This window comes from Catharus ustulatus, chromosome 16 (genome assembly GCF_009819885.2).
Source record: "Catharus ustulatus isolate bCatUst1 chromosome 16, bCatUst1.pri.v2, whole genome shotgun sequence".
In the NCBI taxonomy this organism is placed as follows: domain Eukaryota; kingdom Metazoa; phylum Chordata; class Aves; order Passeriformes; family Turdidae; genus Catharus; species Catharus ustulatus.
Genome location: NC_046236.1, coordinates 15,168,040 through 15,230,300, shown reverse-complemented (window position 1 = coordinate 15,230,300; position 62,261 = coordinate 15,168,040). Strand labels below are relative to the sequence as shown.

The following is a 62,261-nucleotide window of genomic DNA, read 5'->3' as shown; positions in this document are numbered from 1 at the left end:
AGTCCCTGTCCAGGAGGGTGAAGTCCCCTCTGGAACTCAGGACCCAGTGCCAGCTCTGCCCCCTCTGCCCTCACCTCGGGTCAGCCTCCAGCTCTAATTATTCACCAGGTTCCAGTCTCAAGGTCCAATCCGCCTTTTAACTGATTAATCCTTGGATTTTAGGTTATTAAGGGGAAATTCTTCCCTGAGGGTGAGGCACAGGGTGCCCAGAGCAGCTCTGGCTGCCCCTGGATCCCTGGAATGTCCAGGGGAGCAGCCTGGGACAGGGGGAGGTGTCTGGGTGGGCTTTAAGGTCCTTCCACCCCAAACCATTCCAGGATTCCTGGAATTCCCCCATTCCTGCTGTGCCAGGGGGCATTCCTGAAATTCCTCCATCCTGCTGTGCCAGGAGAATTCCTGAAATTCCTCCATTCCTGCTGTGCCAGGGGGACTTCCTAAAATTCCTCCATTCCTGCTGTGCCAGGGGGAATTCCTGAAATTCCTCCATTCCTGCTGTGCCAGGGAGAATTCCTAAAATTCTTCCATTCCTGCTGTGCCAGGGGGAATTCCTGAAATTCCTCCATTCCTGCTTTGCCAGGGAGAATTCCTGAAATTCCTCCATTCCTGCTGTGCCAGGGGGGATCCAGCTGGAATTCCTCTATTCTTGCCATGCCAGGGGGAATTCCTGAAATTCTTCCATTCCTCCCATGCCAGGAGGATCCAGCTGGAATTCCAGGCCGCCTTGCAGTTCGTGGATGCGGGCACGGGAGGGTGCAAGTGCCTTTCCCAACCCTCGCAGGGAGGGAAGGGAAGGAGGAGGATGCTCCTGTGGGATCCCCACACCCATCCCCGCAGCAACAAGGAAATATCCCCGCAGCCAAACCCCCGGGGATGGTGCAAATAGGGGTGGGGCGTTTTCATGGGAATCTGGCTGGAAATGGGATTTTAGCAGGAATGTTAAAGAGCTGAGGGTGGAGAGAGCACCTGGAGAATTCAGGATGTAATCCCGCAGGATGGATCCCGTAAATCCCATCCCATAAATCCCATAAATCCCATCCCATAAATCCCATAAATCCCATCCATAAATCCAATCCCATAAATCCCATTCTGTCCGATCCCATCCCATAAATCCCATCCCATAAATCCAATCCTATAAATCCCATTCTGTCCGATCCCATCCCATAAATCCCATCCCATAAATCCAATCCTATAAATCCCATTCTGTCCGATCCCATCCCTGTATCCCATCCCATCCCTGTATCCCATCCCTGTATCCCATCCCATCCCATCCCATCCCTGTATCCCATCCCATCCCATCCCATTATCCCATCGCTGTATCCCATCCCTGTATCCCATCCCTGTATCCCATCCCTGTATCCCATCCCTGTATCCCATCCCATCCCATCCCATCCCATCCCATCCCATCCCATCATCCCATCCCTGTATCCCATCCCTGTATCCCATCCCATCCCATCCCATCCCATCCCACCCCCCGAGCACTCCCAGCCCTGGACACCTCCCGGGACACTCGGAATTCTGTTTTTCCCCCCTCACTCCATGCCCCGGCCATTCCCTCGGCCATTCCTCCTCAATTAACGATCCCACTAATGACAATTCTTCCTTAACGAGAGGATTTTGCTTAGTCGGGAGCAGCCGCCCCAGCCCGGCTTTAACCACACAAATCAAATTACGTTTCCAGGCCGACACAAACTTCCCTGATTGTTTAAGAAATCACTCATTTCCTCCCCCGTAGCCTCCAGCTGACCTCCCTTTTGAGTTTTGCCGGTTTTTTTTCCCCGCATGCCACGCACGGGACCTGCCCCTGACCCTCCCCGGGATGGCTCCAGCCGCCGGCAAAGCATCCAGAGCCCGCCACCATTTAGATTAATTCCCTAATAAGACAACAAGCCCTGTAGAAATGATGTTATCCAAGGAAAAGGAGAAATGACCTGCAGGCGCTCGGAAGCTCTAATTACCGCTGTTCCTCGGAGCCAGAGCCCGGCTGCTGCTGCTCCTCCTGCACCCCTGGAATTCTCTGTTGTGTTTTCAGCATCACAAAAAAAAAAAAAAAAATTGAGTATTTTTATTTCAGTTTATCCTTTGATCCACTCCAAAAAACCCAAGATCCCAGCACTTTTGGGGGTTACACATCCTTTGAGACAGGAGCACAGCCTGGGTTGGGATGCTCTGGCATTCCCAGAAAATGTTGTTTTCACCCCAAGCTGGGCCAGGTCCCATCCTTTGGTGGCCTTTGGCATCAGTTTGTTCAAAGAGATTCTTTGGGTTCTTTCTGGGGCTGTGGAAATGCAGATTTTGTGTTAATTAAGGAAATAAAAGGATGGGAATTAGAAAAAAAAATCTCAGTTCATTCACCAATCACAGCTCCATCTCCCAATCCCAAATCTCACCTCTGGCTGGCACTGGCTCATCCCATTCCCCAAATTTTGTTAATCTGACTGAACCTCCCAGAGCCACAAGGTGGGGAAATTTGTTTTGGGTTTGTGGTGTGTTAATTAGGGAGATAATGACTGGAGACATCCAGAGCGAGTCTGAACACGACGGAAAAATGTTTAGCCCAAGGAAAATTTTAATCCTTTTTTTTCTCCTTTTCTGGCTGTTGAGATCTGACTTTTTAAGGCAATTAGTGAGGGTTTAGCTGTTAATCAGTCATACTTAGACACTTGCTTTGGGCTCTTATCTCCTGCTCCCAAGTGAGCATCCCCTGTAATCACGAGGTTGATTTTTGATGTGGGAAATGCCTGTCCCAGGTGTGTTCCTGTGCTCAGCGCTGGCTGCACGTGGGAGCTTTAGGTGGGATCACAGGAAAATCTTTTTGTGGAACAGGTTGTAAATCCCTGGATCTGACTGGTGGAGCCACCAGCCCTGGGAGAGTTTGAGAGGCTGGATGGGTGAGAGTGCCCATGGTGGTGCTGCTGCTGGGTTTGATGAGCTGGAAGGTCTTTTCCAGCCTTAACAATCCCATATTCCATGCCTGGAGAGCTGTGCCCACCACAGGCTCCCTCCTCAGCCCAAGGGCACCCCAAGTTTTTGGGGGTTCCTTGTGGGTGCCCCAGATCTGGCTGGGATGGGGCTGCTCCCCCCTGAGCTGTGGGACAGAGCCAGCACGGGAATGTCCCAGCTCTGCTGCCCTGCCCTGCTCCTGGGTGAGCCCAAACAACATCACCCACGGGCCTGGGGAGGCTTCACCAGGGAGAACGTTCCAGGCTGTGCCAGCGTCACTCCAGCCCTGTACCAGCGTCACCCTGGCCTGGGAGCACTGGGTCAGGCTTGGGCCAGAACCAGTCCAGCCCTGCCAGAACCAGTCCAGACATTCCAGTGTAAATCCAACTCTGCCAGCACCAGTCCAGCCCTGCCAGCACCAGTCCAGATCTGCCAGCACCAGTCCAGACCTTCCAGCACCAGTCCAGCCCTCCCAGTACCAGTCCAGCCCTCCCAGCACCAGTCCAGACCTTCCAGCACCAGTTCAGCCCTGCCAGCACCAGTCCAGACCTTCCAGTGTAAATCCAGCCCTGCCAGCACCAGTTCAGCCCTGTCAGCACCAGTCCAGCCCTGCCAGCACCAGTCCAGCCCTGCCAGCACCAGTCCAGCCCTTCCAGTATCAATCCAGGCCTTCCATCATCAATCCAGTCCTCCCAGCACCAGTCCAGTCCTCCTAGCACCAGTCCAGCCCTTCCAGCACCAGTTCAGCCCTGCCAGCACCAGTGCAAACCTTCCAGTGTAAATCCAGCCCTGCCAGCCCCAGTTCAGCCCTTCCAGTATCAATCCAGCCCTCCCAGCACCAGTCCAACCCTGCCAGTGTAAATCCAACCCTGCCAGCACCAGTTCAGTTTTCCCAGCACAGGTCCAGCCCCACGTCAGCACCATCCCAGCCTTGTGAGCATCAGCCCAGCCCTCCCAGCATCATCCCAGCCCTCCCAGCACTGCTCCAGCCCTTCCCCAGCACCACCCCAGCCCCGTGAGCACCCAGCCTGCCCCGTGGCCGCTCCCGTGGCCACCCCAAGGTGCCAGGAGCCCAAACCCCATCGCAGAGGGCGAGGGGCTCCCTCCCCACGTGCCTCCTCTTTCAAACCATCTCCTTGACTGTCTGCAGTAATGATTTGTTGCTTGTAAAGCCGCCGTGATTAACTACAGTTTAGCCTCCTGGTTTCATGTCTTATCATGTTTCATCTCACACAAAAGACATTTACAGTCTATTTTCAACTTCAAAGCGAATGCTTCTTGCGTGACCATTAGGGCAGGCAAATATTTAAGCAGAACCTGTATGGTATTAGTGTCTCTTGATGTTCCCTGCTGAGTGAGGATGGATGGCTGCCCCAAAAGGCAGCTTTTTCCTATTGTTTTATGCACCAGTGATTAATATTTCATGTTCCCACTGTTACAGATTTGCTGGCTGGCACTGGCCTGCCCTGACAGTGCTTTCTTCATGTCTTACATGTCCAGCTTTTGTGCGCTTGGATATGGGGAGTGTGACTCTTGGCAGGCTCCTCTGGGCTTATTGAAGCCTCCTGCCCGAATTTTTTGCATTAAGTTTGTCTCGGTGACGTTGGGGAGGGTGTGTACTCTCCTTCCCCACCTCCTGTCCCTCCTTGGCTCTGATTTTGGGTGGGTTCTGTGGCCGTGTCGGGATAGGAACAGCACTGGGGGAGATGTGGGGTGTGGACTGGGGTCCCATCCCTGGTGCCACCCCCTGTGACACTGGTGTCACCCTGAGCACTGCCACCACAGCCTTGGGGTTGTGCATCCCAGCCCTTTGCACCACTTCCACCCCACAACCCCAAAAACCCCAAAGAATTCCCACCCAGCCTTGTCAGGGCAGGATGAAAACAGCCCAGAAAGGAATTCCTCAGCTTCGAAGCTGAGCGTTTGTCAGAAAGGTAAATTAGAATAAAGGCAGAACAGTGAGGGCAGGCTCTGCTTATCCTCCAGCCTGGAGTTCATCTAATTCAATTAGCGTGACCAGTAAATAGAGCTCGCTTTAATTCACATGCAGGGGTTGTTGTGGCTCGATTCTTTAATTTCAGGAGTGGGGGAGCTGTGGGAAGACAGCCAAGAATTTCTGCAGAGCCCACATCTGCTCTGGGTGCTCACAGGCCACCTCCAAATGATGTTTGGGATGAGCTGGGAGCTCCCCACAGCACCTGGGAGTGTACAGGGATTTTAAACTCTCACTATCAGGTGGAAAATAAAGACTTGAAAGCCACCAGGAGTTAATTTGAAGAGGAAAAGCTGAGCTCGGGAGCGATGTGTCTGCAGGGCTGGGCTCATTCCTCCCGGATTATTTTAAATTTGAGCATCTTTTCTGCATCACAGTCTATCTTTGTTCCCCTCTGACGTCTTGGGATTTTATGGCCGGGGCTGTTGCTGCCAGCAGCGCCGCAGCTCTGCTGGAAATCAACTCTAAACCAAATCCCGCATCCCATTCAGAGCCAGGCTCCAAATTAGTTAATCTCGGATTAATTTAAACTGCAGGCTGCGATGGGTGAAGCACCACGGCGGGAGGTGCAGCCTCTCCCAGCACATCCCGTGTCTGTCTGTCCGTCTGTCCGGGTGGGGGATGCTGTCTGTCGGGATAAACCCACCCAGAACTGAAATTCGGGGCAGAGTTTGGGGGTGCAGGGGAGCGGTGTGAGGGCTCGGGGGCTGAAGGAGCCGGGAGGGGATGAGAGGATGAGACGGGAACAGGGAGAGGCTGGGATGTGCCAATACCCGCCGAGGGGCGAGAGGGATCGGGGCGAGACGGATCCTGCCTTCAATCGCAGCTGCTCACGTGTGCGAGCCGCCCAAATATGTGAGGAATTTGTTAAAATTCTCCATTTGTGAGCTATTTGTTAAATTTCTCCATTTGAGGCCAGCCCCGTGTCCTGATGTTATCAAACCCGAGGCTTGGACCAAGGCTCCGGGGAGGAATTGTGCTCTCCTGTTCCTCTAAGGCATAATTTAAATCCTCAAAATTTGGCTCAGATTGAACCGGTTTGGGTTTGTTGGGTCACTGCTGGGGCAGGACTGTTTCCACCCGGGGTTTGTGCTTTGTGTGACCGCAGCACGGAGAGCGGGGTGGGGATGGATTTGGGATCCGGGGAGCATCCAAAGGGAGCTGAGACCAGCTGAGCTCACCTCGGGCCGGGCTGGGAGTGCGAGATCAGCCTGCGAGTGCCTCCCGATGCTTCCCAGGCTGTTCACAGCATCCTGGGGAAATAATTCTCCTGCCCGGGGTCCAGCTCCACCCGCCCGGCTCTCCCCGGCTGCTGCTCCCCGGGAGAGCTCCAGCCCACGAGGAAGCTTCAAGGGCTGCGAAACCATAAAGCAGTGTGTAAAATTAGCGGCTAATTAGCAGCCACTGCAGGGTACATCGCACCGCGGGCCGGCTGCGCTGCTCAGCCCCCGAATATCTGCGTGGTCCGGAGCCGCCACCTCGGAATTGCAGAATTAGGGCGAAACAAGGGGTTTGTTGGTACGGAGGAGAGGAGGAAATGGAAACACATCTGCCACGGAGAGATGCGGGCTGGAACGGGGGGTGCTGTCCCCTTGCCACCAAATCTATTGTCCCCTGGTGGGCTGGCACAGAGCAGGGAGGGGATGGATCAGCAAATAATCAACCAAACAAAACCAACCACAAAAAAATCCCGTGATGAACGAATGGACACGGGTTGTTGTTGGTGAATGTGCAGGGATGGGGTTTTCCCTTCCCTCTGCTCCGGTTGCAGGCAGCCACGGAGGGGCCGAGGACTGCAAAGCATTTGCTGCAGAATCTGAAGAATTTGGAGTGAAACCCCCAAAGAAATTAAGGACAGATGGGTTAGAGGGGAAAAAAGAAACCCAAATTCCTTCTGCTGCTCGGTGCCTGCCTCCAGGGCCCTGCCTGGTCCCTGCTGGGGCTGTGCTGAGGGGATGGAGGGATGGAGGGAGGGATGGATGATGGATGGATGGATGGATGGATGATGGATGATGGATGGATGATGGATGGATGGATGATGGATGGATGATGGATGGATGATGGATGGATGGATGGATGATGGATGGATGGATGGATGATGGATGGATGGATGGATGATGGATGATGGATGGATGGATGGATGATGGATGGATGATGGATGGATGGATGGATGGATGATGGATGGATGGATGGATGGATGATGGATGGATGGATGATGGATGGATGGATGATGGATGGATGGATGATGGATGGATGGATGGATGGATGGATGATGGATGGATGGATGATGGATGATGGATGGATGGATGATGGATGGATGGATGGATGATGGATGATGGATGGATGGATGGATGATGGATGGATGATGGATGGATGGATGGATGATGGATGATGGATGGATGATGGATGGATGGATGATGGATGGATGGATGATGGATGGATGGATGGATGGATGATGGATGATGGATGGATGGATGGATGATGGATGGATGGATGGATGGATGGATGGATGATGGATGATGGATGGATGATGGATGATGGATGGATGGATGGATGATGGATGGATGGATGGATGATGGATGATGGATGGATGGATGGATGGATGGATGGATGGATGGATGATGGATGATGGATGGATGGATGATGGATGGATGGATGGATGATGGATGGATGGATGATGGATGATGGATGATGGATGGATGGATGGATGGATGATGGATGGATGGATGGATGATGGATGGATGGATGATGGATGGATGGATGATGGATGGATGGATGGATGGATGATGGATGGATGATGGATGGATGGATGGATGGATGAACATCTTTCATGCCACACAATCACCATGAGGACACCAGAACTCTGCTGCTGCAGCACCCAGGGCCGTCCCAGCTCTGCCCAAGGCAGCACAAAGCGAGGGGCACGTGAAAAAAAGAAACCTCTCCTCCTCCAACCAACAGCTCCTGTTGACGTTCTGGGCCGGGCCGACCCCCGGGCCTGCAGGGGTGTAAGCCCCATCCCCTCCCCGTGTTTATGTGCTGTAATCACCGGGATTAGGAGTTTTCTGCTCGGGCTGCCGCTGGCAGAGCCACCCAGCACCTGCGTGCTGACTTCAGCACCTCAAATATTTCTGATGCAATTCCTTTTATTCCCCTCCTAAAGCAAACGCGATGTGTTAATGGGTAGAAACGAGGCATAATTGCTCCTTTGTGCGAAATCAGTCGGGGGAAATCGGAGTTCGGTTGCAAAACTGGAGCTGCAAACAGGTTTGGGGTGGGACCCACCTGGGCTTGGGATGTGGGCAGAGAAAAGCTCCCGCGGAGCTGCTGGGATGGGAAATGGGCATCTCCTCCTCCCTGTGGGTAGAGCTGAGGGCAGGGCTCGTCCTCGGGCTGTGTTTGATGTGTTCCCATGTGCCAGGCTGAGGAAACAACATCCAGATGAAGGCAGCGCTGGCCGGGCCGGGGGACGAGGCCGAGCGCTCGCGTTTGCAGCGCTCCAGATGCGAACAATGAGGCCGAGGGATCTTGATTTCATCTGTCGAGTAATTGGGCTGGAAGTCTGTGATGCTAATGACTCCACATCAAGCGCTCAGCGCTCAGATGTGACCCATCCCCGGCCGGGGGGGCGGGGGCTGCAGCCCGCGGTGGCCGTGATGAATATCCCCCAGATGTTCTCCCCCAGATGTTGTCCCGCAGGGGAGGCCAGACCCACACGTGTGTTGTTAATAACGCCAAAGAGATGAGGTTAAAAATGACCACGGGGTGTTCAGTGAGCCCCGGGGCTGCTGGGGGGGCTGGCCCCGTGTCCTGGGCACACTGAGACCCCCCCAGGCAGCCCTGGATGCCGAAGATGGGGGTGACACCGGGGACAGGGATGCTCTGGGAGGCACATCAGGGAAATCCCAAAGGTTTGTCCCAGTTCCAGCGCTGGACCCCACATTTAAAGCCCTGGCTGCCTCTGGGGTGTTGTCCCCAAATCTCTCCAGTACTGGGATGCAAATCCTGGCTGTGAGATCCTCAGGAAGTGCCTGGGAAATGTCCTGGTCCCCTCAGCGCTGCCGTGGGGACTCGAGCCCTGGGGCAGAGGGAATCTGGAACTGCCAGGGATCTGCCAGGGGGGTGACCCTAAAACCTGTCCCCAGCGTTTGGAATTTCTGGGCTCTCCTGTTTTTATCTGTGCTGGTGGTGGCTGAGACCCGAGGTGGGGACAAGCACCTCCATGTCCTGTGCTCCCCCCCGAGAGGGATCTTACCCTGCTCCAGGGCCTTTATCCATGAGGATTCCACGGGACAGGGGCTGGAGACGCTGGGATGTTTTGGCAGGAGGGGGAGGGAAGGTCCCAGGTGGATGAGCCAGGTCTGGGGATGGGACCTGCTGCTCCAGTGACAGGAGAAACGTGTCACTCAAACATTTGGATGATTTGAGGTGTGGGATGCTGGTGGGTACCAGGGTGATGCTGCCCTGGGGTTCCTGCTCAAAGCTGAGCAGCCTCAGCTTTGCTGCTGCTGTTCCTGAACGCTTCTGTCGCTCCCTCCCGCAGCCCCGGCGAGCCCTGACCTGTTTTTTGGGATGGGGACAGGCCCTGCCTTCCTGGGGAGGGGACAGGACCCGCGGGTCACCACCCAGCAGCGCCGATCCTGTGGAACCAACAGCCTCGGGGAAGGGGATCCCCATCCCCAGGAGCTTTGGTTCCTAGATGGAATTTTGGCTTTTCCCCCGGGGCTGTGGGGGATGCCCGCAGCAGATCCCGCTGCCGGAGGTGTGTGGGCAGTCCCGGATGGTTGGAGCAGGAGGAATTGCAGCCCGGGGGGATGTGCCCCACGCCCTCCCCAGCTCTGGAGCCTTTCCAGCCTTTCCCTGCTGATTGCTGCGGCATGTGCATCCCAGATGATGAGAGATGAGGGGATGGGCTCTGCCCCTGGGTGGGGCTGTGCAGCTGGACCCGGCCCCTGCCCTGGCTCTGGAGCTCCCGTTCTGCTCCTCGCTCGCAGGGGACACACCAGGTTTTGCTGGAAATTGGGGATTTTTCACCCGGAGTGTGGGGCTGTGGCTGCAGCAGGACCCGATACCCCCAGGGTTTGGTTTGGCAGCTCATGCACTGCTCGGGAGGGTGGATCACAGGATCCTGGCGTGGTTTGGACCTTAAATCCCATCCAGTGTCACCCCTGCCATGGCAGGGACATTTTCTACTCTCCCAGAGTGCTCCAAGCCCTGTCCAGCCTGGCCTGGGGCACTGCCAGGGACGAGAGCTCCAGGCTGGGACCATCCCTGGATGCTGGGGGTGAAAATTCAGGATTCTGGCCTGAAGTGGGAGCCTGATTCTGCTGCTACTTCTGAAATTCAGGTTTTAACACCTTAAACTCTGGAACCTTTTACCCACAGCGGGGGTTTGATCCAGTTTGATCCACTGCTGGCTTTTGTGTCCCTCTTTGATTTTTCCTATTTCCCAGCCCCACCAACACCTCAAAAAGGACACTGGGAACATTTTGATTCCCCTTTTCCCCCTCCATCCATTTGAGACGTTTTTCCCCCAATTCTCACTTTGTGTTTCATTGTTGCCTGGCTCCAGATGTTCCAACCCTCCACCCCACACCTTCCTCTCCCTTTGGCCACTGGATATTTGGCTGAACCAGAGCCAAACAAAAGCTGCCCCCCACCTGTGCCTGGAATTAGCAGCGGGCATGCCAGACCTCCACGGACTCATAAACGTGGCCATCTGCACCTGGCAACAGGATTTTTTAATGGCAAACAAGGAAAACACCCCCTGCTCCTAAATGGGTTGAAGAAAAAAAAAATTGAAAAAAAAATAGGAGAGGAAACTTGTAAATGATTTGCTTGGAAAAAGCCATTTCCCACAGAGATTGGGCATGGTTTGGGAGCTCGTGGCTGTGACTCAGGGGAAGGAGGATGAGTCCCAGCTGCTGGGCTGGGAACAGCTCTGTGTCATTCCCAGCTGCCCTGGGGACAGTTTGGGACAGGATTCTCCAGCCCTGCCCTCCAAGGTGACAATCTGGGCCTGTCCTAGGGCACAGAGCCAGCCCTGCCTGCCCTCCTGGCCTCCCCCTGCAGCATCCTGGGGCTGCCAGCCCTGCTCTGCCACCCCTGCTGCACCTTCCAGGCTCCCCAGTCCCACCCCAGGGCTGTCCCAGTGCCTCTGGCCCCCAGCCCTGTTCTCCAGGGAATGGTTTTAGGATAAAAAAAGTGTGATTAAGCCATAATGGTAACCCTTGTTGATGTATTTTAAACAAGAAATTAGAAAATTGGGAATTCCCTGAATGGTTTGAGTGGGAAGGGACCTTAAATCCCATCCAGTGCCACCCCTGGGACACCTCCCCAGGCTGCTCCAAGCTCTCCAGCCAGGCTTTGGATGTCACCTGCTGTGCCCAGGAGGGGTTCCCTGCTGTCCCCCTCCTCCCTGGGAGCTGAGCTGGGTCCTCACCCCCCCACCCCAAATGCCATTATTGATTTGGACCTTCTTTGGGAGGTTCCCCGGGTGTTGGAACAGCAGCAGGAGGAATTCCTGCACTCCCAGCACTGCTCCAGTCATTACTGGGATGTTTCCAGGCTCGTTAGGGAGGTGTCTGTTTGCCGTGTAATTAACTCCAAATGAGATCAGCCATGAACACAAATGCCATCGGGGCTCCAGGAGTCCCTGAGGAGCAGGTGAGGAGCTGCCAGGACAGCCCAGGCTGCTCAGGGAGGGATGGGCAGGAATAACCACGGGGATGGAGAGGATGATGAGGGTGAGGAAACACAGAGGTGGCTCCAGTAAATCCTCACAACCTCATCCCTGCGATGTTGGGGCTGTAACACCCACCAGGAACTGCTCTGGAATTCCCAATCCAGCTGTGCCCTGCAGCTGGACAGGCTCCAGGCCTGCAGCACCCACTGACCCCACTGTGTGCCATCCCCTGGCTCCTTCCCAAGGGGATTTTCCCCCCTGGAAATGCCCCTGCAGCTCCACACACCCAGCCAGGATAAACAAACCCCTCTGTTCCACACACCTGCGTGCCCAGACACTGGGTTACAGCAAATTAAACACACAAAAAAAGTCACTTCTGTGCCTCCTCCCATCCCTGGAATTTTCTCACTCCCAGGATGATGTGCAATTTGTGTCACTCCCGTGTCCCCACCCAGGAGGGCAGCACGAAGGGAGTGAGTGCTCCCAGTTTGTGTGAGATGGGGAATGAGGAGGGGACAGGGCTCAGGGGCAGTGTCAGAGTCCCAGGGATGGGATTTGCTCTGAGCTCTGTGCCTCTGCCTGCCCCAATAAAAATTGCACGTTTCACGTATGTTATTTTTTAAATTGAAGCTTTTTTTTAAAAAAAACCCCAAACCAGTGGGTTTTGGCTGCTTTATCCCCTTACTGGGATCATTTAAATCAAAAGCAGAAATGGGGGGAGGCTCCTTTTGTGGCTGCAGCTGGATGGGAGCCAACCCTGGCTGCTGGAACCAGGGGGTGCCAGGGGGGGTCCTGCAGGTCACTGTCCCAAAATGCCACCAGGACCTTGACACAGCTGGTGCACCCACATCCCTTTTGGGCTTTGGAGATCCCCCAGCCCCAACCCTCCCTCCTGGGACTCTGCTGCCTTCCTGAGGCAGGACAATGAGTTTGTCTGTCCCTGCAGGCTCTGCCCGGCTCAGCCCCCAAACCCAGTGGGGACAGAGGTGACCAAAGGTCTGTGGTGACAGGGACAGCAGCCTGCTGGAGCTGGGGGTGTTTTTGCTGCTCAAATCCCTCTCCCCCTCCCAGCACGGAGCTGTCCCAGCTCCCCGGAATCGCTGTAGCCACGGGCAATTTTCTGCGCTCGAGTTTTGCAAAACCATATTAAGAAAAATCTCGCCCTGGCGCTGCTGGCTCTCCTCCAGGCTGGAAATTGCATTCCCCTGCTTGAAATTCCTCCCGGAGTTTCAGATGGAGAATGTACAACTCCACTTTCCATCTTGAGCTGCTGTCACACATTTTAATAACAGGGCCTGGGCTCCTCCCCGGCGGTGGCCGCGTGCCAGGGCTCTGCAGCGAGCCCGTTGGAGCTTGTGGGGAGCCCTGGGATGGCTGTGGAGCTGTGCCTCAGCCCCCCCAGCCCAGATCAGCCCAGCTCAGCCCCCCCAGCCCAGCTCAGCCCCCCCAAGCCCAGCTCAGCCCCCCCAAACCCAGCTCAGCCCCCCCAAACCCAGCTCAGCCCCCCCAAACCCAGCTCAGACCCCCAAGCCCAGCTCAGCCCAGCTCAGCCCCCCCAAGCCCAGCTCAGCCCCCCCAAGCCCAGCTCAGCCCTCCCAGCCCAGCTCAGCCCCCCAAGCCCAGCTCAGCCCTCCAAGCCCAGCTCAGCCCCCCCCAGCCCAGCTCAGCCCCCCAAGCCCAGCTCAGCCCAGCCCAGCTCAGCCTCTTGTGGCTTGGTGTTTAATCCTTTGGTGTCTCTTTGGTTCAGGTGATGGGCAATTGGGTGTGGAGGGGATCAGCTCTGGTCCCAATCAGATGTGATCCATTCCCCCTCTGGAAAATCCCTGATGGTCCCACTTGGGTTTGTCCCTCTGCCTCCTGCCTTTCCCCACTGCAGGATCAGGAGAAATCCCCCTGCACTGTGACTTGATGATGGATTTTTCTCCAAAATCCAGAGGATAAAGCTCAAAGCTTGGGGAGAGGCCTTAGCTGAGACTCTGGATGGGGCTAGAGAGGGGTGGTGGCACTGCCAAAGCTCCTGGGGACATCCCTGTCTGAGTGACCCCATGGAGGGGACAGCAGAGAGTGACGCTGTGCCCTGGCCTGGTGGGGCTGTGTGGCTTTAGGGACAGTGTCAGTGCTATCCAAATCCTGATGTGGCTTTAGGGACAGTGTCAGTGCTATCCAAATCCTGGTGTGGCTTTAGGGACAGACTCAGCGCTGCCCAAATCCTGGTGTGGCTTTAGGGACAGTCTCAGCACTGTCCAAATCCTGGTGTGGCTTTAGGGACAGTGTCAGCACGTGGCTTTAGGGACACTCCTAGTGCTGCCTAAATCCTGGTGTGGCTTTAGGGACAGTGTCAGCACTGCCCTGGTGTGGCTTTAGGGACACTCCCAGCACTGCCTAAATCCTGGTGTGGCTTTAGGGACAGTCTCAGCACTGCCCAAATCCTGGTGTGGCTTTAGGGACACTCCCAGCAGTACCTAAATCCTGGTGTGGCTTTAAGGACCCTCTCAGTACATCCTAAATCCTGGTGTGGCTTTAGGGACACTCCTAGTGCACCCCAAATCCTGGTGTGGCTTTAGGGACAGTGTCAGCACTGCCCAAATCCTGGTGTGGCTTTAGGGACAGTGTCAGCACTGCCCTGGTGTGGCTTTAAGGACACTCCTAGTGCTATCCAAATCCTGCTGTGGCTTTAGGGACAGACTCAGCACTGCCCAAATCCTGGTGTGGCTTTAGGGACAGTGTCAGTGCTGCCCAAATCCTGGTGTGGCCTTAGGGACACTCTCAGTACACCCCAAATCCCAGTGTGGCTTTAGGGACACTCTCAGTACACCCCAAATCCTGCTGTGGCTTTAGGGACATTTCCAGCACTGCCCAAATCCCGGTGTGGCTTCAGGGACCCTCCCAGCTCTGTTTTCCCCGCCAGGCTCACCGCCCCTGCGGCTGGGACACCCCACATCCCTGGGGCCGGGGTTTCCTCCCTGCCTGGAGCTGCCTTTCACGGGCTGCTCTTTGAACCCCGGCAGTTGTGCTGTGTTTGTCCCACACGGCTGCAGCCAGGGGAGCGGGTCCCTAATTGGATTGGGAGCCGCAGTAATTGGCTGTTTGGGAGCAGCCCTTCCCCATCAAGCTGTGAGCGCCTTTCAGGAGTTTGCTCGCCTTTCTCAGCCTGGCAGAGCACGCTGTGGAGGTGACCTGCTAAATGATCCCCCGTGTTTCCAAAGCATTTTTCATTCCCCGCTGATCCCCTGAGCCCTTTCCTTTCTTTCTCTGTAATAACAAACTCGGGGAAATCCCAGAAATCCCAGAGCAGCCACGCTGCCTGCCTGTGGGGCTGGGCAGAGGGGGGTGACAGTGCTGGGGGGACCAGGGGGGTGGCAGAGGTGTCACCCTGCTGCTTTGGGGATGGGGACAGGGTGGAGCATGGAGCTCACACCCTTGTGGCACTTGGCTCTTGTCCTGGATGGGGCAGGAGCATCCCAGGGTTTATGGAAGAGCTGATCCCACTGCTCTGACCAGGATTTGGACAAGTTCCTCATGGAGCATCTCCCTCCCCATGGCCACAGTTCTTCTTCTGGAGTCACCAACCTGGCCCTGGGGCTTCCCAAGGACTGTTCACCCTCCCCCAGACCCTGCTCTGTGCCCAGCCCCACAGGCAGGAGCTGCAGTGTGGCTGCTCTGGGATTTCTGGGATTTCCCCGAGTTTGTTATTACAAAGAAAGAGAGAAAAGAGCTTGGGGGATCAGCGAGGTGACAGAGGTGTCACCCTGCTGCTTTGGGGATGGGGACAGGGTGGAGCACGGAGCTCACACCTGGTGCTGTGCTGATGTGCTGGGTTTGGCCCTTGGTGGCACTTGGCTCCTGTCCTGGATGGGGCAGGAGCATCCCAGGGTTTATGGAAGAGCTGATCCCACTGCTCTGACCAGGATTTGGACAAGTTCCTCATGGAACATCTCCCTCCCTGTGGCCTCTGGAGTCACCAGCCCGGCCCTGGGGCTTCCCAAGGACTGCTCACCCCTGCCAGGACCCAAGGATGAAAACACAACCCTTGTGCTTCAGTGGGGACAATCAAGGGTGGCCACAGAGCTGTGAGGGTGGCACTGCCAGCCAAGCACACCAAACACGGGGACAACACTGCAGAACTCATTTATTCCAACCCAAATTCCCCAATCTTGTTAAAAACTTCCACGTGAGCTGCTCGTGTTCCATTGTCTGAGCTGCCTGTGGGGTCTGGGCTGAATGCAGGGACCACCCTGGGGTCACCCTGGGCACATCCCAAGCCCTCTTTACCACAGAGTCACGTTTTCAGCCTTTTTTCCCAAATGCTGAAGGTGAGAAAGGCAGCCTGGGACTGTCCTGCCGTGCCAGGAGGGACAGTGACACCAGCCCTGCCCAGGGCCAGGAGGGACAGTGACACCAGCCCTGCCCAGGGCCAGAGGGACAGTGACACCAGCCCCAAGTGCCCAGGGCCAGAGGGACAGTGACACCAGCCCTGCCCAGAGCCAGGAGGGACAGTGACACCAGCCCTGCCCAGGGCCAGGAGGGACAGTGACACCAGCCCTGCCCAGAGCCAGAGGGACAGTGACACCAGCCCTGCCCAGGGCCAGGAGGGACAGTGGCACCAGCCCTGCCCAGGGCCAGAGGGACAGTGACACCAGCCCTGCCCAGAGCCAGGAGGGACAGTGACACCAGCCCTGCCCAGAGCCAGGAGGGACAGTGACACCAGCCCTGCCCAGGGCCAGAGGGACAGTGACACCAGCCCTGCCCAGGCCCAGGAGGGACAGTGACACCAGCCCTGCCCAGGCCCAGGAGGGACAGTGACACCAGCCCTGCCCAGGGCCAGAGGGACAGTGACACCAGCCCTGCCCAGGGCCAGAGGGACAGTGACACCAGCCCTGCCCAGGCCCAGGAGGGACAGTGACACCAGCCCTGCCCAGGGCCAGAGGGACAGTGACACCAGCCCTGCCCAGGGCCAGGAGGGACAGTCCCCCTCAGCCTGCCCTGGCTGTGTCTGCACGGATTTGTCCCCAAGGATCTGCTCTTGCCCAACGTTCCCGTTTTTACAAACTGGCGTTTTCCAAGAGCAACATTTCCCCTCCCAACCCAAACAAGGAGCCGGAGCTGCTGCTGCTCCCAGTCCCTCCCAAAGCCGAGCGGGGCTGGCGGGGGGCAGCGTTTGGTGGCAGCTGAGCCACCTCGGTGTCACCGCGCTGTCCCCAGGGAGCTGGGAGGGGTCCGGGGCTGCTCCGTCCCTCGGGAGCTCCGCGGAGGGACAGCGGCAGCCACGAGAGGGCACAAAGCCCTGCAGACGGGCGGCCTTGTCACCGTGTCACCGTGTCACCATGCCACCCTGTCACCCTGTCACCCTGCAGCCTTGTCACCGTGTCACCGTGCCACCGTGTCACCCTGCAGCCCTGTGACCTTGTCACCATGTCACCCTGCAGCCCTGTGACCCTGTCACTGTGTCACCCTGCGACCATGTCACCCTGCAGCCCTCTGAGCTTGTCACCATGTCACCGTGCCATCCTGTCACCCTGTAGCCTTGTCACCATGTCACCATGTCACCCTGCAACCCTGTGACCTTGTCACCTTGTCACCGTGTCACCGTGTCACTGTGTCACCCTGCAGCCCTGTGACCTTGTCACCGTGCCACCCTGTCACCCTGTCACCGTGCAGGTCTCTCACTGTGTCACCCTGCAGCCCTGTGACCTTGTTACCATGTCAGTGCAGGTTTGTCACCGTGTCACCCTGCAGCCCTGTGACCCTGTCACTGTGTCACCCTGTGACCCTGCAGCCCTATGAACTTGTCACCATGTCACCGTGTCACTGTGTCACTCTGGCATCCCGTCACCCTGTAGCCCTGTGACCTTGTCACTGTGTCACTATGTCACCCTGCAGGTTTGTCACTGTGTCACCCTGTAGCCCTGTGACCCTGTCACTGTGTCACCTTGTGACCATGTCACCCTGCAGCCCTCTGAACTTGTCACCGTGTCACCCTGCAGGTTTGTCACGGTGTCACCCTGCAGCCCTGTGACCCTGTCACTGTGTCACCCTGCAGTCCTGTCACTGCCACCGTGTCACCCTGCAGCTGTATCACACTGTCACCCTGCCATCCTGTCCCTGTGTCACCCTGCAGCTTTGTCACCCTGAAACTGCATCACCCTGTCACCCCACAGCCCTGTCCCCGTGTCACCCTGCAGCTTTGTCACCCCACAGCCCTGTCCCTGTGTCACCCTGCAGCTTTGTCACCCCACAGCCATTCCCTGTGTCACCCTGCAGCTTTGTCACCCTACAGCCCTGTCCCTGTGTCCCATTGCAGCTTTGTCACCCCACAACCCTGTCCCTGTGTCACCCTGCAGCTTTGTCACCCCACAGCCATTCCCTGTGTCCCATTGCAGCTTTGTCACCCCAGAGACCTGTCCCTGTGTCACCCTTCAGCTTTGTCACCCCACAGCCATTCCCTGTGTCACCCTGCAGCTTTGTCACCCCACAGCCCTGTCCCTGTGTCACCCTGCAGCTTTGTCACCCCACAGCCATTCCCTGTGTCACCCTGCAGCTTTGTCACCCTACAGCCCTGTCCCTGTGTCCCATTGCAGCTTTGTCACCCCACAACCCTGTCCCTGTGTCACCCTGCAGCTTTGTCACCCCATAGCCCTGTCCCTGTGTCACCCTGCAGCTTTGGAATATGGAAAAATGTGGGGAAGTGTGTGGAAATGTGGGAAAATGGGTAAAAATATGGAAAAAACATTGGAAACTGTGTGGAAATGTGGGAAAAAGTGGAAACAGAGTAACGTGGGGAAATGTGGGGTAACACGGAAAAATGAGCAGAAACGTGGGGAAAAAAAAGGAAAATAAAGGGAAAACCTGTGACAACTTAGGGAAATGTGGGAAGTGTGTGAAAACGTGGGGAAGCGTGGTAAAAATCTGGAAATATGTGGGAAAATGTGTGGAAATGTGGGAAAATGGGTAAAAATACAGAAAAATATGGGAAGATGTGTGGAAATGTGGGGAAATTGAGGGGAAAATGGGTAAAAATATGGAAAATGTGGGGAAATGTGTGGAAGTGTGGGAAAATGTGTAAAAATGTGGGAAAATGTGTAAAAATGTGGGAAATGTAGGAAAATGGGTTAAAATGCACAAAACATGGGGAAATGTGTGGAAATGTGGGAAAATAGAGGGAAAATGTGGGAAAATGTGGGAAAATAGAGGGAAATGTGGGAAAATACCGGGAAAATGCAGGAAAATAGAGGGAAAATGTGGGAAAATAGAAGGAAAATGTGGGAATATGTAGGGAAATGTGGGAAGCGTGTGAAAACGTGGGGAAACGTGGTAAAAATATGGAAATATGTGGGAAGATGTGCGGAAATGTGGAAAAATAGAGGGAAAATGTGGGAAAATACAGGAGAAATGCAGGAAAATAGAGGGAAAATGTGGGAAAATAGAAGGAAAATGTGGGAATATGTAGGAAAATGTGCAGAAATGTGGAAAAATAGAGGGAAAATGTGGAAAAATAGAAAAATGCGGAGGAAAAGTGAAAACATGGAGTAACACGGAGAGAGGTGGAGTAACACTGCAAAACGAGCGGAAACGTGTGGAGAAAAAAAGGAAAATAAAGGAAAAACCTGCGACAAGGCAGGGAAATGTCCCCTCGGGGTTGGTGTCGCCCCGTGGCAGTGCCAGCCCCGCGTGTCCCCGCGGGGATCCCGGCGTGTGCCGCGCCCTCTCCGCGCTCCCAATCCCCTCCTTCCCCATCCTCGGGGCGTCACCGCCCCACGCGCGTGTCCTCGCCCTCCCCTCCCCTCCCCTCCCCTCCCCTCCCCTCCCCGCGGGTGGGCGTGGGGGGAGCGGGCTGGGGGAAGCTCGGGGGGCGCCGGGGATGCTCGCAGAGGTGCGGGGGATGCGCGGCCCCCGATGGGATGTAGCGGGCGGCTGCTGGGAGCCGCCGGGGGCCGCCGCGCCTCGCTGCTCCTCACCATGATCCTCTTCTTCACCTACTTCTTGTCCTGCCTGCCCGGGCCCTGCGAGCCGCTGCCGCCCGCGCTGCTGCTGCCGCCGCCCGCCGCGCTGCCCGCGGGGCCGGGGGAGGCTGCGGGGGGCTCGGGGGGCTCGGGGGGTTCGGGGGGTTCGGGGGGCTCGGGGGGAAGCCGCCGTTTCCCCCAGGCCATCATCGTGGGCGTGAAGAAGGGCGGGACGCGGGCGCTGCTGGAGTTCCTGCGGGCGCACCCCGGGGTGCGGGCGGTGGGTGCCGAGCCCCACTTCTTCGACAGGTGCTACGAGAAGGGGCTGCGCTGGTACAGGTAAGCAGGAGGGGGTCGGTGATGAGCGCGGAGATGTGTTAATTGTCGCCGGGCTCGGGATGAGGTGGCTCTGCAACAGGCGGGTGCGATGGGTAGGGGAGAGCAGTGGGGTGCGGGGGAGATGGGGAGGGCGAGGGTCCCGACAGCTCCGACCCTCGCCTGGGCTGGAGAGGGGATGCCGACTGCTTTTGAGGGGGTGCCGGCTGCTTTTGAGGGGCTGCTGCTGAAGTGGGAGCCTTGTTGTCCCCGTGTCGCCGTTTCCTCCCTGTCCCCGCAGCTCCCATCCCGCATCCCGCCCGGCCAGGGATGATCCGGCAGCAAAACCGAGCTCCTTTCACTCCCCAGCTTTGCGATTTTAACCTTTAGCGCTTTATCACCAGCCGTGCCCCCGAATCCCCACCGGGGTCCTTTAGGAATTGTTTTATTCTCGTGCTTTAGGAAAAAAAACCCACAAAAAAAAAGCAGAAAAGAGCGAGGACCTCGGGCTTGATCCTGTGCTTGGGGAGCGGGCGGTGAATCCCTGGGTGATGCTCGGTGGGTTTGTGGCAAAGGGCAGAGCTGCAGCGACCCGAGGGAGTTTGGTTTTTTGAGGGTTTCGATGGGATTGAACTCTTCAGGCGATAAAGCATTCGGAAGAGCAGCTACTGTGCATGTGGAGTGTATTAAAGTCGCGTCTCCCGGCCAGCTCCAAGCGGCTGGGCCAAGCGAGCCGGCAGCGATAAGTCCCTTGAAGCCGGGGCTGGAATCTGCTCCGTTATTTTGAAGGCAATCCAAACGTGTCGATGTATGAAAGCGCAGTGGTGTTCTCGGGGAAACATCTGAAAATAATCAAAGGAGCAGCTCTCGCTGTCCTTCCTGCCTCTCCATCCCTTCTCCCGCGGGATTCCCGCATTTCTCGCTCGATTTTTGGGGGGAACTCGCAGAAACAACCTGTGAAAAATCAGCGTGTTTAATGGAAAGAGTAATTTTAGTGGTAATTTTACCCGCAGAGTTTCAGCTCTCGGAGCCCACATCTGGGCTGTAAAGTTACGACTTAACACACCTTCAAACCCCTGTAAGTAGCGACGCTTATTTTTATGGCTGCATTAATATCGCCGTGATTTATGAGCTCATTCCTCAGCTCCGCTCGGCTCCGCGCTGCTCGAGGAGCAATAATGATGATCACTAATCTTTTTTTTTTTTTTTGGGGGGGGTGAGGACTGCGAGATGGCTCTCGCTTGGCAGAATGGGAGTTTAATGACTGCGAGCACGTAATTAAAGCGGGGAAGATCGAACGCTTTCATATCGCCCGGCGAGGCGCTCGCAGGACGGAGCGTAGAGAGAAGGAGAAAATAAATCTTAGTTTGGATGGCTCTGCTGCGAGTTTTGAGTGCTGGAAGTGCTTACAGAGAGCCTGGCCTTGACAGCAGATCTGAGACCATCCCGCGTGTGGTTGTGGTAAATTTGGAGAAATGGAGCTGGGAAGGATTTCGGGAGAATCCGCATCCTTTGGGGCGAGGCAAAAATCAGGAGATGCTTTGCTTCAACTCTGCATCGAGTGTGGTTTTAATCACACACGCACACACAACTATTTCCCTTCCCTTCCTCTCCTCTCTGCCTCTTGTTTTGTCTTCTCACAAGACCTCGCAGCACCGAGGGATTTTATCCCGGCAAAGCCAGACAGAGCTAAATGTTTAAAGCTGGGATGTGCTGGAGTGGAGGCAGAGAGAAGTTGGACAGAAAATCAGGTTTTTCCTATGGATATCTCCAAAGTGGTGTAAACATTTTTTAAATATTTGAACTTGCTAGGAAACTGAAATTACACCAACTGCTTCTCACGCCAAGATATTTGGCCCGAAGGCACCTGTAGGTTGTTGCTTGTCTTGAGTAAAAGTGGAAAAAGAATTCCCTTGGAAATATTACTCCAGAATTATTTTGTTCTTCCTTAGTAGCTCCGTCCTGCAGTGATTTCCCTGCTCTGGCAGGAGCATCTCCTCACGGGTGATGAGTAGTTTGTTATAAGTTACTGACTGAAATAATTTATTCTTACTGGATTGTTTTATTTCATTTAAATTTGAAATGGCCCAAAGCCCTTTTTTATTTATTTTTTGAGCAGTAGTGAAAAGAAAATGTTCTGCAAAAGCATCTCCTACAGAATTCCTTGAGTTACTACAGCTTTAGCTGATTCTGAGGAGATTAAACACCTTTTGAGGCTGCAGCATAAATGATTTAATGGCTAATGCAAGCATGATGGGATGATTTCTCCTCAAGCAGAACATGATTTTAATTTTTTTGGCACTCAGTGCTGCTTGGAGAAAACCTAAATAGAAAGAAGAGGCGATGCTGGTGTGACTGATGCTGGTTTGGGGTGTGGGTCCCCTTTGGGAGCCTGGACTCTCTGTGTCTCTGTGGGATTGAGGGTGGGGACAAATGTTAAAAACTGAATTAACCCGAACCTTTTGGGGTGATATTCAGAAATCCATTGCAAAACTTGGAGATTCTGTGGCTGTGTGGGGCCAGGCCCTGCCTTTGCCTGTGGGGATTGGGGAAAAAATTTCTGGGGTTCAAGGGCTGGAACCCCCTTGGCCGAGGGGAGGTTTGGGCTCACAAGTGACATTTGGGACTTGTGACATTTGGGACGTGTCCACACCTTGTGTGGTGGGGCTGGGGCTCTCCAGTGCCACTGCTCTGCCCCACTGGGGCCGTTTTGGGGGTGCAGCAGAAACTTTGGGTGGGTTTGTTCCCTTTCTGGGTGCCAGAGCTGCTTTGGGTCCCAGCAGAGGTTCTGGGTGCCTCACCCGAGTTCAGCACAGGGGATTTGGGGCTGTGGGGAATGGGGCAGCTTTGGGGGGCATGGCAGTGCTGGGAGAGGGGCCTGGGCTGTAGGAAAGGGAATTTGGAAAGTTCAGCTTGCCCAAAAAAGTCTCCTTGTCCCCTTCTGCCAAAACTGTGCAGCAAGGTCAGCTCCATGTGAATGGGCTGTTCCTCTGTCTCGTGTTTCCATGATTCGGGATCCCTGTCCCTCTTTTCCTCCTTTCCATCCTGTTTTCCTGCTTTTTTCCAAGGGCCAAAGGAAGATTTGGGCAGGAATGGTGCTGGGCCAAGGCTCCCTCCAAGGCATCCCTGAGGACTGAGCCCTGGGAGCTGCACACACCGGATTTGCAGGAATTGTAAAGAATTCCCTATTTTCATACAGTTTGGAGCAGAAGTGTTCAAAATGGGATGTCTGGTGCCTGGCCAGGCTGGAGCCCTGAGGATGAAAGGACAGGAGGAGCTGGAATCCCCACCGAGCATCCTCTGGCCCTGCAGAGCCAGCCCGGAGCTCCGAGACCCTCCGAGCCCAAATTTAACTTTTCCTTGCCCTTTTCCCATCCCACCCAACACGAAAATTGCCATGAGGGGAGGGAGCAGGAACTCTCCGTGGGGCTCCTCACCTCTCCGTGCCTCTGCTGGGCTCGGGGAAAGTGCAGGACCAGCAGAGCCTTGCGGGGTTTGCCCCCTCCCCTTCCCCAAACCCATTCACGGGAGCTAATAACGCTCTTGAAAGGCATCCAGGATTTCTTGAGCCAGACTTTGTTATGTCGGAACCTCGCAACCCCGACGCCTTTGAGCGACAGGGGAAGGACGCGGCTGCGGCGCTGCTCTTTTGACTTTAGCCGGGAGTGTTATTGGCAGCTGAAAAGTGCAGCTAAGTAGGTGCCTCGAGGGCTTTTTGTGCGCTGCGATTGTACAGACACATCAAGACACTCTATAGCGCGAGCTGCTGAATAAAATCAGCTCGTCCGGAGCCGCCAGGCTGCGATTTTGGCAGCGCTCCGGTGTCCCCTCGCAGGGCGAGCTTTTCACAGGGAAGTGCCAAGGTGGGAAGGGACAAAGGAATGCGGCCGGAGCGGGATGGGGATGCCCGGAGCTGCTCGGGGCCGCGATCTTTATTCATTGCAGCGCTAATCTCTGCTCCTGATGGGCTCCATTTCAGCGCTCAGAGCCGCTCTTGTTTTCCCGGACAGACACTCAGCCCTGCAGCTTCTCGCCTTCATTGCTTTGCAATCTTTTCTATTTTTTTTTTTTTTTTCACTTCCATTCACAAGTGAGACTTTTCTGTCTCAGCTTCCCGGATCCTCACCCCCCCGCGTTTGGGAATTGAAACCTCAAGTACAAAGAAAACATGCGGGAAACCTGAGAAAAAGCTGATTTTAACTAAGAATAAGACGCATTAAAAGAATAAGATACATTAAAGCTTTTATTTAGGGCGCAGTGTTTTGGATTGGTTTTCTGCACTGTTTTAGCCCCAGCCCTGCTCTTAGGACCAGGTTTAAGCTCTGGGTGCCCCCGTGGCAGCCGGATGGGTTTCCCTGCTGATGTACCCCTGTTTTCTGCTCCTTAACACACCCCCAGCACTGCCCGGCCTTGGGAAGCAATCCATAATTCGTGCAAAGTTTGGGTTTCTGCAAACTGCTTTCACGTGGGATTAAAAATAGCTTTTACTGCCACGATGAGGAATTAACATTTGAAACCATTTAAAGGGCTCCCAGACAGGGATTGCTGCGGCTGGGGAGAGACAGGGGCTGTGCCTGTCCCTTTTGGGGGGTCAGTGGTGGGATGGGCAGCACAGCTCAGCCCTCCTGCCCCCATTTTCATGCTCTTATTCCTTTATTTCCACTTTTTCTCCATCCCACCAAGTGCTTCTTGCTGACCCAAGCAGGTTTGGGAGCCTGGATTTGAGCCTGGCTCAGCCTCCAGGCACAATGAGCCCGGGTTTTTCCTTGTTGCTCAGACTGGAGCGATGGGAGCTGGGTGTTAATGTTGGCTGGGATTTTGGGGATAAAAGCTGTGACTTGCAGGGTGGAAGGAGCCCGGCTCAGGAATGCTTTCCTTGTCTCTGGGTCTGTTAAATAAATGGGGAGATTACACCGGGGTGTGCAGGAGTAAGCTGAGTTCCTAAAGGATTTCGGATCTGCCAGGATTTCTGTCCCAGAATGCTAAAATATACCCAGAAATCAAGGGGCTGGTTAAACAAAAAAAAAAATTATAGGAATTAATACCTTAGGAAAAGGCTTCTTCATTCCTGTCCTTTCTCTGGTGCTCTGTGCTGTAACCTCAGGGGGTAGAAGTTGAAATATTGAAAAATGGCTTTTTGTTTCTTGTTTTTTTTTGATTTTTTTTTTTTAATCCATTTAACTCCAGAGAAGTTTTGAAAATATTGCCAAAAATTTTACCAGGAGCCAGGAAAGCCGCAAGGCTTCTGTTAGTGGAATTATTGAAGGCTTGGAGAAATAATCACTGCAGTGTTAAGGAAAGTTTGGGAGTTTCTCCTTAAAGCTATTATGTGGATTTTTTTCCTCTCGATTATTTTTAGATAAGTGACAGAAGGTGGAAAAGGCCGGTGGATTTAGAGAGTGCTTTCATGCAAGGAGAGACAATTACTTAAAGAGTTCAAAGCTTATTTATAAAACAGTAATTACCTTCCCCAGGGATGGAGACGGGCAGCTCTGGCGGCGGGGAGGGGGTTACAGCACTTCACTGGCAAAGGTGCTTAAAAGCTTCCTCCTGACCTTTTCCAAAACTTCCTGCTGCAACAGGCTCGGGCAGAGATTGAAAAGCAGCCCAAGGAAAGGCCAGGTTTAATACCAAGACTTAGCTCTAAATGGCTTTTCAAAGGGCTGGGGAAATCCTCCTGCTTAGGGAGGCAGTGGTGTCGGAGGGAGGGATGAGGGAGGGAGGGATGGAGGGATGGATGGATGATGGATGGATGGATGATGGATGGATGATGGAGGGATGATGGAGGGATGGATGGATGGATGATGGATGGATGGATGGATGGATGATGGATGATGGATGGATGATGGATGGATGGATGGATGGATGGATGGATGGATGGATGGATGGATGGATGATGGATGGATGGATGGATGATGGATGGATGATGGATGGATGGATGGATGGATGATGGATGGATGGATGGATGGATGGATGGATGGATGGATGATGGATGGATGATGGATGGATGGATGGATGGATGATGGATGGATGGATGATGGATGGATGATGGATGGATGATGGATGATGGATGGATGATGGATGGATGGATGATGGATGGATGGATGGATGATGGATGGATGGATGGATGGATGGATGGATGATGGATGGATGGATGGATGGATGGATGGATGGATGATGGATGGATGGATGGATGGATGGATGGATGGATGGATGGATGGGTGATGGATGATGGATGGATGATGGATGATGGATGGATGATGGATGGATGGATGGATGATGGATGGATGGATGGGTGATGGATGATGGATGGATGGATGGATGATGGATGGATGATGGATGGATGGATGGATGATGGATGGATGGATGATGGATGGATGATGGATGATGGATGGATGGATGGATGGATGGATGGATGATGGATGGATGATGGATGGATGGATGGATGATGGATGATGATGGATGATGGATGGATGCTCCATGTCTGCAGGACAGGGCTCTGCAAACAGGATGGGTCAGGGATGTTGCTCCAGGTCTGGGCATAGGATGGGAGCTGAGCCTGGCAGCTCCCTCCCCACATCCCAGCTCTTGGAATGGCCAAAATATTAAAGTGAGGATGTTCTGAGAGGCTCCTGTGAGCGTCATGGCAAACCCATGGTGGTTGCAGCCCTGAGCTTTCCCCATGGCAGGGTTGAGGTCTCACTCAGGTTTTACACACTCACCTTTTGTGCTGATGGTTCTGACTGGAAAAATCCCAGCAGTTCCTTGGATTTCCCCTCCTTGTCCCTCTGCTCAGAGACAGCTCAGAGATCACAGGGATCTTCAAAATTATTCAAGCATCCCTTAAGTGAGTCACTCTGGAGCTGGGGACTCGTTTGATATGCAAATGTGGATGTGGCAGGCCGGGCTCAGGGACAGTGGGGGGTCCTGCAGGTCACCCCAGGGCTCAGGGGGCCGTGTCCAGCTCCTGTGATTCCAGCAGAGCAGGGCTGAGATGGCCCAGGGAGCCTCCCCTGTTCCACCAGTGCTGCTGGTACCAGGACTGCCCTGACCTGGAGCACGTGGAGTGCTGCTCCCAGACTGAAATGTTGGGGGGAATGGCTGAAATTCAGAGAAATTCACTATTTGAGTGTTAAAACACCAGCACGGAATGATTTAGGCAGAGCAGCACTTTGGGAGTGGGATGAACTGCCAGGCTCCTCCTGGGAGTGACTTTGGTGTGTCCCACCGAGGAAATCTAGTGGGCAAGAGGGGAATAAACTCCTCTCTCTCTCTCTCTCTCTCTCTCTCTCCTCTCTCCCAGGCAACATCTCCACGGCCAGGGGGTGGCAGGAGCCTCCCAAGCCCCCGAGGCTGCTCTGCATCTTCACACAATCTTCACATGCAGAATTGATCAGGAGCAGGAGAGAATTACATTAATACAGTCGCTTGTCACTGAGCTCTTATTAGGGATCTCCTCTCATTAGTGAGAGCACGAGGCTGTGACCTCGTTAACGTCCTCGGGCAGGGAGAGGCTGAGTGACCACCGTGCTATGGATTTATTGATTTTATTGATTTAACCCCTGGCCGTGGGCACACCTGGCGAGCTTTGTGCAGCTGGAATGAAGAGCTGGCATCCCCTTCCTTCCCTGCCCCTTCCACACCCTCCAGGCTGATTCAGCCGGGAATTCGCAGCCGCCTTATGCAAATAAAAAATAAATAAATAAAAGGGCGCGCCGGTGATTGATGGCGAGGGCCAAGCGAAGTGACAGATCCCGTCCCCCGAGGCCACATCCCGGCCCTGCCGCCTCCTCCTGCCTTGTGCAACTTCCCAGCTGCTCTGGAGCCGCAGCATCCCGACCCCCGGGGCTGGGGGAGCAGCTCCTGCCCCCCTCTGCTCCCCCGGGCTGGGGCAGGATGGACCCGCTGGGGCAGGAGGGGGCTCAGGGTTGGGGTCAGTTTTGGGTTCTGCATTGGCAGGAAGGGCTGGAGAGTGTCCAGGGAAGGGAATGGGGCTGGGAAAGGGGCTGGAGGATTCCTGAGGGAGATGGGAAGGGGCTGGAGAATTCCTGAGGGAGATGGGAAGGGGCTGGAGAATTCCTGAGGGAGATGGGAAGGGGCTCAGCTGGGAGAAAAGGGGGGTCAGGGGGGATTTGTGGCTCTGCACAACTCCCTGAGAGGAGTCAGGGATTTGGGATCTGCTCCAGGAACAGGGATAGGAGGAGAGGGAGCAGCCTCAGGATGGGCCAGGGGACGCTCAGGGTGGATTTTGGGAGAATTTCCTGCAGGAAATGCTGCCCAGCCCTAGCACAGCATGGGCAGGAATGGAGTCCCTGTTCGTGGAGGGATTCCAAAACCTTGTGGATGTGAATTGTTGGGCTGGACGATCTCAGAGGGCTTTTCCAACCATAATTCCACAACTCCATAATTCCTTCCGTGGGCGAAATCAAATTCCTCTGCTATCTCTGCAGCCCAACATCAGATTATTTAACTTGATTTTATTTTCCCCTCTTCTGTCCGTGCTGGTTGTGCCCCAATGTTTCCCTGCCTCATCCCACCTGCCCCGAGCTCCCCGCTAATTCCAAGTGACAATTCCCCCCCTGCAGGGCCACCCTGCCAGGGAGGAAATGTCCATGAAGTGGAAGGGAAAAAAATCCTGCAATTAACGGCAGCGCGGAGGGGCTCGACTGGAGCCATCGATCCGATCTTGTCAGCGCGATCGCTCCTCCCTGCCGCTGTCAATACCTGCGGCCGGGGAGGAGGGGAGGGGACACACACGGATGTCCCCGAGGTCCCCAGAGTGCCGGAGCTTTTCCAGAGCTGCCTCTGCTTTTCCCAGCCCCATCCCTGCGAGGGCCAGCCCAGTGGGACGCGCAGCCGGAGGGACAGGGGGGTTTTTATTCTTCCTTCCCCCCCAGAGCCGCTTCCTCCGGGGCTCCTCTGCTTCCCAAAGTCATCTTCCATAGCCACACAAGCCTGAGAAAAAATTCCGAGGGGCCGCTGCCAAGTACTTTGAGGGGAGAATTTGGGTTTTGTTGAGGGAAGGCATCGTTAGTCCGCATGAAAAGGCGATTTTTGGGGGCAGGGCCGGGCGGAACGTCCCCCCGCGGTGTCCGAGCCCCGAGCGTGACAAACCCGCATCCGCCGCGGCCGCCGGAGCCGCTCCCGCACAAAGGAACCGGTGGGCAGGGCTGGGCTGCTGCCAGCGGGACAAGGGACACGGGCGTCCCCAAAAGCTGATCCGGCTCCGTGGAGCAGGGCCCGGGTGGGACACGAGGGGCTGGGAGCGTCCCCACCCATGGGAGGACTGGGATCTGTGGGATTTCATCTGCTGGGCTCAGGAACTGTCCTGCCCGGGCCTCTGGGGGTTTTGGGGATCTTGGCTGCATCCAAGTTTGGTGATTTGGAGTTGGTGTGAGAAGGGAGGATTGCAGGAGAGTGGGGAGATCAGAGCTCGTTTGGGATGGTGTGGGATGGATGGATGATGGATGGATGGATGGATGATGGATGGATGGATGGATGATGGATGATGGATGGATGGATGGATGGATGGATGGATGGATGGATGGATGATGGATGGATGGATGGATGATGGATGGATGGATGATGGATGGATGATGGATGGATGATGGATGGATGATGGATGATGGATGGATGGAGGGATGGATGGATGATGGATGGATGGATGATGGATGGATGGATGGATGGATGGATGGATGATGGATGGATGGATGGATGGATGGATGGATGGATGGATGATGGATGGATGGATGGATGGATGACGGATGGATGGATGATGGATGGATGATGGATGATGGATGGATGGATGGATGGATGATGGATGGATGATGGATGGATGATGGATGATGGATGGATGGATGGATGATGGAGGGATGGATGGATGATGGATGGATGGATGGATGGATGGATGGAGGGATGGATGGATGATGGATGGATGGATGGAGGGATGGATGGATGATGGATGGATGGATGATGGATGGATGGAGGGATGGATGGATGATGGATGGATGGATGATGGATGGATGGATGGGTGGATGATGGATGATGGATGATGGATGGATGGATGATGGATGATGGATGATGGATGGATGATGGATGGATGGATGGATGATGGATGGATGGATGGATGATGGATGGATGGATGGATGGATGGATGGATGATGGATGATGGATGGATGGATGGATGATGGATGATGGATGGATGGATGGATGATGGAGGGATGGATGGATGATGGATGATGGATGGATGATGGATGGATGGATGGATGGATGGATGGATGGATGGATGGATGATGGATGGATGGATGATGGATGATGGATGGATGGATGGATGATGGAGGGATGGATGGATGATGGATGATGGATGGATGATGGATGGATGGATGGATGGATGGATGGATGGATGGATGGATGGATGATGGATGGATGGATGATGGATGATGGATGGATGGATGGATGATGGAGGGATGGATGACAGATGGATCATGGATGGATGGAAGCACGGTGGTTTCTGGTTCAGGTTCTGTCACAGTTCCATGCTGGTGTCACCCCTGGCAGGTGGCTCCAGGTCACTCATGTCCCCCAGGGCTGTGGATGTGTCCCCAGGGCTGTGGTTGTGTCCCCAGGGCTGTGGTTGTGTCCCCAGGGCTGTGGTTGTGTCTCTCTGGGTGTTTATATCACACCTCTCACTTTCTCCCAGTTGGTGATGAAGGTGTCCCCAGCCCCCCAAATCCCTGGACTGGTTTAGGGAGCCCCCAGAGACAATCCCACAGTCACCACCCATCCCACAATCACCCCCATTCCCTGGGCTGTGCTGGCAGTGGGGACATTGCCTGTGCTGAGCTCAGCCTCCCAGAACATCCCAAACTGGGCCAGACCCATCGATCCAGCTCACCCCTGGTGACGAGTCCTGCCCAGAGGGGAGCAGAGGTGGCCTCAGAGCCCCAGCCCTGGGCAGGGGATGGGGCTGGGACCCCCCAGCGGGTCCCCCTCGTTAGCCTGAGTGTGACATGCCCGTTAATTACCCCCTGTGCCATCAGTAGGGACGTGTGGGGCTGCTGTCACTCAGCAATCCCGTTTGATCCCCGCCTCGTTACAGGGCACATAATGAGGGACAGCCTTGTTCAGTTGTGATCTCGGTGTGAATATTAAAAATTCATATTTGGCTGCTCTGAGGAGGATCAGGGAGCGTGTGAGGGTGTCCTGCATGCACGGGGCTGAGCAGGGATCACACCCAGGCCTCGCTCACGTTAAAGGCTCATAAAACTTGAATTACTGAACAGGAACTGTGAAGGGGAGATTCCTTTCAGCATTAATCACTCTGCTGGTGCAAGACCATTCCTGAACTTTTTTTTTTCTGGGTGAAATGCCTTTAAATAAAGGCTTGCAGGTTTAGTGAGCACCTAACTCCAGCTGTGTCCAGCTGTGGGAGCCTCCTGTCAGCGCCACAACCAAACAAGTTGCTGGAAGTGTCAACACACACCTGGTTCTGGGGGGGTTTCTGGTTTCAGGACACCGAGGGCTGATGACTTCCACACTCAGCTGTGTGTGTGTGATGTACCCAGCTGTGACCCCAAAAGCAGCCCCAAACCCCACTCCTGCTGCCTGAGGTTGGAGCTGAATTCATGGATGCAGACTAGCGCCCTTTGGAAAGAAATCTGGCAGTGAGACCCCTGAGCTCAGCTGGGGACAGATCTCACTCTTTGCATGAGGCTGAACATAAATTCAAGCACGATCTGGGTGGAGGATGGGGTGGGAACTCCTCTGGTTTATGAGGAATCCCCAGAGATTTGATGATTTTTGAGTCATGGAGCTTTGGCACAGGGAGAGTTTCAGTTCTTGCTCGAAGTCAGCATGTCCTGAAGACAAGAGAACTGTCCCAGGAGAACCAGGGCCTGTGTGAACACACAGTGTTTGAACACAACCTCAGTTTGAGCTGGGAGTGGGCTGGAGGGGGTTCCTGTTCTTCTCACCTGCAGCAAAACCCCAGCAGCAGAGGTTACTAAACTGTTTGGAGATGTGAACATCTCCCAGGCCATCAAAACCCCCAAAACATCTCCCAGGAAAAAAAAAAAAAAAAACCCAAACCATCTCCCAGGCCATCAAAACCCCCAAAACATCTCCCATGCCATAAAAACTCCCAAACCATTTCCCAGACAAAAAAAAAAAAAAAAAACAAAACCAAACCATCTTCCATTCCATAAAATCCCCCAAACCATCTCCCAGGCCATTAAAACCCCAAAAACATTTTCCATGACATCAAAACCCCCCAAACCATCTCCCATGACATAAAATCCCCCAAACCATTTCCCAAACCATTTCCCAATCCATCTCCCAGGCAAAAAAAAAACCCCAAATAAACCCCAAACCATATCCCAAGCCATTAAAACTCCCAAACCATTTCCCAAACCATCTCCCACACCATCTCCCAGGCCATTAAAACCCCAAAAACATTTTCCATGCCATCAAAACCATTTCCCAAACCATCTCCCATGCCATAAAATCCCCCAAATCATTTCCCAAACCATCTCCCATCCCATAAAATCCCCCAAACCATCTCCCAGGCCATTAAAACCCCCAGACCATTTCCCAAACCATCTCCCAAACCATCTCCCATGACATAAAATCCTCCAAACCATTTCCCAGACCATCTCCCATCCCATAAAATCCCCCAAACCATCTCCCAGGCCATTGAAACCCCCAAACCATTTCCCAAACCATTTCCCAAACCATCTCCCATGCTATAAAATCCCCTAAACCATTTCCCAGACCATCTCCCATGACATAAAATCCCCCAAACCATTTCCCAAACCATCTCCCATGCCATAAAATCCCCCAAACCATCTCCCAGACCATCTCCCAGGCCAGCCTGCTGAAGAAGGTCTCTCTGTGGTTTGAGGACCAGGTGAGAGCCGTGGGCAGCAGCAGGAGGTGGAAGGTGCTGGGGCAGGGTTGGGGTGTCCCCATGGGGGACAGATTTGTCCTGTGCCACCCTGATCAGGACCCCACGTGCTGCCAGCTCCCCCATCACCGTGCAGGAGAGCAGAACAACTTTAAAAGAACAAGGAAAACTGTTGCCACTTCAAAACCCAGCTCGGAATTGATGCCAGGCCTCCAACAGGCTGATGCTCCTTTCTTCTCCCGTTAATTAATTCCTCTGCCTGCAGTGAATTTCCATCTTTTATTTGCAATCAAAGGCTGCGAGCGGCGAGGCTCGCATTAGGAACAGACCCACCCAACCTTTTTTTAATCTTCCTGCATCAGCTCCTCGCCCTCTCCCCGTGCTGCCACGCTGCAGCTGAAGCACAGATGCCAGGAGATGACTTTTTTTGGCTCCCTGCAGGTCTCCTTTGCCTCAGAGAGGAGGAAGAGCAGGGCTGGGCTCTTCTCAGACACAATTATGGGGTCACCTGAGAAGTGCCTGCTGATTTACAGCCTCATTAAAAGGTGATGGTAAAAGCAAGGAAGATTTGTAGCATCTGCATGGAAACCCCATGCCTGACCCTCACACCCCAGATAGCGAGAGATTAAATATCCGAGCAGCCTGGGGTGGCTTTGAGGGAGAGCCCTGCACATCTGGCAATGTTTGGGCTGATCCTGGGCTGTGTGGAGTGAAATGAATTCCCTCCTTGCCCTGCTGTGGGCTGGAGAGGCTCCTCCTGCATCCTGGAAGGTGCAGCCAAAGTGGACGTGGAGGTGAAGATGTATTAGTGTTTAATTTATTTATTTTTTCTCTGCCTTCAGTCAGAGTCAGGATTGAAGCACAAGGGACAGGATTTTCATGCTCAGACTCGGTTGTTTATTAAGTTTTATCTGTAGCACAGAGAGTTTTGCAGCATTTCTGGCTGACAAGCTAAAAGTGAGGAAAATGCTGGATCTTGCTCGTTGGGTCTTTCAAGGCCCAATTATCCAATTAAAAACTAACATCTCTATATTTATATTTTTGACACAATGACCAAACACTTGGGACTCTCAGTGCAGGATTTTCTATCCAACCAAAAACTGTGACTTAAAACTAAGAAGAAGGAATAAGGAAGAAATGTCTATTCTGTGCCAAGTCTATCACTATATTTTAGAACCCCAAATTCTAAACCCTTCACCCTGTGACACCCTTCACCATGTTCTATCCCATGTGTTATGCCATGTTCTATCCTGTGTTATCCCGTGTTCTATCCCATGTGTTATGCCATGTTTTATCCCATGTTTTGTCCCCTGTGTTACCCCATATTATCCCATCCTATCCCATGTTATCCCATATTTTATCCCATGTGCTATCCCATGTTTTATCCCATATTATCCTGTGTTTTATCCCATATTATCCCATGTTTTATCCCAGGTTTTTTCCCATGTGTTATCCCCTGTGTTATCCCATGTGTTATCCCATATTTCCCCATCCTAGCCCACGTTATCCCATGTTTTATCCCATATTATCCCATGTTTTATCCCATGTTTTTCCCATGTGTTCTCCCATGTTTTATCCCATATTATGCCATGTTTTACCCCATGTTATCCCATATTTTTCCCATATTTTATCCCATGTGTTCTCCCATGTTTTATCCCATATTATCCCATGTTATCCCATATTTTATCCCATATTTTATCCCATATTTTATCCCATGTGTTACCCCATGTTTTATCCCATGTTATCCCATATTTTATCCCATGTGTTACCCCCTGTTTTTTCCAATGTTATCCCATGTTTTATCCCACATTTTATCCCATATTTTATCCCATGTGTTCTCCCATGTTTTATCCCATATTATCTCATGTTATCCCACATTTTATCCTATATTTTATCCCATGTGTTGCCCCGTGTTTTTCCCATGTTATCCCACATTTTATCCCATATTTTATCCCATGTGTTACCCCCTGTTTTTTCCAATGTTATCCCACATTATCCCACATTTTATCCCATGTGTTACCCCATGTGTTATCCCACGTTATCCCACATTTTATCCCATATTTTATCCCACGTGTTATCCCATGTTATCCCACATTTTATCCTATGTGTTCTCCCATGTTTTATCCCATATTATCCCATATTTTATCCCATGTTATCCCATATTTTATCCCACATTTTATCCCATGTTATCCCACATTTTATCCCATGTGTTGCCCCATGTTATCCCATATTTTATCCCATATTTTATCCCATATTTTATCCCACGTGTTGCCCCGTGTGCCAGTGCCCAGCACAGCCTGTGTCAGTCTGAGGAGAGCACTGTGGGATCTGAGGGAAAATCCCTTTTAGGATCTCTGCTCCCCAGGGCTCCCCTCCCCTCCCATCCCTTCCTGGAGCGATTCCAGCCTGGGATCACATCTCTCCCTGAATGTTTTGGGCAAACAGGGAATTTTAGGGAGGGAAATCTGGGGGTGGCAGCAGCTCTGAGGGCCAGGCTGGGAATGAGCAGGGATGCAGGGTGCACATGTCAGGGATAAAAGCAGCAGATGTCTGGTGGAGTAACTGGAGAAATGTGGCCCAGATGGGGAATAATTCCCAAATTTTCTGCTCTCCAGAGCAAGATTGGGGCACTTGCAGTCTCCTCCTCCGGGCTCAGAGCTCCCTGTGCTGGTTGGGAGCTGCAGGGATTTGGGGAATTGGACACTTCAGGGATCCAGGGGTAGCCACAGCAAATCTGGGAATTCCATCCCTGTCCCTCCCCACCCTCCCAGGCAGGAATTCCTTCCCAATATCCCAAATCTCCCCTTTCCTATGAAGTGAAGCCATTCCCTGGGTCCTGTCCCTCCATCCCCTGTCCCCAGTCCCTCTCCTGGAGCCCCTTCAGGCTCTCCCTGGATCCTTCCCTTCTCCAAAAGGAGATTTGTGGTTTAGGGAAAAATTTAAAATTGTATTTTTTAGTTGATCTTTATATTAAAAAACCCAACAAAAGTAGCTATGAGAGGAAAGGCACAGCAGAAGCAGAATCTGCAGTTTCATCAAGCTGGAAATCCTAAATAATCCAAAACTAACCCAGGCTGCAGGTTTGGAAGTTGCTTTCTTTCCTTGTATGAGGAGAGGGAGATAAAAAAAAACGAAAAATCAAACCTGTGTATAAACCCCGTTGCAAGGAAATGAATTGCAAATAAGAAAAACAAATTTGAGTTAATTCCTCTTTTCCAAGCAGGGCTCCAGTCGGTGTTTTGGGACTCAGGGGATTTAGGGATCTGGAGATAGCGTCGGTGTTTTGGGGTAACAAGTACAAACTGTAGCAGCTTTTAAGGCTTCAAAAGCTGTTTCTGATTAGGATCTTTTCTTTTGACAACTTTTTTTTTCAATTCAGGAAAAAAAAAAAGGAGGGGGGAGGAGGAAAAGGCTTTTTGTAACACAGTTGGGTTAGAGATGAGGGAAAATCTGTTTGAAATATGCAGGGACCTGAAAGCAAATCTTGAGTGAATAATAAGTTTAACTGACCTTAAAATATCCCATTGCCATGAGGGATTTGAGAGTAATACTTCAAATGGATTTTTGATGAGGCTCTGCAGGCTGTGGGGAATTGAATATTTTTACCCAACACGTTTTCTGATCTAAATTTTCACAATAACTGAGGGAAAAAAAAAAACCAACAAAACTATTTGGGAATGCCTAAAGAAGGGTTGGGGTTGAGTTGTTTTACTCTGAAGCTGCTGCTGTGCAGAGAAAAACCAATTTGCTGCAAGGTCACTTTTCAGAAGTATTTTTATTTCCCTGCTATTTAAATTGAATCCTGGGGCAGAATTCCTCCTGGCTGCCTGTGTGGAGTCCTTGGTGCTCCAGGGGGGATCCAGGGCAGGATTATCCTGGTGCCCAAACCTGTGGTGTCACTGTCCCCATCCCTGGAGGGAGGTTAAGCCATGAGGATGTGGCACCTGGGGACACGGGGCAGGGGCCTTGGCAGTGCTGGGGAAGGCTGGGAATGATTTGGGATTGGATTGGATTGGATTGGATTGGATTGGATTGGATTGGATGGATTGGACTGGATGGATTGGATTGGATGGATTGGATTGGATGGGATTGGATTGGATTGGATGGATTGGATGGGTTGGGTTGGATTGGATTGGATTGGATGGATTGGATTGGATTGGATTGGATTGGATTGGATTGGATTGGATTGGATGGATTGGATTGGATTGGATTGGATTGGATTGGATTGGATTGGATTGGATTGGGTTGGATGGATTGGGTTGGGTTGGATTGGATTGGATTGGATTGGGTTGGATTGGGTTGGATGGATTGGATTGGATTGGATTGGATTGGATTGGATGGATTGGGTTGGGTTGGATTGGATTGGATTGGATGGATTGGATTGGATTGGGTTGGGTTGGATTGGATTGGATTGGATTGGATGGATTGGGTTGGGTTGGATTGGATTGGATTGGATTGGATTGGATTGGATTGGATTGGATGGATTGGATTGGATGGATTGGATTGGATGGATTGGATGGGTTGGATTGGATGGGATTGGATTGGACTGGATTGGATTGGATTGGATTGGATTGGATTGGATTGGATTGGATTGGATTGGATTGGATTGGGTTGGATTGGATTGGATTGGATGGTTTTGGGATCACAGCAGTTCTGTGATCCCAGTTCATGCCCTGCACCCCCATTCTGATCCCAAATCCTCCCTGGATCATTTCTAAGGAGAAATTTGGAGCCACACGACCCCTGAGTGCAGTCCCCACCTTCCAGCCTCCCTTCCCAGCCCTGAACTGGGACAGCAGAGCCCAAACCTGGGACAATCCGGGATAATCCCAGCAGTGCCAAGTCCCCATGGCCAGGGACGAGGATGGGGACACTGCAGGAGATGTCCCACGGCTGGGGGGGCTGCCAGCAGCACAGGGGGGATTTGGGAACTGCTCCTGCCAGCCCTGAACGTCCCACCCTGCAGGGCTCCAGCAGCAAACAAGCCCCCAGTGTCCTGCTGGAACAGGAACGCCTCCTGGCCCCCTGCCCCTGCCACAGCTCCAAACAGCCCCGGATTTTCCCTCCCTTGCATTCAAAAAGAGGAAAAAAAGGGAAAATTGTGGTCCTGCAGCAGCTGCCAGGCTTGGGAAGGGCCCTCCCCTTCACATCCCGCACAGAGCACACGAGGGTCCTGCTGGGGCAGGGCCTCGGCTTCCTGGGGAGTGGCAATCCCAAAAAAGTGTGGGGTCACTGATCCCACTGATCCCATTGATCCTCCAAAAGTGTGGGATCATTGATCCCATTGATCCCACTGATCCCACTAATCCCATTGATCCCCTTGATCCCACAGAAGTGTGGGATCATTGATCCCATTGATCCCACTGATCCCACTGATCTCACTAATCCCATTGATCCCACAGAAGTGTGGGACCACTGATCCCATTGATCCCATTTGTCCCACAGAAACGTGGATTCACTGATCCCATTGATCCCATTGATCCCATGGATCCCCCAGAAGTGTGTGATCACTAATCCCATTGATCCCCCAGAAGTGTGGGATCATTGATCCCATTGATCCCATTGATCCCACTGATCCCACTAATCCCATTGATCCCACAGAAGTGTGGGACCACTGATCCCATTGATCCCATTTGTCCCACAGAAATGTGGATTCACTGATCCCATTGATCCCCCAGAAGTGTGGGGTCACTGATCCCATTGATCCCCCAGAAGTGTGGGGTCACTGATCCCATTGATCCCCCAGATCACACCCTGGTGCTGGTTGGGAGCTGGGGAGCCTGGGCTGGTGGGACTGGTGTGGGCTGGACTGGTGTGGGTGGGCAGTGCTCGGGGTCCTGGCGCCCCTCAGCTCAGCTTTCCATGGAAATGTGAGGAAATTCCTGGTTCTGATCCTCGTCCTCCCCCAGATCAGGCTGGAACGGGCTGGTGGGAGCAGACAGCTGGACAGACAGACAGACAGACAGACAGAGCCTGTGATGGCCCAAGCCACACTTCCTTAGGAAACCAGGCTAAAAATAAGCAAAATCCAGTTCTTCCCCACAAATAGCTCTGGTGGCCACAAACTGCAGCTTTTCCAGTGGAAAAAAAAATTTAAAAAAAAAAAAAAAAGAAAAGAAGTTGTGTTTTTTCAGAGAATTCCCAGTTGTTCTGCTGGAAGCACTGACAGGATTCTGGAATCCCCTCCTCCATCACCTGGGGCTGCCCCAGAGCTCTGCCCAGGGCTTGGGGAGCTGCAGGAAGATCAAAATTTTGGAATTCCAGAGTGCTTTGGGCTGTAAGGATCTTAAAGTCCATCCAGTGCCACCCTGCCAAGGACAGGGACACCTTGGGACACCTTGGGACACCTTGGGACACCTTGGGACACCTTGGGGCACCTTGGGACACCTTCCACTGTCCCAGGCTGCTCCAAACCCTCACCTGGGACATTCCTGAGCCTCCCCAACATCCCCACAGCTCCTTTTTCCATGGCTGAGGGAACACATTTCCTTTTTTTAATGCAGCAAAGTGTGTAATCCCTCCCTGCTCCCTCCTGGTGGGAGATTTCCTTCTCCTGGGCACCAGCTGGGAGGGGAGGGGGCTCCCAGAGCACCCCCAGCATTCCCAAACCTTTTCCTCCATGCCAGGGCTCCTCTCCCAGTTCCCTTTTCCAGGCTCCTGCTGCTGGATGGGTGGCACAGAGAATTTTGGGAACGTGGCTCCCAGCCCTGCCATGCTGCAGGCGAAGCTCCTCGCCAGGAAATGAGGCTTTTTCTGATAGGAAAAAAAAAAAAAAAAAAGAAAAAAAGAGCTAAATTTGTTTCCCATCTTCCCTCAGGCTGGATTACAAATTTGACACAGATGGGGAATGGGGAATCTTTGTTGTTTCTGTGGAAAACTGGATGCATTTTCTTTTCCATCCCAACAAAAGCACCAGACCTGAGACAAACACCAAAAAATCTCAATTCTGGGGTATTGGAGGGGGGACAGAGGAGCTGCAGGAGCCACCCTGAGCTGGGACTCGTGTGGGATGTGTCTGTGCAGGGTCAGAACCTGCTCTGGGGGACACAGCAGCTGAGGGAGGAGATGTGGCCAGGACAGGGGGTTTGGGGGATGTTTTCACCCCAAAGGTGAGGAGGAGGCTCTGAGCTGCAGGATGCTGGGGAGGGGGAAAAGGGAGAATTCCCAAAATCCAGCCAAGGTTTGGGAATTCTGGGGTTGCTCTGGGAGCCCCCTCCCCTCCCAGCTGGTGCCCAGGAGAAGGAAATCTCCCACCAGGAGGGAGCAGGGGGGGATTACACACTTTGCTGCATTAAAAAAAGGAAATGTGTTCCTCCAGGCATGGAAAAAGGAGCTGTGGGGATGTTGGGAAGGCTCAGGGATGTCCCAGGTGAGGGTTTGGAGCAGCCTGGCACAGTGGAAGGTGTCCCAAGGTGTCCCAAGGTGTCCCAAGGTGTCCCTGTCCTTGGCAGGGTGGCACTGGATGGGTTTTGCAGCCCAAAGCACTCTGCAATTCCAGAATTTCGATTTTCCTGCAGCTCCCCAAGCCATTCTCACCTGGCAGCTTTTGGGAACCCCAAATCTTTGTGTTTTGAGATGCAGGGGTGGCTCCTTGCCCTCTCAGCCCGGGCAGGAGCAGTGAGGGCTGGGCAGCCCTGGCTCCATCCCTGCTCTGTCCCTGCAGGTGACACCTCCGGACCTCAGCGGGGCTGTCACTGTAGGAGGGGGCTCTGCAGAGCTGCTGCCACATCCAGGCCATCAGGTTCCTGCCAGGACCTGGCAGCAGCAGCCCCTGCATCACCTGCAGAGCTGCCAAAGGCGTCCCAGCAGCGCTGGATCCTGCGTGCCAGATGTTCCCTCCCAACATCCGAGCCCGGGGATGCCAGCGGGACCTGGTGGCCCTGGCAGGTGGCACCTGAGCCCAGAAAGCACAAAGTGCTCGGTTTTGTCCCTTTGAAAGAGGAGAAACTGGGTAAATGGCTCTAAAATGTTGGGATGGGTGACGTTGGGAATGGTGAGGCTGGGGGGGATTTTTCTATTCCCCGAAAATTGTTGGGGAGTCCCTCCCTGCCCCCCCCGGCTGTGCAGGAGGAGGGTGAGGAGCAGGACGAGGAGGACAGGCAGGGGACAGCCAGGGGACAGCCAGGGTGGCCTTGGAGTGACCATCTGGAGAGCCTGGCCGTCCCTTCCCCGCGGCTCCGCAGGGTCCGGGGCCGCCCCATACTGAGATCAAATAAACACAAATACCCTGAAATTATTCATGGCTCTGGGGACTTGTCTGATGCCTCGTCAGCAGCTGCTGATCAAATCGGGGCAGCTGTCAATGGGCCGGCTCTGGCAGACATGTGGATTATTCCTCCTCCTCCTCTTCCTCCCCTTCCTCCCTCCCTGCCAGCTCCCGCTGCTCCCGCAGGACGGGCACGGGGGGCAGCGATTCTGGGGGTGCCCCTGGCCTCACCCCGGGGTTTGGGACACGGAGGGGTCGCACAGAGAGGATGCTGTGCCCTGATTAATTAGGCTGGGCTAATTAGCTGAGAGTTTGCGGCGCACGGAGCGGAGCCCCTGGGCTGGGAGTGCCTCCCCTGGATGGATGTGCTGGGAATGGGGGTGACAGAATGGGGGTGACAGGAGAACGGCTTCACAGGCAGGGATGGGATATTGGGGATAAATCCTTCCCTAGCACACATTCCCAGATTTGCCGTGGCTGTCCCTGCATCCCTGGACGTGTCCAAGGAACCTGGGACAGTGGGAAGGGTCCCCTCCTTTCCCTTCTGCTCTGCCAAGCATCGGGAACAATTCTTAATTGTAAACCTGAAAACCCCAAGGATTTCTGTGACCTTTTTATGCCTTTCCTGTGCTCTCCTCCACCAAGGTGGAGGCAGGAGCAGCCTGTTGCTGTGAGGGGATAATTTAGTGAGAACTAATGAGTGTAATTTTGAAGTTTATAATTGAAAACAAGCAGAGTGGTATCAGGGATTTTTATTCTCATTTTTTTTAAAGAAACCTTGGGACAGTCAGGGTTAGTGGAGTCCAAGAGCAATTTCCCCTTATTTATTGGTGCTCCCAAGGATCCCAGTTCCCAGGGGGATCAAATCTGTCACCAGTGTCTGTGCTGCAGGTTCAGAGCAGGGTAATTTGTGTTTCCCCCTGCTCAGACAGCGGGTCAGGTCATAAAGCAGCAGAGCCAGGGCGAGGGGAGAGGCTCTTTCAAGGCTGCCCGCGCTGAAAGGTGCAATAATCACAATAATCCGCCGGATTACTTTCCGGGGGAGCCGCAGGAAAATTTACTGCCTTGGGAAGGGATTATCCCAGCGCTGCTGCCTGCGGATTCCTTCCCTTTCTTTGCGAAGAGGAAGGAAGCTTTTCATTGAATTCCTGCAGCTCCCCGCGGCTCTCACGGCTCGCAGGGGATGAATTCACCCCGACCGTGCCGGGTTTGTCCCGATCCCGGCTGGGACAGGGAACTGCAGCCTGGCCTGGAATTCGGGGGGGTTTGCAGCACCGCCAGTGCTCAGGGGTCGGGTTTGCTCCTCAGGGATTAAACAGGAGGAAGGATAACCAGGAGGAGGGATAAAACAATGAGGGATAAAGAGGAGGGATAAAATAGGAGGAGGGATAACCAGGAGGAGGAAAAACCAGGAGAAGGAATAAGCATGAGGAGGAATAAAGAGGAAAAGGAATAACCAGGAGGAATGAAGAGAAGAAGGAATAACCAGGAGAAAGAATAAAGGGAAGGAGGAATAACCAGAAGGAGGAATAAAGAGAAGAAGGGATATCCAGGAGGAGAAATAACCAGGAGAAGGAATAAGCATGAGGAGGAATAAAGAGGAAAAGGAATAACCAGGAGGAATGAAAAGGAGAAGGGGTAACCAGGATGAGGAATAAAGATAAGGAGGAATAACCAGGATGAAGAATAAAGAGAAGAAGGGATAACCAGGAGGAGGAATAACCAGGAGAAGGAATAAAGGGAAGAAGGAATAAGCATGAGGAGGAATAAAGGGAAGAAGGGATATCCAGGAGGATGGATAACCAGAAGAAGGGATAACCAGGAGGAGGAATAAAGAGGGTGAGGCATAAAGAGGAGGAATAACCAGGAGAAGGGATAACCAGGAGAAGGAATAAGCATGAGGAGGAATAAAGAGAAGAACGGATAACCAGGAGAAGGGATAAGCATGAGGAGGAATAAAGAGCAGTAGGGATAAGCAGGAGGGATAAATCCTCTCCAGCTGCAGGAATCTCCTTTCCACCGCAGCCACGAGGGCTCCAGCCCCGAGCATCATCCCCTCCTGAGAGCGGGGACCAAAGCCCAGAGCTCCATCCCCCATCCCGAGCTGGAGCAGCTTCCCAGGCTGGAGCTCAGGGCTCTCCTGCCCCAGCTCCGACTCCTTCAGCAGAGCCCCGCGGGGGCGTTCGGGGTTTTTTTGTTGTTTTGTTTTGTTTGATTTCCTTCCCCTGGAAGGCAGGAGCGGGGGCTGGGGCGGCCAAGCCCTTTAATTGTGTGCAATGAAGGCTGACAGTGCCGAGGCACAGCCTTTAAAAGGGGTACTGAACCTTTCATTCCTGAATAAATCATCTCCAGTCTGCTGCTCCTTCATCTGCAAGCTGTTTGAGCGGGAGGCACGGGCACTGCTGGGAAGGGTCATTTGGAGATCAGAGCCGGGGCTGACCCGGGTCACAGGCAGGACACCTGGCACAGGGCTGTCCCCTCGGGGATCACAGGGGAGCCCCCAGGACGGGACATTCCTGATTGCTGCGTTCCGCAGGGATGGAGAGCTGGGAGTGCCCCCTGGCACCTTGTCCTCACAGCCCAGGGACAGCCCAGGCTGGGCACGTGGCAGCCCCCAGCCCCAATTCCTGAGGGGATTTGGGGATTCAGTGCTCAGTCATGGCTGAGCCTCTTCCAGCCCCGGTTTCTGTCAATAATTGGATATCAATAACTGGATATCAGTAACTGGGTGTCAGTAACTGAGTGTCAGTAACTGGGTGTCAGTAACTGGATATCAATAATTGGATATCAATAATTGGATATCAATAACTGGGTGTCAGTAACTGGGTGTCAATAATTGGATTCAATAATTGGCTGTCGATAACTGAGTGTCAGTAACTGGATACCAATAACTGGACGTCAATAACTGTATATCAATAATTGGATATCAATAATTGGATGTCAATAACTGGATGTCAATAACTGGATGTCAATAATTGGACAGCAATAATTGGATGTCAATAACTGGATGCCAATAATTGGATACCAATAACTGGATATCAATAATTGGGTGTCAATAATTGGGTGTCAATAATTGGGTGTCAATAACTGGGTGTCAATAATTGGGTGTCAATAACTGGATATCAATAACTGGGTGTCAGTAACTAGGTGTCAATAATTGGATATCAATAATTGGGTGTCAATAACTGGGTGTCAGTAACTGGATGTCAATAACTGGATGTCCATAATTGGATATCAATAACTGGGTATCAATAACTGGTTGTCAATAACTGGGTGTCAGTGACTGCTGAGTGCAGCTGAGCTGTTCCAAATGCAGATGTTGGCTGCAGCTTCTCCTGCACCCCTCCAGATCTGGCTGCCCCTTCCAGCCCAAACCTCTGCAGTTCCCAACCCAAACCTCTGCTGTTCCCAGCCCAAACCTCTGCAGTTCCCAACCCAAACCTCTGCAGTTCCCAGCCCAAACCTCTGCAGTTCCCAACCCAGATCTCTGCAGTTCCCAACCCAAACCTCTGCAGTTCCCAACCCAAACCTCTGCAGTTCCCAGCCCAAACCTCTGCAGTTCCCAACCCAAACCTCTGCAGTTCCCAACCCAAACCTCTGCAGTTCCCAACCCAAACCTCTGCAGTTCCCAACCCAAACCTCTGCTGTTCCCAGCCCAAACCTCTGCTGTTCCCAGCCCAAACCTCTGCTGTTCCCAGCCCAAACCTCTGCAGTTCCCAGCCCAGATCTCTGCAGTTCCCAACCCAAACCTCTGCAGTTCCCAACCCAAACCTCTGCAGTTCCCAACCCTTCCCAACCCAAACCTCTGCAGTTCCCAGCCCAAACCTCTGCAGTTCCCAGCCCAAACCTCTGCAGTTCCCAGCCCTTCCCAGCCCCTCGGGGCGGGTTTGGGGCTCACAGTCCAGCCCTGGCACCCTCCCACCCCAATTCCTCCTCCTCTGGGACCCTTCCCCCCGAGCCCAGCCCAGGGACCCCATCCCCGGTGTGTGCTGGTGGGAGAGCTCCGGGCTCCCTGCCCTGGTTCTGTGGGGTGAGGGGCGAATTTGGAGTTTCTGGGGGGCAGGAGGAGCCCCTGGGGATGCTCCAGCTGGGAGCACGACCCTCCAAACCCCCTCCTACCCAACTGTAATTAGGAGCAAAGGGCAGAGGGGTGCGAAGGAGCATTAATAAATGATCTGCCTGCTTGTTAATTGACGGGTCTCAGTCAGCCCGTGGTGGAGCCCAGGGCTCGGCCCCCATCACAGCCCTGTCACTGCCCTCATCAGCATATTCAGGGCTCCCTGCTTAAAGCCAATTAGCTCCCGGCCAGGCCTGATTGGGAAGCCGCGGCCTCATTTGCACATTTTTGAATTGGTGAAAGAATCAGAAATAAAGGAGGCAGCTCGGGGATGGGCAGCGCTGGGGGGGCGCTGCCAGCACCGGCTGGGGAGGGGAGGGGAGGGGAGGGGGAACAGCTCGGTAATTGGGATCAAAAGGAGCGGGGATAATTTGGTCCCGGGCGGCTTGGGGGCTTCATCCCTCCCAGTTCATCTTTACCAGTTCAGTCCATCCCTCCCAGTTCAGTCCATCCCTCCCAGTTCATCTTTACCAGTTCAGTCCATCCCTCCCAGTTCAGTTCATCCCTCCCAGTCCATCCTTCCTCGTTCATCCTTTCCAGTTCATTCTTTTGAGTTCATACTTCCTTGTTCATCCTTTCCAGTTCGTCCTTCCCAGTCCATCCTTCCCAACTCATCCCTCCCACTCTATCCTTCCCAGTCCATCCCTCCCAATTCAGTCCATCATTCCCAGTTCATTCCTTCCCAGTCCATCCTTCCCAGTTCAGTCCATCCTTCCCATTTCATCCTTCCCAGTTCATCCTTCCCAACTCATCCCTCCCAGTCCATCTCTCCTAGTTCATCCTTCCTCGTTCATCCTTTCCAGTTCATTCTTTTGAGTCCATTCCTCCCAGTCCATCCTCCCCAGTTACTTCCTCTCCAGTTCATCCTTCCCAGTTCATCCTTTGGAGTCCATCCCTCCCAGTTCATTCCTTCCCAGTTCATCCTTCCCAATCCATCCCTCCCAGTCCATTCCTTCTCAGTTCATCCCTCCCAGTTCATCCTTTCCAGTTCATCTTCCCCAGTCCATCCCTCCCAGTCCGTCATGCCCAGTTCATTCCTCCCCAGTTCATCCTTTTGAGTTCATTCTTCCCAACTCATCTTTCCCAGTTCACCCATCCGTGCCCTGTGCTGATTCCTGCAGGAGGAAGAGCTCAGGGAGAGCCCTGGCACGGGGGTGAGCGTGGCTGCCACCCCTTTTTGGGGACAGGGCTCTGCCATGTCCCCCCAGCAGTGACATTCAGGGGGACAGGGCTGGATCTGCCCCTCCCAACATCCCAAAATCCCATCCATCCCAAAATCCCATCCATCCCAAAATCCCATCAATCCCAAAATCCCATCAATCCCAAAATCCCATCAATTCCAAAATCCCATCCCAAAATCCCATCCATCTCAAAATCCCATCCCAAATCCCATCCCAAAATCCCATCAATCCCAAACTCCCATTCCAAACTCCCATTCCAAAATCCCATCCATCCCACAATCCCATCAATCCCAAAATCCCATCAATCCCAAAATCCCATCCCAAAATCCCATCCATCCCAAAATCCATCACACTGGGGCTGTCTCCATGTGCAATTTTCTGCCTGGAGTTCTGGGGTTGGGCTGGAGGCAGAGCCTGTCCTGCTCTCCTGCTCTGGGCTGGGATAGAGTTAATTTTCTTCCTGGAGCTGCCCTGGGTGATAATTCAGGGATGCTTTGGGCTGGAGACTCATTTATCTCCTGAGAGTGCATCCCCTGATCTCTCAGCTCGGTGCTGGGAGGAGTTCTGCTCCAAAAATCATCAGGAATCATGAACCAATTAACTCTGCAAAGTTATGTTGGCCCAGTTTTTGAAGTCTGCTTTGATTCCCTGCCTGCTGTGGCTGTTAATCACTATTTAATGCAGCTTTCTGCATTTTTATCATCATTTTATCTGCTGGAATTTATTGTGTGTTACCTTAACCGAGGAAGCATTTTCATGTGTTGAAATCTCCACATAGGAAACCCCTGCTCTGAGGCCTCTCAGTTGTTTTATTAATTAAAACCAAAAATTTATCAGCTTAATAAAGAGGTAAAAGGGTTTTATCCCTCCTCTGGAAATCCCAATTCCTCCCAAGGTTCCCCCCTGTACCTGCAGGCACTGCTTGGCATTCCCACGGTGCTCCCTTGAGGTCAATAAGAATTAACTGTAAATTTAATTAAACTTCCTAATGTTTGGGCTAAAGTGGAGCACAACAAAGCCAGCTCTGCTCTGTTCAAGCCAGATCTGGAGGGATCTGGGTGTTATCAATAATTAACCGGGGTAATTTAGGGGAAGTATTAGGGCGTTAATGAAAATGTGAAATGCATAATTATCCTGTGAGGAGCTGGCAGGGCTTGGGCTGCTGAGGAAGAGGAGGATTTGCACAATTAATGTTTGGAATTCGCTGGTCCCAAGGGATGGGGCAGTTCTGGACTGGAGGTCCCTGCTCATCACAACCACAGGAGCTGCTGCCCCACCTGGGAGGCTTTAATTAAAATTTTCATTAATTATATTGCAGTTGCTCTGGGTGCCCCGATGTCCCTGTGCAGGAGGAAAGGGGGGATAGGAGAGGTTTTCCAGAGGGGCTGTGCCTGCCCCATCCCTGGAGCTGTCCAGGTGATTTCATGTGAACTCTCCAGGTTCTCCCATCCCCAGAGTTTGCTGTGGGTGATAAAACAATTTATTGCACACTGAGGAGCAGGACCAGCCCTGGCTGGGGTGAGGATGAGGAAGGAGCTGCTCAGAAATCCTGGAGGAATCCAGGGATGCCTCAGGAAGCTGCCAGGAGGAGCTGGTGAAGCAGCCTGGAAAATCCTGAATTTTCTGACTGGGATGAGAGTTAAGGATGCTCGGCTGGCCGGAAAGCCCCAGCAGGAGGGTGGAGCTGGGGTGTGATCCCAGTGATTCCCCATCCCTTGGCTTTTCCCTGGCTCTGGGTCTAACCCCTGCTTGGGAAGGTGATTCCCAGCAGCAGCTCTGCCACAGCCTCCGGTAAATGCAGTTATTTGGCGTCAGGGGGGAAAAAAGAGCTGGAAGAGATGGGAAAAGCACCCGTGGGATTCATGGATCCCTGAAGGACATCCCGCTGGTGCCAGCTGAGGGCACAGGAACTGGCTCTAAAAACGCCAGCACTGTGCAAAAATTAAAATAAAACGGGGAGAAAAGCCACAAATGGCTTCTGCTTCTTGTTTGGGGGAGGGAGCACCGCTGACAAATGCTTTTAATAAAGTGTTCTTTCCTGAGTCCAGGGGAAAAATCCCAGAAACCTCAAGCTTTTCCCATTACATAAGGAGCAGATGCTGCTGGGCAGAGCCGTGATCCCCCGGCACAGCCCTGTCCCGTCCTGTCCCTGTCCCTGTCCCTGTCCCATCCCTGTCCTGTCCCTGTCTCTGTCCCTGTCCCCATCCCATCCCTGTCCTGTCCCTGTCCTGTCCCTGTCCCATCCCTGTCCGTGTCCTGTCCCTGTCCTTGTCCTGTCCCATCCCTGTCCCTGTCCCTGTCCCCAGCCCTGCAGGGACCCGGATCCCGGCCAGGCACAGCCCCAGCAGTGCGATGGAATTCCCAGAGAAGCTGATGGAATTCCCTGGAAGTGCCCAAGACCAGTTTGGGATAGTGGAAAATGTCCCTGATGGGGAGGTCCCTTCCCAAACACTCCAGGATTTTGTGATCCCACCCAAACATTCCCGGATTTTGTGATACCTCCCAAACACTCCAGGATTTTGTGATCCTTCCCAACATTCCAGGATTTTGTGATGCTTCCCAAACACTCCCGGATTTTGTGATGCTTCCCAAACATTCCGGGATTTTGAGAATCCTCCCAAACATTCCAGGACTTTGTGATCCCTCCCAAACATTCCCGGATTTTGTGATCCCTCCCAAACATTCCAGAACTTTGTGATCCTTCACAAACAAACATTCCAGGATTTTGTGATCCCACCCAAACATTCCAAAATTTTGTGATCCTTCCCAAACATTCCCGGATTTTGTGATCCCTCCCAAACCTTCCAGAACTTTGTGATCCCTCCCAAACATTCCAGGACTTTGTGATCCCTCCCAAACATTCCAGGATTTTGTGATGCTTCCCAAATATTCCCGGATTTTGTGATCTGTCCCAAACATTCCCAGATTTTGTGATCCTTCCCAAACATTCCCAGATTTTGTGATCCTTCCCAAACATTCCCGGATTTTTGATCCCTCCCAAACATTCCAGGACTTTGTGATCCCTCCCAAACCTTCCAGGATTTTGTGATCTGTCCCAAACATTCCCAGATTTTGTGATCCTTCCCAACATTCCAGGATTTTGTGATCTGTCCCAAACATTCCCAGATTTTGTGATCCTTCCCAGACATTTCAGGATTTTGTGATCCTTCCCAAACATTCCAGAATTTTGTGATCCTTCCCAAACATTCCAGGATTCTGTGATCCTTCCCAAATAAACATTCCAGGATTTTGTGATCCCTCCCAAACCTTCCCGGATTTTGTGATCCCACCCAAACATTCCAGGACTTTGTGATCCCACCCAAACATTCCCGGATTTTGTGACCCTCCCAAACACTCCCGGATTTTGTGATGCTTCCCAAACATTCCCGGATTTTGTGATCCCTCCCAAACATTCCCGGATTTTTGATCCCTCCCAAACATTCCGGGATTTTGTGGAAGGGGAGGATGCGGAGGGCACGGGGCAGGGCTGTGCTGGTGGCAGGGAGGACCCGCTCTGTCACACGGGGTGACACGGCCGGCTAATTCCTGCGGCAATTAATGCCTCATTAAAGTGCACGAGGGAACAACCAGAGCGGTGAATTTTTACCCAGCACAATGGCTGGGCCCTCAGGGTTTTTCTGCCTTTCTTTTGAAAAGGAAACAGTCTTTTTCTGGCTTGAACTGCAGAGCAGGGGGAGCCTCGGTGGCATCGCCCCCGGGATGGGATTTTCCTCCGCAATCCCACGGGGCGAGTTGGAACCTCCAGGACATGAAATGGAACTGGAAGCAGGGATGAAAATCAGCCCCGTTCTAAAATGTTTGTGTTGAGATGCGCATCACACCGAAACTGCGGGGAGGAGAAGGGCAGGAGGGATTTCCGAGGGGGAAGAGCAGCCTGAGTGGGGCAGAGTGACAGGGAACTCCTTCCCAGGGAGCTGGGGGGCTCCAGGAAGGGTTTGAAGGTGAGGAGGTGACCAGGGGGGTGTGACAAGGTGGGACAGGAGGGAAAGGGGAGATGTGGCCGTGCTCGGGACCCCCCTGAGCATTTCTGGGTGGTTTTTGGGGTTTGTTCCCTCCCGCTGTGACATCAGGTGGGAGCGGCCGAGCCCTGACCGTGTCCGTCTGTCCTCAGGAGCCTGATGCCACGGACCCTGGAGGGACAGATCACCATGGAGAAGACCCCCAGCTACTTTGTCACCAAGGAGGCTCCGCGGCGCATCCACAACATGTCCCGGGACACCAAGCTGATCGTGGTGGTGCGCAACCCGGTGACCCGGGCCATCTCGGACTACACACAGACCCTCTCCAAAAACCCCTCCATCCCCAGCTTCCAAGCCCTGGCCTTCAAAAACCTCAGCACGGGACTGATCGACACGAGCTGGAGCGCGGTGAGGATCGGGATCTACGCCAAGCACCTGGATAATTGGCTGCAGTACTTCCCGCTCTCCAAATTCCTCTTTGTCAGCGGGGAGAGGCTGGTCAGCGATCCTGCCGGAGAGATGGGGCGTGTCCAGGATTTCCTGGGGCTCCAGAGGGTGGTGACGGACAAACATTTCTATTTTAATGAGACCAAGGGCTTTCCCTGCCTGAAGAAGCCGGAGGGGGGGAGCAAACCTCGCTGCCTGGGCAAATCCAAGGGGCGGCCGCACCCCAAAATCGACGGGCAGGTGGTGCAGCGCCTGCGGGAGTTCTACAGACCCTTCAACATGAAGTTTTATCAGATGACAGGGCAGGATTTTGGGTGGGACTGAGCCCATCCTCAGGGCACGCCGCCGGGCTGGCACCTGGGCTGCCAGGACTGTGGTCCAGGGATGCTCGTGGTCACTGTGGCCTGGGGATGCTCGTGGTCACTGTGGTCCAGGGATGTCCATGGTCACTGTGGTCTGGGGATGTCCATGGTCACTGTGGTCCAGGGATGCCCGTGGTCACTGTGGTCCAGGGATGCTCGTGGTCACTGTGGTCTGGGGATGCCCGTGGTCACTGTGGTCTGGGGATCCTCGTGGTCACTGTGGTCTGGGGATCCTCATGGTCACTGTGGTCTGGGGATGCCTGTGGTCACTGTGGTCTGGGGATGTCCATGGTCACTGTGGTCTGGGGATGCCTGTGGTCACTGTGGTCTGGGGATGCTCATGGTCACTGTGGTCTGGGGATGCCCGTGGTCACTGTGGTCTGGGGATGTCCATGGTCACTGTGGTCTGGGGATGCCTGTGGTCACTCTGATCCAGGGATGCTCATGGTCACTGTGGTCTGGGGATGCTCGTGGTCACTGTGGCCCAGGGATGTTCATGGTCACTCTGATCCAGGGATCCTCATGGTCATGGTCCAGGGATACTCATGGTCACTGTGGTCTGGGAATGCCCATGGTCACTGTGGTCCAGGGATCCTCATGGTCATCATGGTCCAGGGATATCCATGGTCACTGTGGTCTGGGGATGCTCATGGTCACTCTGATCCAGGGATCCTCATGGTCATGGTCCAGGGATACCCATGATCATCATGGTCCAGAGATGCCCAAGGTCACTCTGATCCAGGGATGCCCATGGTCACTCTGATCCAGAGATGCCCATGGTCACTCTGATCTAGGGATCCTCATGGTCATCATGGTCCAGGGATGCTCATGGTCACTCTGATCCAGGTATACCCATGGTCACTCTGATCCAGGGATGCCCATGGTCACTCTGATCCAGGGATGCCCATGGTCACTCTGATCCAGGTATACCCATGGTCACTCTGATCCAGGGATGCCCATGGTCACTCTGATCCAGGGATGCCCATGGTCACTCTGATCCAGGGATGCCCATGGTCACTGTGATCCAGGGATGCCCATGGTCACTCTGATCCAGGGATGTTCATGGTCACTCTGATCCAGGGATATCCATGGTCACTCTGATCCAGGGATGCCCATGGTCACTCTGATCCAGGGATGTCTGTGGCCACCCCACCAGCACCCTCCTCCCTTTGTTCTAATTTATATCAGACCTTTTCTGGCAAGAAATGGACTTTTCTGGAGTAGAGAGAAATATTTAAGAAATAAAACCACAGATGAGCCTTCTCCCTTCCCTGAGCAGATTAAATATTCTTCCATATAAAGCTTGGTGATCTCCATGAACTGGGAGTGTTCTGGGTGGGAGGGTGGGTTTGTGTGCACAGGGATCATGGATCCACCATCCCAAATAAAACCTTTGGAAACCTCTGGGGCAGGCAGGATTGGGATTTTGCTGACCAAATTCTGGGGGTGACACAGTCCCTGGTGCTCAGGGGATGGCTGAGCAGCAAACCCCAAACCTGGGAGATGTTTTGGAGATGGAAAAGAATTCCCAGCTGTGAAAAAAACAATAACAAAAAACACCAGGAACAGTTCTGAATAAATGCCAGATCCTGGCTTAGGGAGAGGCAGTTGTGGATCACCTTCCCACGTTCCCTGTTTTAAGAGGCTCAACCCTCAGGAGGAAAATTCTCCACAGTTTACCCAAACTCTCCCCTTTCAGTTCAATAATCTCAATAGTTTTCCAAACCTGCAGCATCGAGGGTCATCACGGGAGGCTGCAGAAATTACTTTAATCTCTACTAAATAGTTTTCCCTTAATTAAAGATGGGGAAAACATTTAATTAACCTCTAAGATCTTATTAGTGACTTGTATTTGTCTCTTTAATGGGCTAATTATGAGTTTTGGAGGGCCCTCAGGCCCTGCATTATTTGCAAATCTGCTTTGGCTGTGGTTTCTTCCATCGTGCAGCGTCCCAAACCTGCATCCCAGAGCTGCCCAGTGCCTCCTCTCCTCTCTTTGCACGATGAGGGAAGCAGGCAGCACCTCTGGGATGCACAAGGAGCCTCATCCCTTTTCCTCCCAGCTCTGGGATGGTTTCACACCACACCTGGTGTTTTATCCTGCACAGCTCTCCCTGCTCCGGGCTCCTGGCACCTCCCTGCAGGTGAGCTTTGGTGTGTGTCCCACACTGCAGGTGAGGTTCCTACACTGCAGGTGAGGTTTGGTTCCTGCCCCACCCTGCAGGTGAGCTTTGGTTTGTGTCCCACACTGCAGGTGAGGTTTGGTTCCTGTCCCAAGCTGCAGGTGAGGTTCCCACACTCCAGGTGAGGTTTGGTTCCTGCCCCACACTGCAGGTGAGGTTCCCACACTCCAGGTGAGGTTTGGTTCCTGCCCCACACTGCAGGTGAGGTTTGGTTCCTGCCCCACACTGCAGGTGAGGTTTGGTTCCTGTCCCAGGATGCAGGTGAGGTTTGGTTTGTGTCCCACACTGCAGGTGAGGTTTGGTTCCTGTCCCACACTGCAGGTGAGGTTTGGTTCCTGCCCCACACTGCAGGTGAGGTTTGGTTCCTGTCCCAGGATGCAGGTGAGGTTTGGTTCCTGTCCCACACTGCAGGTGAGGTTTGGTTCCTGTCCCACGCTGCAGGTGAGGTTGGATGTGTTCCTGTTCGTTCCCAGGACAAGTGACACTGGTTTGAGGCGGTGCTGGAGTGAAATGCCAGCTCCTGTTGGAGAGGAACCCTCGAGGTGACAGACTGGGGACTCTGTGACCTGCAGAAAGTGGGGCATTGCTGAGGGAGAGTGAGAGGAGACCAGACCAGACCAGCTGAAATCCCAAAGCCCAAAGAGTGATGCAGCTGCTGCTGGGATGGGTTCAGCACCCCGTGCCCAGTGCAGGATCCCCCAGTTGTGTCCCCCCAAGTCTGTGTCCCCTGCCCATCAACAACAGAGGTGGGATGGGTTCAGCACCCCATTCCCAGTGTGGAATCCCCCAGTTGTGTTCCCCCAGGTCCTCTCCCCATCAATAACAGAGGTGGGATGGGTTCAGCACCCCCTGCCCAGTGTCCCCCAGGTCCCCCAGCTGTGTCCCCCCGGATTTGTGTCCCCTGCCCATCAACAACAGACGTAGGATGGGTCCAGCACCCCGTGCTCAGTGTCCCCCAGCCCTGTGACCCCCCAGGTCTGTGTCCCCCCAGATTTCTGACCCCTGCCCATCAATAACAGATGTAGGATGGGTCCAGCACCCCCAGCCCTGTGACCCCCCAGCCCTGTGACCCCCCGGATTTGTGTCCCCTGCCCATCAATAACAGAGGTGGGATGGGTCCAGCACCCCCTGCCCGGTGTCCCCCAGGTCTGTGACCCCCCGGATTTGTGACCCCTGCCCATCAATAACAGACATGGGATGGGTCCAGCACCCCCTGCCCGGTGTCCCCCAGGTCCCCCAGCCCTGTGACCCCCCAGCCCTGTGACCCCCCGGCCGCCGCCCCGCCGGGCTGGGATGTCGGAGCTGCTGGAGCCCCTTGTCAGCCTCGCTGGCAGCTCCGCATGATGGACTGCGCTCTGCTTGTTTAGGTTTTGTTTCCAGCGACGACATTCGACCAAATTATTCTCCACCGAGGGCTTTAAAGTTTCCCAAGTGCCTGTGAAAGGCTGGAAACGCTGATAGTGATCCTATTTCTCAGCTGAGTGACTGCATTCAGCCCCAGCCGTATTGATATGCAAAACGTTGAGGGTCCCGGCTCTAAAGATGGTTTCTGTCTGCCCTGTGAAAGGGAACCATACTTTTTTAAAGCCCGGCCCTTTCTAAAGCCGCACAATACCATATAGACTATGCCATTTAAAGCATCTGAAGCGACCCAAAATGTATTGAAAGCTCGCTTTGCAGACTCATTAAGACTACTCAATGGGTTCTGGCAAATACCGTGCCAGGGCTGACCGCACGGATTAAGACTTTTGAAGTGTTACACAAACCCCCTGCTTAAACTAATTGCTGCCCCGCAGCTCACGAGGTCAAGTATTTGTATTCATTGCCTCCGAGAGGTGCCACTTATGGCTCTGTCCAGGTGAAGTCTGCACTTCATTAGATCAAGACAATAAAAGCAGCTTTGGTAGGAAGGGGATGAAATCTCCCGGCTCCTGCTCGGAGCCAAGCACAGGCTTAAATCCACCTCGGCGGAGTTTGTGGTGCTTTCAAGAGCTCCAGTGGAGCGATGTGCTTCCAAAAAAAGTGTTTCAGTGCAGGGTGGTGACTGCAGCTCTGTCCCACTCGTGCTGTCGGGGAGGGTTCAGCTTGAGCAGGGATTCCTTGGAATTCCCAGAGCATTTCTCCACTGGGACATTTCGTTTTCCAGGGTCATGGAATCCTGATCTGGGTTGGAGGGACCCTAAATCCCATCCAGTGCCACCCCTGCCATAGCAGGGACACCTTCTGCTGCCTCAGGGTCCCTCCAGCCTGACCTGGGACATTCCCACGGATCCAGGAGCAACCACAGCTGCTCTGAAATTCCTACAGAAGCTCAGGGACAGGTGTCACTGCTGGATCTTCCTGCTCAAAACCTCTGGGAATAAAGCTGTGACGAGAGGATGCTGGGCTGTGCTGGTGTTTTGTGGGACAGAGGGAGTTTGGGCAGCTGCTTGCTCAGGGGATGATGGCAAAACACCCTGGAAAAACAGAGCACCAGGTTAGCTGGGGAAGAGCCAGAGCAAGAGGATGATGAAGATCCAGCTTTGCAGCCAAGTATGAAATGAAGTTTTCATCCCCGTCTCAGTTAACCAAAGTTTCCATTTCCAGACTTAATTTTGTTTTGAAAATCCAGCTCTCCAAAGTTTTGTGGTTCCTGTGCTCTGGGCCTCGCTCTCCATTCCACTCCACAAGCCAGGAAGAGCAGGGCTGGAAGAGCTTTCCAAAATTTTCTATTTACTCCTTTTTCTGTTATACCAGATTTAGGAGGACAGAAGGGAAAGAACAAAAATAGGGAAGAAGGAAAAAAAAAAAAAAAAGCTCCAAAAGCAAGAAGTTAAAACTTCCCTGCTTTTGCGTGGGTCTGGAGATGAGGAGAGCAGCAGGGCTGATTTGCAGTCCCACATTTTGAACATCTTGAGTGTTTATAACCTGTAACAGGGGAAGTCATGCCCATCCCCTGCTGCCACCTGTCCCACACACATTGCCCAGGTACCTGGGGGTTCTAAAAGCTCCTGGAGCCTGCCTGCAGGATTTCCCCCAGCCCTGCAGGATTTCCCCCAGCCCTGCAGGATTTCCCCCAGCCCTGCGGGATTTCCCCCAGCTCTGCAGGGTGCAGAGCTGTCCTGGCTCAGGGAGCAGGAGCTGGCACTGCCTGTTAAGTGGGGGCTGTTTCCAGGGGTGTTGGGCATCCTTGCTGCTGGTTTTGGGGGGCTGCAGCAGTGTGGTTGTGTGCAAATGCCAAATTCATGCTCTGATTTGAAACAGCAAAGCCTTGCCTCACTTAATGAATTTCTATCACATGAAAGAATAAATGGATGATTCCTTTCTGGCAGGAGCAGAGCCCCAGGCCTGGCTGTGAGCCCCTCATGGGCACAGGGGGCACAGGGGATGGGGCACTGCCACCACTGCTCCTTCCCCAGGGATGGGCACACATGGAATGGGCAGCAGGAAGGGGAACAGCTGGAGCCTTTGGGGCTGGCTCTGGTGATGCCACAGCTGGTTTTAGAGGAGAGGATGGAGCTGCAAGGGCTGATCCAGCCCCATTTTCCCCAGTTCATGTGGCTGCCAGTGCTGGTGCAGCTCACTAAGCCAGGGCTGGGAAGGATCAGGCTGGCACAGCCCCAGCACTGCCATCCACGCCTGGAATTCAACAGCGAGGGAATTTCCCCCCTGTTTTCCCCTTTTACTCCGAGTTTAAACTTCCATCTGATGGCTGATTGCTGAAGACCCCCCCTGGCAGCCACAGCACGCTGCTGGCAGATGCCAGAGGGAAGGAAAGTGTGAGGGATGGAGAGGGGCCGGGAGAACGGGAACCACTCCTGGTGGGGATGGGAAAGGGGCCCGTGCAACAGCCAGCCTTTAATTAAGGGTCTTTAAAGAGCTTTCCCAGCTGCTGAACATTGCCTTGCCATATTGGAGTGGTTTAGAAGCAATGCTGCTCTGGAGTGACTCCCTTCCTGTCAGCCCTGTGCGTGTGGGATGGCTGCTGAGCCCTCACCCCTTTGGGGCAGAGAAAAATGGGGCAGAGAAAAATGGGGCAGAGAAAAACGGGGCAGAGAAAAACGGGGCAGAGAAAAACGGGGCAGAGAAAAACTGGGCAGAAAAAAACGGGGCAGAGAAAAACGGGGCAGAGAAAAACGGGGCAGAGAAAAATGGGGGAGAGAAAAATGGGGCAGAGAAAAACGGGGGAGAGAAAAACGGGGCAGAGAAAAATGGGGCAGAGAAAAACGGGGCAGAGAAAAACTGGGCAGAAAAAAACGGGGCAGAGAAAAATGAGGCAGAGAAAAATGAGGCAGAGAAAAAGGGGTCCAAGCCTTGCTGGAGAGGACAAGGAGAGCCCCCCACCCTCCCAGGGAGAAGATTTTTTTTCTATGCTAAATGTCTTTAAGGCAGTTCTCCATGAGCAGCTGGAGGGGGTGTGTGCCTGTGGCAGTCCCTGAGTGTCCCCAGCACCCAAACCCTGCTCTGGGAATGCCTGAGCCAGCCCTGGGGGATGCTGGTGACCCAGAGCTCCTCTGTGCCTCTGTCCTGCTGGAATGAAGCTGAGGAAAGGATCTTTGGAGTGGCAGCATCGCCCTCCTGCCAGCTGGGGCCAGGCTGTGCTGTGCACATGAACCTGCTGAGACATCCTGGGGCTTTATCCCATCTCCTCTGGTGTTATCTGCTCACCCCAACCCTCCCAGAGCCTTTCCTTCCTCCACCCCACGCTGGAATTGCCCTGCACAAAATCTCCTTGGAGGCAAGAGCAGAGCTGCCCATGGGCTGTGAGAGTGGGATGGGGACCACGGGGTCCTGACCCTGTTTCACCAGATTTATGGGGACTGGAACCTGCTGATGTTTCAGCCTCCAGCTGCATTTGCAGAGGAGGAGGTGATGCAAAGCCAGTCCCAGTGTGCTGAGGGTGTTTTGCTCCCCCTTTTCCAGCACTGGAGCAGTTTGCTCTCCTGCTCCCTTCATCCCAGCTGGGGCTGAGGGATGCACCATCCTCCTCCTCCTCTGCATGTCCCAGCCTCACCACACCATTCCCAGCTTGAGGTTCCCCACTCTGCCAGCTCCAAGGACATGGATATTGCTGGGGCTCTCTCTGCTCCCACAGCCTGCTTTTATCTCTGGAAAAAAATCCTAATAAAAGCCAAAAGGCAAGTTTAATAGTGTAATATTAGAGAGGTGGGAGGGAAAGGCTCCTGCCTGGGGCCATGGCACAGCTGGGGTCCCAAGCACGGATCCACGCTTCCATTTAGGGATGCACGGGGGAAATGGGGGGAAAACAAATTAATTCAATGTTTGCTGTGATGAGTGCTGTGCTCAGGGAGGGAGGGGGAGCCAAGGCTGAGCCTCCTGTTACCTTTAGGACAGGTATTGGGATTGTTCTGCCTGAGGAAAGCCCAGCTGTGACCCTGCCTGAGGAAGGTGTGATCCTGGAGCTGCTGGAGCAGCCTGCCCAGGGATGGGCATCCCTCAGCAAGGGGCACAACCAGGCAGCAAAACCCAGCCTGAAGGAACCGGCAGAAAACATTCCAAGTCCGGAGAGGCTTCGCAATAATTTCCACATTCCGTAATTTTTCTCAAGAGGGGAAGAGAGGCAAGCCTGGAATAATTACCCACACAAGCAGCCATTGAGACGTTCTGTGCTGCAGCACTGATCACTTACTGTACTTAGCGAGACAATTTTGGCTCTCGACGCATAAAAGCAAGCAGTGATTAAAGCTCTTGTTTGCAGGATCCATGAGCCAAAGCACAAAAGTCTGTTGCTAGATCCAAGTCTGGACTTGGCAAGCGGCTCCTGCGTGGGGAGTGAGCCAAGGTGGAGTGGCTGTGCTGGGGATCTGTGGGGTTTGGGGTGCTGGGGGGTGCTGCAGTGCTGGGCCCCCCAGTCCTGCCAGCTCCAGGGGTGTGGGGGTGATTTGTGCTCCCAGCTGGGATTTTTGCTGCAGCTCTTTGGGGCTGGGAAGGAGCAGGTGCTGAGCTGGAAATGAGGTCAGTGGGTGTCTGCTGCTGTCTCCCTGTGGAGCAAGAGGAGTCTGGCAAGGATAAAGGCTCTGGTGTGTGCAGGCAGTGCTGCAAGGTGAACAGAGCCCCCGACTTTGGGGATTTGGGGATCCCAGCCTGGGGATTCCGGGTTTGCAGGGTGTCTCAGGCTCCAGATAAACTGAAGGAGCTGTTCCCTGCTGAGAGGCTCTTGGGATATCGGGATTGCCCACGGGTAAAAGTGCTGAAAGTGTCCTTTGTGTTTGCTGGGCACCACCCTGCTTGGAAATGCTGCCCTGACATGAACTGGGACCAGTAGGGCCAGGGACAAACTGGGACCAGCAGGGCCAGGGACAAACTGGGACCAGCAGGGACCAGCAGGGCCAGGGATGAGCTGGGACCAGCAGGGCCAGGGATGAACTGGGACCAGCAGGGCCAGGGATAAACTGGGACCAGCAGGGACAAACTGGGACCAGCAGGGCCAGGGATGAACTGGGACCAGCAGGGCCAGGGATAAACTGGGACCAGCAGGGCCAGGGACAAACTGGGACCAGCAGGGCCAGGGATGAACTGGGACCAGCAGGGACCAGCAGGGACTAGCAGGGCCAGGGACAAACTGGGACCAGCAGGGCCAGGGACAAACTGGGACCAGCAGGGCCAGGGACAAACTGGGATCAGCAGGGCCAGGGGTGAACTGGGACCAGCAGGGACCAGCAGGGACCACCAGGGCCAGGGATGAACCAGGACCAGCAGGGCCAGGGACGAACTGGGACCAGCAGGGCCAGAGCTCCCAGCAGCACTGGGGGTGTTCCTGCAGCATCTGTGGGGATCTCTGATCAGGGGCTTTGTCCCAGCCTGGCTTTGTGGCTGACACATGGCTTTGATGCAAGGTTATCCCCTCTGGGCAGTGATATTTTGGCAGCAAAGCCCAGAGGAGCTGGCTGTGAGTTCCCTGTGGTGGGGAAATCTCCCCTAAACACAGCCTGGGACACCCAGGGCAGGGTTTTCTCCAGCACAGCCCTGTCTGAGGGGCTTTATTGTACCCTGAGGGTCTTCATGCTGGTGCAATGCCTGGTGTGAGTGTCCCAGGATGGAATCTGGGTGTTGATATCTGCACTGGGCTGCTGGGAGAGCTGGTGCTGGTGGGGTGAGCCCTGCCTGGGGTGGCAGAGGGAGCTGGGAATGAGCTGGAGCCAGGACATGGGCATAAATCAGCCCTGCTTGGTTCAGCACAGCTGCCTGATTGAGATCAGGTCAAGATCTGGTTCAGATCTCCCTCTCTGCTTGTTAAGCTCCTGTCCTTGAGGACAGTGTGGGTTCAGCTCAGAGGGAAGATAAATGAGTCCCAGTGCAGCAGCACTAAATCTGTTCAGCCTTGTGCTGGGCTTTCCAGGGCTCTCTGTGCTGCAGGACAGGGAAACAATCCAGGGAAATCCTTGGGACGGCTGAGAGACCCAGCTCTGCATGGAAGCATCGTGAGGAGTCCCCTCTGGCCTTTCCCCTGGAAAAAAAGCAAGAATTCAGATGTTGAAAATTCAGACATTACCTATGCTAATTGAGTGACTGTTTATCCAGGGCTGTTACTGCTGCCTTTTCCTCAGCCATCAAACCAAACCTAGTCCTTGCAGAGAGCTTTTATTTCCAGCAGTGACCTCCTGGCTGTCCTGCAGTGCTGAGGATGCAGTGGGGCTCCAACTCCTGGTGTGGCTGTGTCCCTTGGGTGCCTCTGCTCCAGCCTGGATGCAGTCAAGCAGTTCCTGTCTGTTAAAATCCTCCTGGCATGAACTGGGAACATCCCACGGTGGGCAAAGGTGTCCCCAGGATCCTGCCAGCCCAGGGCACAGCTGCCACCAGGACCCACTTGGGAGCTGCACTTGGATTTCTTGGCTTCATTTTAGATGGAAAAGAGCACTTCTGGGGCAGGTCTGGCAGCCCTGGCAGGGCCCTGGCAGATGGGCAGCCTTCAGCCATGCCCTGCTCTCTTGGATGAGTTGTGCTTGTTGGAATTATTTACTGCCCTGGTCGATAAACACTCTGGGCACTGGGCTGTATTTCATCAACACCACACTCTCCGTGTGCCTGCTGTTATATTTCAAGAGCATAAATAACAGCAGGGCAGCAGCAGGAATTAAAACCAAACTCACAGAACGATTTACACCCAGAATTTTTCTACACAGAAAGGAAGGGGAAAAAAAACCACCCCAGGGCTGTGCCCCTCACTTAAACCTTGCTCCTGCCTTTCCTGGGGTGCCGGTGCCTCTGGCTTTGCTCCTGCCTCCAGCTGAGGGGATGTTGGAGGTTTCTGGGAAGCCACCTGCTTTTCCACATCCCCTCGTGTGTGGGGACAGTCCCAGGCTGGCTGGTGCCACTGGAGAGCCCCCCTTGGCACATCCCGCCTGCCATCGGCGCTGCCACCCCGCTGTTTGTTTTCCTAGCGAGGGAAACATCCAGCAGCATGTGCTGCAGCCCCCAGCTTGTTTATTTTCCTTTAAAATGCAATAGAGATGGAATTAGATGAAAACAAACTCTGCTGAAGAGCGGGGTTGCTCAGAGCAGGCAGCCAGGGCTCCCTTCCCTTCCCTCTGGTAGCGTTTAAGCGTTTCCCCCGCATGGGTGACGCAGCCGTTCCTCATAAATCAGCGGAGGTAGGAGCACATTTGCTCCCCTGGCTTTGAAGAGGCGTCAGATCTCCGAACAGAGGCTTCTTGCTGGGTGATCCTCTGGGGCTGGTTCTCATTTCCTTGTAGGAGGTGGGTCTGGAGCCCATTTTGTGCATTTGGGAAGGCTGGTGGTGGGGGGGAAGGGGAAGGAAAAGGAATGAGTTTGCTTCGTTGACAAAAAAAAAAACAAACCAAAAAAGCCTCGACACCACGAGCACTGTGCCCCATTAACGTCCCACTGACACAGTGATTCACCAGGAAAACACAGATATTGGTTTGGCAGGAGCTGCACGTGCCATGGCAGGGCTGGGGCTGAAATTGGGCTCCCTGCTAGCCTGGGGTTGGGTGTGAAGCCCTGCACATCATGTGAGGCACTTGTGTGGTTTTCACCCCTCTGGTGTCACT

General features: G+C 53.7%; 1 protein-coding gene across 1 annotated transcript; it reads left to right on the top strand.

The window, feature by feature from the left end:
- Window positions 1-19,505: 19,505 nt before the first annotated feature.
- HS3ST6 (heparan sulfate-glucosamine 3-sulfotransferase 6) lies at window positions 19,506-51,127 on the top strand. Its single transcript, XM_033074143.1, has 2 exons — window positions 19,506-19,897; window positions 50,411-51,127. The coding sequence occupies exons 1-2, from the start codon at window positions 19,512-19,514 to the stop codon at window positions 51,027-51,029; spliced, it is 1,005 nt and encodes a 334-aa protein (XP_032930034.1). The 5' UTR covers window positions 19,506-19,511; the 3' UTR covers window positions 51,030-51,127.
- Window positions 51,128-62,261: the final 11,134 nt, after the last annotated feature.

What these genes read in the sequence shown, in the direction of transcription:
- HS3ST6 (XM_033074143.1), top strand. Translation starts at nt 19,512, where the DNA reads ATGGGATGTAGCGGGCGGCTGCTGGGAGCCGCCGGGGGCCGCCGCGCC. An exon ending in AAGGGGCTGCGCTGGTACAG is followed by an intron (nt 19,898 to 50,410) that starts GTAAGCAGGAGG and finishes GTCTGTCCTCAG; the next exon opens with GAGCCTGATGCCACGGACCC.